The following is a 60948-nucleotide window of genomic DNA, read 5'->3' as shown; positions in this document are numbered from 1 at the left end:
ATGAATCAAGGGTTTGAAGAGAAAGAAATAGGAGCCCTTTCGTTCCACATTGAGAATGAATGTGTGAGGGGTGAGGCCAAAAAAGAGCGCCTGGCCCTTTGCACATAGCCAGTGTCCAAGAAATAAAATATTATTTGTAATAACAATCATAACTAGATCTGTGCAAGATTGTTGTCATGTCCCCAGAACTGTTTTGCATCGCACTTACTTTATCCATTCAGCAAATTTATGAAATTCCTTACACTCTGCCATGGAAAATGTCGTATCTTGCAAAATGCTGACAAACAGGGAATTCGGAGCCATGCAGCCCAGCCCTTAGGCAAAGCCCATCACCATATAAAATGGAACTATATTAACGCAAGTAACAAGGACAGCTGGGTTTGTATTATAGTCATTTAGATGTGGTGTGCATAAAAAAATTTAAAATGAAGCGTCAGGGCCTTTCCAACAGAAATCAAACTGAAATAAAAACATTCTATAAGAAAAAGTGTGACAATAGCCTCCAAGTGTAAAATACAAACAAAGAACAGACCCACAACCAGTGGCGTAGTGTGGGGGGTGCAGGGGGGGCGGCTGCACCGGGCGCAACATCTGGGGTTAGGGCAAATCCACGGGTTAGGGGGCGCAAATTACTTGCCTTGCCCCGGGTGCTGACAACCCACGCTACGCCACTGCCCACAACCACACAAGTTTCGCTCCCAACTCCCCAAACTGATGTACAACATGGATCTAAGCATACTTACTCAAGAAGTGAGTCCCGTTGAGTTCAGAGGGGCTTACCCCACCAGTAAGCATGCTTAAGATCGTAGCCTATGCTTGTTTAACTTGGAAATAAGTTCCACATTAGCCCATGAAGGAAATTAACCCCTTCCTCCATGTCCAGTTCCTCTAACAGCAAAGTTCTGCAAAGTCTTTATATGTTCAGAGGAAGGAACACAAATTGGGTTGGATGACAGGAGATGCCATGATGAGATCAATGTTGATGGCAGAGCTGTTGTTTCACAGGTATGGTTGGGGGAGTGCAAGTAACTGTGGCTATGCGTTCAAGTCTTTGGGCTGTTGTTGCCCATGAGAGAGGCTGCAAACATCAATATATATGAACCTAGCAGTAGATTTGAGATCACTGCATATACGGGTCATCCTGTGATTCATTTCTTAGTAGTTATTCCTTAGAATATTAGCAAGTTTAGGAAAGGTGGTGTGTGTGTGTGTGTGTGTGTGTGTGTGAGAGAGAGAGAGAGAGAGAGAGAGAGAGAGAGAGAAGGAGGCTTTGTGTATGGTTTTGTTAGAGGAGCTTAACTGAAGACAGTAGTCATAGGCGTGAGACTGAATGGCCTGAGTCAATAAAGAGGCACAGAATGCCTTGAGACAGGTATATAAAAAGCCAATTTATTTCCTGGTTTCCTTGTTTTAACCTGTTCATATTGCATAACCCTTTTGTTTTCATGATGTTTGAATTGCCTATTACTGTAATTAATTGTTTTTGAAGCCTGTTTTTAGTGGGACTTACTCCAGGGAAGGGTGCAAAGGACTGCAGCCTAGAAAAGCATCGGATCCAGGCAATCATCTCTCTCCGTCCCCTCCCCTTTTGGGTTGCAGATGAGGAACCTGTGGCACTACGCATGTTGTGGGTCTCCATCAGCTTCAGCCTGTCCAACAACATCTGGCAGTCCATGTATACCATTTCCCCATGCCTGTTTCAGACCAGCCACAGTATGGGTGAGCAGAGTTGCAGGTCAGATCACCTGTGCCATTAAGTTTAGATTTATATGTACACTGATTTAGTTATTTATTTAAGTGTGTGTGTATACAGCCTTTCAGTAGACAACTCTGTCATGGTGGCTTGCATAATAACAATATAAAATTACAGCTTCGACAATGGTAAAATGAAAAATAGCATAAAATTAATGGAATAAACATACAAAACAGAACAGTTTCTCTACAACATCAACAGCATTAATAAGGCAACAATACTGAAGAGCTCACACCCAGCCCTGAATCATTAGCTAAAAGAAATACAAAGAAGAAATTATTCTTCATGTACAGATCACCTGAAACAATAAATATGTCTGTAAGGGTCTTCTAAAGGGCTGGTGTGTGATAGCTTTCCAGAGATCAGTAGACAATGAATTCCATAGTCATGGTGCTACCACAGAAAAGGCCCTCTCCCCAGCAGTTCTGCTGATCAGGATGCAGAGCAAACAAAGAGGGGTGATATTAATGTGTGGGTGGGCCTGCACTCCTTCATATAACTCAGACCTAGGGATGTGCAAACCTGATATTTGAAAAGGGAAACATCACGAAAGCAATGGCCCTTTTGCCACAACTGTCTGAGCTCGCAGCATTCAAGACACCAGCTGCCTCGACAGAGTTAAGGCAGTTCCAGATAAGTTCATTGCCATCTGCGTGGCTCCAAAGAGTGGCTTTAAATATTTCTAATGATACGGAGTGCCAGACTCGCTGGAGCCAGCTTTTCCAGAAAATCCTGCTGCATGCAGACTGCATGAACTATATAATTTGCTACTAGTCTTTTTTAATCTGAAGTCAATATCTATAAAGCTAGTGGCATGGGGCGTGGGGGGGGGGAGAGGGAGTGGGAAGGAAGTCCTTTGGAGTCAATATATGAAATCAGTTGGCTTGCTTGAACTGCCACTTTAAAGAACAGATTTCTAAAGAATAAAGGTCAGAAGGGAAGAAACAGCCTGAACGTTCAGAATTAATTTTATTAGTTTAACAGAATTTGTACAGCGCTTCACTGTAAATAAAACCTTTAAGTGGTTTGCAAAGGACAGAATGACCCTACTGATGAGGCTGCAATGATCCTCTCCAAGCCCCACATCTTTTAACATTTGATAGTCGTTGGACGCTGGGAATATTTGGGTATATTTATGTGGGATTTTATTTACGTTATTCCCCCCCGGCACACTTGAATAGGAAAAGAACCCAGCATGCAAATAATAGGGCATTTGCAAAACCGTTGCTTTGTTGGCTCTGAAAGTGTGCTGGATCCATATGGTCCCAGGAGAACCGCAGAGATAAGCTTGAAACCACTGCTCTTGGAGAAGAAAATAATGGCATCCCTGCAGAGGGTGGCCTGCCTTGATTATAGGGCTCGAAACATCCCCTTAACAGAGAATGATTCTTGCACCAAGTTCAGAGTTGTTGAATTCAGTGTAAGGAACAGGATTCTTCTGTTTTAAATGGCTGGGAGAAGTCTGGCAGGCATAGTCCTTTCTGCCTCTGTGCCAGAAAATAAAGGGGTTTCAGAAAGCTCAGGCTTTGTCCCCTCACTCTCAATACCTGCAACCATGCTACCAAAGGGAAAGGAGGATCCAGTTTAATTTTTGGTTTTCTGCTACTTCAGGATACCCACCCTTTGCCCACACCTGGTGCAGCAAGTTGCCCATCCCTGTGTGATTGGTGTCCAGGACTTGGACTAAAAATATCCATATTAAAAATCTGTCTTTTGCACACGTGAAAAATCTCTTCTCCATTCCAAGCCACAGAGGAGCTTTGAAGGGAATAATTTCAATTCGTATTGCTTCTAAGCCAGGCAGATTGGTATTCAGAATACCATAATTAAGAGTTTGGGCATCATGACTGCTTCAGATCCATATACTCATTCCCATTCTCATCAGCAATGCATACAGGAGTCTGCTTATACCTGCTGACCTCTCCTGCTGAACTGATGCAAGATACAGGTAGGTAGCTGTGTTGGTCTGCCGTAGTCAAAACAAAATAAAAAAATTCCTTCCAGTATCACCTTAGAGACCAACTAAGTTTGTTATTGGTATGAGCTTTTGTGTGCACGCACACTTCTTCAGATACCTTGCACACGAAAGCTCATACCAATAACAAATTTAGTTGGTCTCTAAGGTGCTACTGGAAGGATTTTTTTTTTATTTTGATGCAAAATAGTCATTAAAAGCCAGTAGCACTTATTTCCTATCTTTTTAAATTTAAATAATGAGGTCATCATAAAAATCTGGAAAACCTTAAAATTCAGCCCTCTTCTTAATTCAGCTTTGTAGAAAAGAATTAGTACATCCATTTCAATATATGTTTTCATGTGCATTTTAGATGATTAGCCTACATTTTCTCAAGCACCCACAGTATCGTAAGGAGCAAAGAGGGCTGCACCACCATGCTGTCAAAGACAGAGGTACTGATCCCATGCTTGCAATATATGTAACCAATTTATGTAAACCAACATTTGCCCCACTGCTTTTCTCTGGGAAAACTAGCTCTGAATTGGAACAAGCTGCAATTGAGTTAAACCTATTAAATCATAGGTTTTTCTGGGGAAAGTGGTGAGGCAAAGGGAATACCACTCAGATCTGTGCCTATAAAGCAGGGGGCAAGCAGAAAACTACTAGAGAAGTTTCTAGAGAAATATGGGTGAGCCCTAAGTTTTTAATGAATAATGTAGCAAGAGTATGAGTCTGACAAAACTGCGGGAGGCAGTGGAAGACAGGAGTGCCTGGTGTGCTCTGGTCCATGGGGTCACGAAGAGTCGGACACAACTAAACGATTAAACAAAAACAGCAAGAGTATCCAATGCATTTCAAGCCAACCAAAGAGACTCTCCATCATCAGGGCATTTTAGAATGTGTACAATAGCTATGAGACTTCTGAACAGTTGAGATGTAAATTTCTTCACAGTCATTCTTATTTTTATTTTATGTTAGCGGTTTCCCCCAGTTCTGCTACTTGAGACCCTTTTAAATTGAGATGTTAGGGTCTGAACCTGAAGCTTCCTACATCTAGGCACATTGAGCAGATCCGCACCACACATTTAAAGTATTGTATCTTATTCCCCCACCCCACCCCGAATCCTGGGAATGGTAGTTTGTTAAGAATGCTGGGAATCATAGCCCTGTGAGAAGAAAACTACAGCTCCCAAGGTTCTTGCAAGGGAAGTCAGGTGCTTTAAATGTGCACAGGATGTGCTTTCAATGTATGGTGTGGCTCTGCTCTGAGTTATGGGTCCTGCTGCCCTTCCATATTTTCCTTCTCTCCATTTGTTCTTGAGAAACTATTCCAAATGTTATCAAAAGCACAGGCCATGGTGAATGGTGCAAACGAAATGAATTTGTGTCAGTTGCCACAATTTGGCCCAGAAAGCCATATTCGAAACCTTATGCTGTATGGTAGAACACACTGAATTTTTCCTGAATGACTAGCTTTCTTTCTTTCTTTCTTTCTTTCTTTCTTTCTTTCTTTCTTTCTTTCTTTCTTTCTTTCTTTCTTTCTGGCAAGGGCATATAAATGCATCAGCCAAAGCAAAACCAGAACTCAGATGCACAGAGTAAGCTTCCGAAAGCCTGTCTCCGGTGCCGCCATTGGCGGTGTGGGCCATGTGTTTATTAATGGTATTGATCTTGGCAGGATCTGGGAAGACGCCCTTGTGAAGAAATGATGTGGCTGGGGCCTTGCACCTGGGACTATAACAAGTCACAGTTGGATGGCCTTGTGCTTTCAAAACCAGCCTGCTGAAAGCCAGTTAAACACATCCTCCAGGCAATTTAAATGTTCCTGGAAAGTTCTCCCAATAACAATCACATCATCCAGATAAACCCAACATGTGGCCCACTGAATATCTGCCAAAATCAAATCCATTAGCCTTTGAAAAGTGCAGGGGGAATTGCGGAGACTGAAAGGCGTCATGCTGAACTCGCGGAACGAGACAAGGAATCTTTGGACAACCCTTTGGATGTCTCTCTACTTTCCGGAAGCCAATGGCTAAGTCCAAGGTAAAATAATCACACATCTATATAACTGAGCGTGTGTCATAGATGCAGAGTAATGGGGCATGCAGCTCCCTGGTGAGTATGTCACTATTTGTATGGCTTTTGCATGGATCCAATTTAACATTCTGTGCAAACCTTAGGTATAGTCTAGCAACAGCAGTGCACATGCTCTTTACATTATTAAGCCATTTTATTTGAGACATTAAACTAGGCTAATCAAAAGGGTAAACCCTATCGATATTTTCACTTAAAGATGCAAATTGATACATGTTTATTGTTTGGAAAGTATTAATACAGTGGTACCTCGGGTTACAGACACTTCAGGTTACAAACTCCTCTAACCCGGAAGTAGTATCTCAGGATGAGAACGGAAATCATGCGGCAGCAGGAGGCCCCATCAGCTAAAGTGGTACGGTTTCAGGTTAAGGACAGACCTCCGGAACGAATTAAGTTCTTAACCCAAGGTACCACTGCAATTTCATGTAATATTGAGGTCACATACAAATGGTCTCTCCACGAATATTTCCGTTACCCTCTCATCTGGTTTTCCAGATGAGTTTAGTGCATTCATCAAGAATGTGGCTTCTTATAAATAATGGTATTGGTGAAGCTAATAATCTCCTTTCCAATTCTAAAAGAGCCATCTTTCCTTCTCCTTGTATTGTAGCACCTACATGGAATGTTTGGGGTACTGTGATGGCTCTAACACTATGATATCCAGGGTGGAGCCCTCTCAGGCTAGGAATGGGGGGCGGGGAATATGATTGCATAAATTTGTTTCTTTGTTTCAGTTCTCCCAATTACGTTTAAACTCAGACTTGAACCGGCATTCTCATAGGGGGAGCGGAATCTGCAGAGTGAGTCATAACTCATCAGATGACTCAGGCTACCTGGTCTCCCCTTAGAATGTAGTCAAACAAGTTCCTCATCCTCCCTCATATTTATTTCTTTAAAACTGTTGAATACCACTTTCCATCACTAGCTGACCTCCAAAGCAATTTCCTTCTATCCACAAAGCAATAATAAAAAGTCATAGTAATTCAATTTAAATAATAAAATGAAATGACGATGATATTATAGTTAGAGTTCAACAAGCAATACAACTATATGGGAAGGAAGCCCAAACGTTGTCCTTGGAATTCCAGCTACCTATTGGCTGCTGGTAGACCCTCCCCTCTCTTCCTGCAAGGGAAAAACCCAGTAGCTGCCTCATGGCTGAGAGTAGGTAGTCCACCATGTTGCAATGTGAAAGGGAAGCTACCTGAGTTTTTCTCCTGCCCAGGCTTGTGAGGCCTTATCTCAGGCTGGCTGGGTGGTTTGGACCTGTGCTCCATTATACACAGGCGCTGAAAGTTCAAATTCTCACTGCTCTTCCTATTCTCTTCTCATTGTAGCCCAAAGTTAATATATAGCCAAGTAAATAAAGGATTATTTATTGCTTATTTAACCATCCAATTACTCAAACCTTGGGAAATTTGGAAGGCCCCCAGGGAATTTGGATGAGAGTGTTCAAAGCCTGTTAAGTGGCACATAATGTCGTCCATCTCATATAGCTTATGAATCTGTTGCCCCACACAGGTTATTAAAAAAGGAGAAATGCTGATGTACCTAACTTTCTAAAGCACATCACATTTGCAATAAATTTTAAATAATGGCATATATAGCACAACAAAAGCCCTTTGAACAAGCAGCCTTTCCACCTCCTTCCATTTTGGTAGCAATGATTTGGAAGCTTTCACTATGTTTTGAGAAAAACAAACTACCCGAAAAGCAACCACACACATACTCACCTGACAGTTCTCTGTAATAACTTACCTGATAAAAATCTCCCTCTGTCGCCAGCTTGTCAGGCATTCAAACACAACGGAATGTTGGCACAACTAAAAATGGACAAGATGTCATTCTCCATGCCCTCCCTTCTTCTCTCCCTCCCTCCTACATCTTTTCTAATATCTACCAGTGCAAGGAAGCTGGTTTCAGAGAAAATGAAATGCTGCTCTCTGCCAGTCAACTGACCGTTAGGGGAGCCATGATCAAGCACACACAAAGGAATACTTGACAGCAGCTTCAAAACTGGTTCCAGTACAGACTTCATGATAGCAGATCTCATGTGGTGGTTCCTGATTTCAGCACAAGGGATGGGACGTTCTGTCCAGAAATCCCATCGTGTCATATTTTGAGCTCCCGCCACATGCCTTTGTCTTGTGTGCATTTGAGAGTTTTACACATCCTAAGTCAGGTGTAGGGAAGCTGTGACCCTCTAGATGTTGTCACACTACATCACCCCCAGCCCTAACCATAGGTCATGCTGACAGTGGGTGTTGGGAGCTGGAGTTTATGAATCTGTTACAGTTTAGCCCACACAGGTTATTAAAAAAGGAGAAATGCTAATGTTGGGAGCTGGAGTTCCCAACAGCACTTGGAGGACCAGCAGGCTTACATTGATAGGATGCTATGATGATTGCCTTAGGAAGGGCCATAGCTTAGTGGTGCAGCAAAAGGCCTCCAAGTAGGTCAAGGAAAGTCTTTTGAAGACACTGCCAGTCAGGGTAGACAATGCTGAGTTAGAAGGACCATTTTTATTCAACTGTGTATAAGGCAGGAAACATTGTGGAGAACATTTAACCCAGAGTAAGTGAGGCTACTGGCTACCTAAATCCATTAGAAGTGGTGAAATAAAGCAATATGGCAATGGCTCTCATTTGATGACTTACTGTGTTGTTTGTTAATTCTGGAACCCCAGAAACCATTTGAATAGTACTAATGTTGTTCAATGTTAATACATGATCATCAAAGGTACCATCCTCTACTGCTGACTGGAGATTCATTGGAAAGTGTGAGGTCAGTGAAGGTCTTCACAAAGTTGGATTTGAGAGGGACATAGAACTTAATCCACATCAGAGAGGGAGTTATGGCAGCTTTGAGTTCCAAGCCTTCATCAACTACATACTCAGAGGCCTGGTAGACGGTTTCATGGTGGTTTTCCTCAATAATAATAATAATAATAATAATAATAATAATAATAATAATTTATTATTTGTACCCCACCCATCTGGCTGGGTTTCCCCAGCCACTCTGGGCGGCTTCCATAGAAACCAAAAATACACTAAAATATCACACATTAAAAACTTCCCTGAACAGGGGTGCCTTAAGATGTCTTCTGAATGTCAGGTAGTTATTTATCGCTTTGACATCTGATGGGAGGGCGTTCTTGATGACGTCTTGATGTATTCAGACGTCTTGATGTCTTGACGTCTTGATGACGTCTTGATGTATTCAGAGAACCAAGAACAGCATGTATGTCACATGAAAATGGTGCTGAAGAGGTTGTGAGAACACCAGCTGTATGCCAAGTTGGACTTCCGGCGAGGCAGCATGGCGGCAGCAGCAGAAGAAAAGAGCTCCTGAAGCCAGCCAGAGTAAAAGGCTCTGGCGACCGATTCCCGGACCCCCCAGAACTGCTGCTGCCAGCACTGCCAACGGAGAGGAATTGGGGGTGCCCGGGCATCTATCAAAGGAGCCAAAACACCCCCCCACAACCTTGATTGAGCCGGAAAGGCACCCGACCCCCCCCCCAACAGCCGAGAGGAGCTCCAAAACCCGGAGGACAGTGGAACTAACGCAAAGAGGGAGAAAGAAAGGGAGAGAGGAAGAAGAAGAAAGAAAGAAAAAGGAGCCCCAAATTTACCGTTGCTGCCCCCATCTCTGCCGACGGGAAAGCAGAGGAGAGGTAGGTGAGCACGGTGAAGGCAAAATAGGCTTCGGGGAGGAAGGGAAAAAAAACAAAAAACGCACGTGGCTGAGCCCTACCGGGAGCTCCAGCGGCAAGGAGAACACAGAGAAGCTGCATAACAAAGGAGACCACAGAAAAGAAAAAACAACCTTCCCCCCCCTTTTTTTTAACACCCCCTTTTTTAACCCCTTCCTCCCCCTCCCTCCCTCCCTTTAAAGAAAATATATATATACATCTTTCTTATCCCTCCCCCCCCCATATACCTACTTTTACCACTTTTCTTTTTAAAAGAGGGGCCACTGCTGCTGCAGCCACCCTTTATTTGAATCTTTACTTTTATTTCTATCTTTTCTACTCACTATTTAAAGACACACTTTTCCACACACACATCCTCAATTTAAACCTCATTTTATTTCCACCTCAAACCCCCCTCTTAAGATTTAAAATGGCAGTACCCAGAAAACAGCCCTGAACCATCACAGGCCATTTCCTGGGACTGCCACTCCGCCCCAGACTTTCCACTCTCTTTTACCTACCCTCTTTTACCTATACTTTACTCATTAAAAAATAAATAAATAAATAAAAAGCTCTATTTAAAGACACCCCCCCTTCTTCTTTTTTTTACCTTTAATTCTCATTTTTATCTTTTACCCGTACATTTTTGGTTGCTTTTCTGCAGACGGAGAGTGGTGGCGGTGGTTGGGGGGACATATTATTATTATTTTTTAAAAGACAGAGCAGAGCCATACAATTATTCTTCTTTTCTTTCTCTTTTTAAAGCTCTTGTTCGCCTGCTCCTGAGGGGGGAATCTTTCGCCCCCAGCTACGACCACCACTCTCTTTTAAAACAAAAATTTCCTCCATATACCCATTTGGAGAACAAAAAATAACTGCATGGTTTTGTTTGATTTGTTTTTCTTAAGAATAATATTTCCCCCTGGTTATTGTTGTTATTTTTTGCTTGTGGGAAAGTAATTAAAAATGGAGGAAAATTAAACATATACCCTCTAATCTCTTGCATCTCTACCTGCTAACCCCCTTCCCTTTATATGAACTGTCTGTCCATTAGTCTACCCATCTCTGCTTACCTGTCCCCCCCCGCCTCGGCGGCACCGCTGAGGCATCTACAGAAGCCCTAGAGAAGTTCTTAAAACACAGGCTAGAAGTGACACAAATGACCACCTAATCCAAACGCTCTGTAAAAGCCACCAGCCAACAAAGCCTGATCAGCTCAGCAACCCAACAATACCCAGGAATCACCACTGCCACAACTCCTAACCACCACACGCCCAACCCCAAGAGGACGCCAAGCCAACCTCAAACCAAAACCATCAGGGAGACCGAGATGACACCAACCAGGGAGATGGCAAACAATGCTAAGATGGTAACTCCCCTTCAAGATGATGACCACCCAATAACGAAACGAGATCTGAGGGAAATGGAAGCACGATTAGAAGAAGCACTGAAGGCCACAATGGCTCCCATGCAGGTACTAATCAACAATCTAACCTCCAAAGTGGAAGCTCTAGAGAACAAGAACCAAATGCAAGAAAGAATAATAGAACAATACCGGGAGGAGAACGCACGTGTGAACAAGAAACTGGACGAACTGGTAAACCAAATGGAAGCAGAACACAACGAGATGAAAATTAAGCAAGCCGACCTTGAAGACCGCAATAGACGTTGTAACATCCGCTTCCGCAACTTTCCTGAAAAAACAGAGGAGAAAAGCCCAGCGGACCTAATTATACGCTGGCTGAAAAACACAATCCCAAGCCTGAAACTTGAGGCAGAGGACTTGGAGAGGGCTCACAGAGCCCTAAAACCTATGCCAAAACCCAGCGCCCCCCCGAGAGACATCATTGTATGTTTCACACGCTACCGAAAGAAGGAAGAAATATGGCACCAACTCAGAAACTCAAGCAACCTTCGATATGGAGAAACCCCCATTCTGGCCTTACAGGACCTATCGCAGGATACCCTAAACCAGAGGAAAAGCCTGCGCCCATGCACCCAGCGTCTCCAACAAGCAGGGATCAAATACCGATGGGGCTTCCCCTTCCGCCTCATTGTAACAACGAACACAACACAACACATGGCTACCAACATACCCGAGGCCCTGCAACTACTAAAGAACCTTGAACTCGACCTCCCGCCGGAATGGAAACCGACAAACCCACCAAGTGACAGCCCCAACCACGAGGAAACAACAGCAAACAACTGGACAATGGTACAGAAGAAAAAGATACAACACAGACTTCCGGGTTGGCGCGATCGGCTAATGGCGGATTCCCTCCGAGCTCCGGAGGGAATCGGCTCTGCTGAGGACGGGTCTTACCGTGCCGGCGACGCGGGGACCCTCAGAAACCACAGACGCGGATGTCTGTGGACTTGGTGACTCGGTGGGCACCTTAAGCGCCCTCCTTGACAGTCGAAGAGCCTTTTTAAAGGCTGCGGAGAAGGTACGAGGAGTGGCGTGGTGCTGAGAGTAGACCGCTACCTCAGCGGAGCGAAGCCGCAAAGCCATTGCCGGAGAGCGTCAACTTTTTTCCCGACAATTGGACTGGAACCAAATACCCCGTAAGTAGAATGAAATTCGGACTTTAGAAGAAATTAATATCCCTAATCTGGAACGAACGGGGGGGTAGTGCTAAAGGGAAGTCCGCACCCCCCCTTTTCATGCAGACAATTGGAAGCAAGGAACGAAAACCTAAGATCGGATTAAAAAATCTTTTTGTGCCTTTTTGGACTGACAAGAGATTCCATAAATTTGTGAGAATAAGTTTTTACTTTTTTACCTTAAAGTTGTGCTGGAGAGAAGAGGTGTTTTCTGAAAAGTTTTTACGGACCCCCCCCCCTCCGGGACCCTGGAGTGTTCCGTGTTAACTTAGCGCGAAAGAACGGGAGTTTGACAGCTGTCAACTGAGCTGTCAAACGGCTAGATCAAGATAAGAATATCCTTATATCTCTCTGACACAGAGGTGTTACATTTAACTAGAAGGGACTGGAAATAAAGTAACAACAAGTAACAATAAAGTACAGGACTGTTGGTGAGGAACTTTGAAAAACTTTGAATTTTGAAAAATGGAAATCCCCCTAGGGGGAACCAGTGAAATTACAATGGTTGCAGAAGGAAAACTACTAGCAGAAATAGAAAGAACTCTTTTTCTCGTGGGAACTCTACAAAAGCAAGAGATGGTTATGGAAAAGCAGCTGATGACCTTGATCTCTAAAATAAACAACTCTGCTGATGGGAGTGAGGACTCGACTTTGAAAGATTTTACAACTGAACCAGGAAAAACACCTTTGGAGCTGGTGGAAAAGGAGTCTGGAGGGGAAAAAGCGCAGGAATATGAACTTGTGCAGCCAGGGAACAGAGAACTCTTTTGGATTACAAGTTACAAGAGAAGAAAAGCAAAGGAGAAAGCCTACGGACACTATGGAGGTAAAGTTAAAGGAATAAAGAAACATAGCTGGGACTTTCTCCTTTTTTCTGGCCTTGCTGACTGTGATTTGGGGGAACTTTTGCTAGAACCCTGGCAGCAAATCCGATTGGAATGTGATTGGAGAGAAGGTGAAGAGACTGTGTTCAACATCCCTCGAGACGTGGAGACCCACAAGAAGGACTACCAACAGAACAGGCGGAGAGAGATTCAAAGGGACTTAAAAGCCTCTGATGTGAGAAATCCGGGCTAGGAGTTCTACAAGAGGACAGTGATCTGGGAAGGGACAGATACCAGGGCAGGGAGGAAGGGGGGGGGAATCTTACTTCATCCTATGATTTTTGGGTTTTATTACTTTAATTTAGATTCTAATATGAAAAAGTGGATTTATGGTATAAGAACCTGGATCGATCTTAGAAAATGGATTTAATGTATATAAGAGAACTAGGTAATTAAATTGGGCCTAGCTAAGGAAATTAAGTTTAAGTATAACAAGAACAGGTAGAAGGAGTGAAATAAGAACTTGCTGAATTATGCAGGAGAAATGGGATGCATGGGGGGGGGGTGGGGGGAAGTCTGGAAAGAGGGTTATGAAAGAATATTTTTGTTTTTGTTTTGTTTTGTTTGTTGTTATAAAATTTGAAAACTCAATAAAAATTTATTAAAAAATAAAAAAAAAAAAAAGAAAAAGATACAACAGAAGCGGCGCAACAACGCAAACCAATACAGGCAAGCATCATGCTCAGAACCGTCCCGCCGGCCATACGACACAAGAAACCAGACCAAGACCAGCTGTATGCCAAGTTGAAAAAATGTTGGTTCTGCATCTCAATGGTAGATTTCCTGGGTTGCTGCCTCATGCCTGGGGGGCGGGGTTCAGATGGATCCTGCTAAGGTGCAGAGCGTAGTTTCATGGCAGGCACCCAAGATGAAGAAAGATCTGCAGAGGTTCAAAGGGTTCGCCAACTATTACCACAAGTTTGTGTTGGCCTATTCAAGACTCATTATGCCCCTCACAGATTCTTGGAAGGGCAAGAAGCCATTCCAGTGGACTGCAGAGGCGCAAAAGGCATTTGGGCATCTCAAAACACACAGGCCTGGCCAGGACGGTTTTCCTGTTATACCTTCTGGGCTTGATGAGGCATGTGACCCTCACCTGTCCCGACCCTACTCCAGCTGACGAATCACACGCCTTCTCCCTGAGCTAGCGAGCCACACCTGAGCTGTGGATCATTGCCTGCCTTCCCTTAGAACTTGACAGCTGTAAGTTCTGGAATCCTGATTTCAGGGACTGGGCAGGGGAGGAGGAGTGGTGGTGGAGACCGCCTCCCCATCCTGACCCTTCCAGGGAGGAGGAAGAGGAAGACAGTATAGATTTACAACAGGGATTTGTGGGAGGTCACAGTACACAGGCAGATAAGTGGAAAAGTTGGGAAATAATGGGAGACCCAGAGCAGCTGGCTGACACTTTGTCAACAGAAAGCATTCCAGACCCTCCATTTCCCAGAACCTGGTGAGCCTTAAAGGTAGGAGAGCAAAGCGCTCCAAGACAGAGGGTACTTAGCGGCACCCGTGGAGGAGATGATAGCGATGAATGAAGAAGTGGGAGAGACGGGGAGGGGTGGAGATTCACTCGGGACAACGTCATTATCCAAGAGCCTGAGTTCCATAGACTCCCCCTTAGTGACTCAGCATGAGGCTTTGCCAGAAAATGTCTGTGGCACGGTGACATGTTGAAAATAAAGCCCTTTCAAAGATCTAAGCTATTTTCATTCTTCCATTTTTTAAGAAGCCAGGAGAGAATATCCACAGTGCATTCCACCAGTAAAAATCACGGCCCAGGCTTCTCAGACTTAAAGCATTTAGCTGTCTGCTTCCTTAATCTAGTCTAATATAACATAGCGTGGCCTCTACCAAAGGCTCACATGGGGAAAGGAGAGGGGGAGTGAGAGGGAAGTATTAAGAAATATTGTTCCCAGTTTGTTTGTAACTCTGGTGCAGTACATCAGTTGATCACTATCATGTTTGGCATACCTGCCCTGTAAAGAACACATGTAGAGTGTTAGACTGGCAGAAGGTGCAATAACATTGGGCTGTGTGCAGGAGAGCTGGAAGCTTTTAACTCTTTCACTCCTCCTCACCTTGTCGTATCTTGCCTACCTAGCCACTCTTTTCAGCACTGTATTGAAAAACATCAATAGACAATAAATGGAGCATCTCCTGGCAAGTATTTAAGTGCTCAGTGGCCATATTAAACCTGTGTACCTTGATTTGGCAAGACCAGTTTGATCTGTAGACCTGAAGTGGTAACAAAGTGGCACTCTCTTGCAATCTATGGTGGATATGCAGGGATGCAGAACTTGGAAGCAGAGGAATGGAATATATAAATATACTATTTGTGTGGGTCATAAGCTGGAGTCTGTAGATGTAGAGGAGAGGAGAGAGTGAGGGAGGATGGGGACATCTTTTAACTGCTGTTTGCCTCTCATTATATTTTCTAGTCTGTTTCAGTTTAGAGAATAGAACAGTTTGTGGCTATTTAATGAGTGGTCTTGTACACTGTGCTTTCCACTCATGGATTTCAAAACGCTCTTGGATGGAATGATGTCTTTTACTGCATGAGCATCTTTCTGATTTGACAAATGCAAGGGGCCAAAGCTGATCTCACACTGATTTATCTGTATCAATAAACTCACTTCCACTTCATCATTACCAGAGATAAAGGAGATAAACCCTTCAAAGTGCATTCTATAATGAGGACGGGGGGTGGGGAGAGGAAGGCTGTTCTGATCGCAATCAAATTCAGTATACATAGTACCAGATACAATCCGGTTCACATTCTCCATCATGATAACTGAAAATCTGTGCCTGAGAATGCCAGATTCAGTTAGTATAATGAATTAAGCAAAGTGGGCAATTTGTAGATTATGACAACATTTTATAACTATCTCACCAAGTTTTAATGGTACCTAAACTATTTGACAGACTGGTGTGTATGGCCTGCATTTTCTCTATGAGTTATTTAACCCCATTTCTAATCATTCTTGAATATCTTGAAGAGGTGCCACTGCCTGCATCTCAGTGCACAGGCTGCACTCATATCTACACATCCCCCTTGCTTGAGTTCCTGCCTACTCATTTGAACCTTGAGGTAATGTCAGAAGTCACTCCTGAGTTCTTGGGTCATCCTTAAGATACGATATGATAAAATGGGAATGATAGGTATCTCGTTAGAGCCTTGAAGTGTGATAAAGAGAGGGACAATATGTCTGTTTGTGGGCTGATGGTGGTTATACAGTGGTACCTCGGGTTACAAACACTTCAGGTTACAGATGCTTCAGGTTACAGACTCCGCTAACCTGGAAGTAGTTTTTGGGATCTCCGCTCGGCCAAGCTGATAAAGCTCATCTTCCTCTGAGAATCACCCTCCTGACAAATAATTAACGACCTGAGCCTTTGGTGAGGCTTCCAGGCACGTTCCCCCATTCAGTACAGTTTCCAACAGCATGCGGAAGGATGAGATAGTATGAGCTACATGGCTAAAGAGTTTTATTATCTTCTACGCAGACACCAAAGAAAAATACATCCTTTCTCTATGAGAGCAGAGAGCAACTGAAACAAAGGAACAAAGGAACAGAGAAACCAGTAACGTCAATCCCGTCTCCCATCTTCTGTGAGACTTCCAACAGTCTGGACTGTCTTTGGAATATAAACAGAGCCTTGTGACTCTAAGCAGCTGCTCAGTGGCAAACAGAAACTAACAGTAGTACCTCAGGTTAAGAACTTTACTTCAGGATGAGAACAGAAATCATGCTCTGGTGGTGCGGCAGCAGCAGGAGGCCCCATTAGCTAAAGTGGTACCTCAGGTTAAGAACAGTTTCAGGTTAAGAACGGACCTCTGGAACGAATTAAGTTCTTAACCCGAGGTACCACTGTATAGTATTTCCAGTGCTTTACTTCTAGAAAAGAAAGATGGTGATACATGAAGTTGTTACAGTAGGTGCCACACTTTTAACCAGAGCTTTCCTTCTAAAAAAGGAGGAACGTGCCAGTACTGAGTACCCCTGAGTACCCCCGGAAAAAGCACCGATATTTCAATGTGCAGATTGTTTTACATGTGTTGTTGTTTTGTCCATCCCATTTGTGATCTCCAGACGGCCCTGTGAAGCGAATTAGATCCCCCCGGCAGTAGAGTGAGCTTCATGGAAGTGAGACTTTGACGGTCTTCCCACAATGAACCTACTACATCAGCTGTTAACCTCTTTGTAAAGACGGCAGTGGCTTTTCTACAACTCAGAAATATCCCAAGACTTGATGATTGGGACAGAAAGCTAAAGTGGTGAGGGGAATATTGACAATTCTTTCCCTTTAAAGGTACCCACAAATCTGCCATCTGAGGGGTGACAGATCCTGCTACTCCAACTGCACTCACAAATAAAAGGAATTGTTGTTTCTGAATTGCTTTTTTCCTAGAAGTTCGAGACCACAAAACAGATCCATTAGTTTGATCCTTCTCTCTTCCCTGCATGGAACAACTTAGGATAGAATGAGGCTTGTGAGGGAGGGGTAGTCTTTCTCTTGCTTACTTCCATTGCTCAGTTTTTATAGGACCTCTTTCAGGAACTCTGTACTCTGACTCAGCCAGATTAGGTTATAGAGTCTCTGAGGGGATGAGATGAGGTATTTGGTCAGTGACAGACGATATTGACGCAGAAAGTTTTAAAATAATACAATCAATCTCTCTGACTTAGGCTGTGCACACACTTACTTGGAAGTAAGCTCCAATGAAATCAACGACATTTACTTCCAAGTAAATGTTGCCAAGGTTCAGGGTGTTAAAGTATATAATATATATATGCACACATCCAATTGGCACTACCCATGGATACCTTTCCAGCCATCCACAACAGGACCCAAATAAAAACCTCTCCCTGTACCTTATTGTTTCTACAGACTTATGGATTTTTACATGGATCATTAAGACTGAGTCAGTTCGTGGAAGCCTATTATGATGATTAGGGGGAATGCTGGCTTTTTGACAGAATCATATGAGAAATGGGGTGTACCACATTTTTTCAAAAAAAAATAATAATCTTCCAGCAATGTCAGCTCAGATGACCAGGAGGCTGAGCTATTTTCTCTATTAATAAAGGCAAAAGCATTTGGGATTTCTTTTAGCTTAGGTGGAGAAATGTTGTCTAAGATCAGACACACAAAAAAAATCATGGGAGTACCAACAGTATGGAGACAGGAGAGAGAATTCCTGTCTTGGAATACTGTAATAGCATCATTCAATAAAGGTGATTGGTGGTAGGTTGAACCATTGGCAGAGAAAGAGGAGTGTGGGGGGAGCACACTGCCCCCGGCAGTGCGATCCTGGTGGGGTGGCATCGTGGCTGCCCCCTGCCTGCACTGGGCACCATGCCCCCAGGATGCGTGCCATGCCCCTAGGATGCAAGCCAGCCCCGCCCCACCTGCTCTCCGCCCCCCAGTGCCAGAGCATGAAGCTCCACCACTGGGTTCAACACCAATGCAAGTGGGTCTGCTGCCAGAGTTCAGCAAGCTTGGGCACAAGTTGAAGGCCCCAGGGACTCAGGAAGGTTCATAACTTGTTTGACTCAGCCATGCTGCCACTCGCCATTGGACGCACGGCTTGCCATTTTAGTGGTGGACATTCCTATCTATATATAATTTCATAGGAAACCCAGCCTATAGAGATATGAAATCTATGGACTACACAGATCTATAAGCTGTGTCACTGTATTTGGGGCACATTAAGAAGATGGGTGGGCACTGCAGATGGGAGCCATGCTTGGATTCTTTTCAAAAAGGGCACTTGTGCTCCTTTATGGCAAAAATGACATCCAGGGGGCTGGCAAAGAGGGCACTGAGTGCTTTTGCTATTGGGTCTGCAGAAGTAACAAAAAACATTGTGCAATCATAGCTGTGGGAAGGGAGCCCATTGGTAGCCCCATGCTGAAGGTTCCCTGAAGTCGGCGACTGATCCAGAACATAAGCTAGCATTCTTCAAGCAATGCTTAATTAAATTAAAGAATTCATTGTCCCAAGGTGTGTTCCCATGAACCCTGGTCCCGTTTGCCTGCATCCATTGTTGTGTGTGAACTGCTTCCTTGTGATGTTAGTCTACACAGTGGAGGTATGAGTGCCAGGTTTTCTCTATTTAATTACTGACCTTTGGGCAGTAGCGTTATCAGGCCCAACAACACAACAAAGCCAGGAGGCTGCTTGGAGACAGCAGTGCTACAGGGGCACCAGAGAGGCTGTGTCAGATATGAAGATTTACCCCCGAGTTCCTTGAAATATTTCAATGGATGCTGGGGCCAGAGTGCTGTACTCCAGCATTCTACCCACATGCCATCTTAAGCGACCCTGGTTGAATCGCAATGCACAGCACATCTTGTTTGGGTGGGAGAGGGAAACAGAATGTGATGGGCCAGCCCTGGTAATCAGCTTTGCTCGCTTGGTTGTGGAATTCACGCACACATGGGATACCCTATGTCATGCTTTCCACTCAGTAGTGAGTATGTGCAAAGGGGATTTCAGTATCCTTAAGAGAGGAGTGGAGAAAGGACAGCTCAGTATCATGACTGTGAGCTGCCGAAAGAAATCATCCATCTACAGAAGGCAGCATGCTTCTGAGTATCAGGTAATTCCGATGAATATGTGGGGACAGCAAAGCATCACATTCATGACCTATTTGAGAGCTTCCAGGGGCACCTGGCTCACAACTGTTGAAAACTGATTGCTGGACTAAATGAGCCTTTGGCTTGACCCAGCATTTCTTGGGTCAGGGATGGGGAAATTTTGGGGCCCTCCAGACTCTGCTGGGCTGCAACAACCACTATCCTTACCCATTGGCCCTACTGGCTGGGGCTGATGGGAATTGAAGTCCAGCTACTGACTTTCCCTGTCTTAAGTCAGTTTGTTGTTTCCTTTCCAAACACCCTAGTTTTAATCTGATTATATTGGGGGGGGGGGGGAATCCTTCTTCACTGCAGATGGTAATGTGTTTTTCAGACCTACTGTTAGGTGACCCAGGTACGTGACTGTTTTGCAGCCAAGCCAGAAAGAAACAAGGGTGTGGAGGAAAAAGAAAGAGTAATGTTTGTTCAATAGAAAACAATGCTAAAAACCCCTGAGGAGGTGGAATGTAAATATAGCTGACTGGATATCATTGCACTGACATCATGAGATTCCTTCGTTCAAGTGCTTTGCTCCCAAAGAGATAAATTAATTAAAATAACTTTAGGCATCCCTCCCAATCACCCTTACTATTTAATTAAAATTGGGTGGCTATTGCTTTCTGGAGAGGCTTCAGCTGAACGTTAGAGAAGCGATCTAAACACTTGCATACAAAGGAAAGGTGATGTGGGGTGCTGCTGCAGTCAAAGTTTCACAGGCAGGGAAGAAGAGAGAGAGAGAAGGAGGTAGTGTCAATTTCTTTTTGCAGTGAGTTCGTGGGACACTTTTGGCTAATCCCGAAAAGACTCCAACCAGAATGTCGTCAACACATGGGTCATCTGAGCATGTGAGTAGCTGATGCGTAAGTCAGCCAAATTGCGCATTCTGGTTTGTTTGTTTGGGACTGGGGCGGTTGTTTTTCCCCAGCCTTTCTGTTCTTGGCATAGTGGTTTTGATTTTCTCCTTTTTGTTGCTGTCTGTGGCACCTGTCTTTGTAATAAATTAAGTGCCCAGCCGCCTTTGATGAACCCCAGGGGAAGGAGTTGGAAGGTTATTGTATGATGACATGCCCTTTTGACAACAGCTATGCGCATGAAACAGGCACTCATTAAAATCTATTAGTTTTTATGGTGAAAACTGATCCATGATTCCCAGCCAGTGCTTTTCTCTCTCTTTTAAACAGATCTTTGCATTTTCCATACAGGCACATACAAAATAAAATTTAAGGGAGTTCAGGGAATCACAAAACCCCCACTGTACAGGAGCAGGTCTGTAAAAGCATAAATACATTTTTATTTCAATATTTTTATACCACCTTTCAGGGCCAAAGCAACTGTCTCAGAAGGCAGCTTGCAACATAAAATCATTATACAACAGGTTAAAAGTCAAATACAAAATTCACAATAATAACCATCTGAAACCATTTCCTTCTGAAATCAGCAGTAAGATTGCAGCAACAGTTAAAACTATGACTGAGCAGCAGAAAACAGAATCATAAGCAGTTCAAAGTGGGTGTAAAGAGTCAGGTCTTTGGAGCTTGTTTACAATCAGTCACCAAGGGAGCCAATTGAACCTTCTATGGGAAGGAGTTAAGAACAGAAGAGTCTAAGTCCTGCTGGATCAGGCCAGAGACCTATTTAGTCCAGCATTCTGTTCTCCCAGTGGCCCACTAGAGTTACACAATGATGGGGCTGCTACTGAGAAGGCCCTTTTGTGTCTACCAGCCTGAAGGATTCATGGCCCAGGCCTTTGTACTCAATTTTAGCTTACTAAATGACTTATGCTTATGAAACTGAAAGCAAATTTCAAGTGTCCTGCTATGGTCATCTCCACTGCAGAAAGTCTCCCAATTTCCATTTTTTCACATTTCTACATCCAAAAAGCCACAGTTCATTTTCTATTTCTGGAAAAGTTTAAATGACAGATTTCTGCTGGGGTAGGAATGAATAAGGGGTTCACAGTTCACGAATGAAGTGGCAAAAGGAAATTTGTACTTTGGTCTCAACAGTTTTGCAATGAAAATAGGAGGTACAAGAACAAAAAAAAATGTTCTGAAATAGGCACGCATCATCTGCTTCCATTAATTATGTAATTGGAATGTGTGGCTTGATAAAATAGTGCTCAAAAAAGACAAAAATGGCTGGGAATGAGAAGAGATTCCCCCCCCCCCCTTTGTAACCTTTCTCTTTTGCCTTTCAAGCCATCCTCAGGGTGCCTTAAACTTTGCAATTGCTTCCCCGTTGTTCTCAAGTGTTTGCTTGAACTCTGTGAACCACATCACGTGTGCTGGTGTTTATATTTACACAGGCTGCTCTGCAAGTTCTCTGTTTGTCTTGCCACCACATCTATATGGCTTGGCAGGAGCCCGGGCAGCTTGGTTTCGACTGCATATAAATCAGCTCCCCCTCTCTGCCACCCCAATCCATCAATGTTTCCATGAGCTGATCTTTCCTGATTCTAATTTCTTTTCTTTTCTGAAGAGCCTAGGGGCACACCAGTGTCAATCTGCTATTGAACTTTTGCTTCCTAGGATGTCATAGGCTCCTTGCCAGTCTCACAAGTTATTAGTCATGCTTCATAATGCAGTCCAGAGTTCAGCAAAGCTTGCTCCCAAGTAAGTGTGCCTAGGAGTGTCTCCTAACTGTGTAATGGGACTTACATCCAGGCCAGGTAAGTGTGTATAGGACTGCAGTCTAAGGATGTTTGGACACAAAGGGGTCATTCAGATAAGAACGTTGAAGGATTCCGTTGAAAATGGACGATCAAGCCAATTTCCTTCTATCTGACTTCTATTTGACTTCCATCATGGCACAGACTCTTGCTATGAATGTTTTCTGCCTTAGTTTTCTGTAAGTTTTTTAGTTTGTTTATTTTTTTAAAGAAAGAAATATGCATGCAATGGGGCATATACAACTTACCCATGGTGCCGAAGCCAAAGACTGAAAGTAAAGTTTCATATATTGACGGCAATCTTAGGGCTGAATTCAACTAACCTGCCGCACTAGCGGAAGACAGCCCAAAGCACAATGGGATTGACCCCCCACTCCTCCCCTCTCCATGTTGCCCCAACCTCTCCTCAGGGAAAATTGGGAGAACCCCCAGAACAGCCAAGAGGGGGGAAGAGCCAGTGTGGTGTAGTGGTTAAGAGCGGTAGATTTGTAATCTGGGGAACCGGGTTCGATTCCCTGCTCCTCCACATGCAGCTGCTGGGTGACCTTGGGCTAGTCACACTTCATTGAAGTCTCTCAGCCCCACTCACCTCACAGAGTGTTGTGGGGGAGGAAGGGAAAGGAGAATGTTAGCTGCTTTATCACTACTCCTTCGGGTAGTGATAAAGCGGGATATCAAATCCAAAATAATAATAATAAAAAAGAGAGCAGAGATCATTCCCTTGGGCAAGCAGAAATGCTTGCACTGACAGAATAATCTCTTTAGCATGTCAGTTAATTACAGGTAAATGGAGGTGTAAATTGCTTTGCGAGTTACGTTATATACATTTTATTCATTGATGCATAATGCTGTCAAGAAAGGGACCACATTGCTTTTCTTTTTCTCTGAAGTGTTGTTTGTTTACTTTGTGTGTGTATAAGTTGTATGTTGCCAGAGGCAGCGCATATGCACTAAAATTCCAATCCTAATCATATCTACTCAGAAGTAAGTATCTGAAGAAGTATGCATGCACACGAAAGCTTATACTCTGAACAAACTTAGTTGGTGCTACTGGACATTATTTATTTATTTTTATTTGTTTTGACTGCATCAGACCAACACAGCTACCTATCTTAATCTGTACTCAGAAGTAAGTACCACTGAATTCAGTGGGGTTTACTCGCAGGTAAGTGGGATTATGATTGCAGCCTCAATCTGCTTCCTACATTATTCAGCATTGTTCTTTTCAGGTGAAAGGCAGTGGTCTCTTTTGTTGCCTGTTGACTTTTAACTGTTCGTCTCAGTTAAGGTTTGGGGATTTCAGGCTGTCAGGCACAAACTCATGTTTAACACAAGCATTCAAAACATAAATCATTTTGAGTGTTATGTTTCAGCAGATGCGCACACATGGCCGTTTTCTGCATAAAATATGCATTTAGGAAATAAAATGTTGCATTGCAAACGGCTTATGTAAGTAGAAGTGGCACTCTGCTGAGTGAAGGAGTGCATAGTTAAACTGTGGAACTCACTCCCACAGGAGGCAGTGATGACCACCAATCTAGATAGCTTTAAACAAGGATTAGCTAAATTCATGGAGGAGAGGGCTGTGCTCTGCCTCCACAGTCGGAGGCAGCTGTGCTTCTGACTACTGGTTGTTGGAAACCACAGAAAGGGGTGTGTGTGTGCTCTTGTGCTCAGGTTCTGCTTTTGGATTTCCCACAGGCATCTGGTTGGTCACTGGGAGAACAGGATGCTGGACTAGATGGGCCATTGGCCTGACCCAGGAGGCTCTTTTTATTGTCTTATGCTCCTGTAAAATGTTTAATATGCCCACAGGAATTCATACAACCCAGGACAGAAAGATCGGAATATATCAGCAAGATGCTAAACTGTCTTTCCCTGGTGCCTGGATGAGGAAAATGAAACTGGGTTACATTTATACTGAACTTTGAAATCAAGAGAGGAAGACTACATTCAGTAGAAACAGCTGCTGGTAAAAAAATAAAAAAAAGCTAGGTTGTGCTCAGGTGAGGTGCAAAAGGAAGTAAGAGTGCAATGATGATGATGATGATGATGATGATAATTTATTATTATTTATACCCCGCCCATCTGGCTGGGTTTCCCTAGCCACTCTGGGCAGCTTCCAACAGAATATTAAAATACAACAATCTATTAAACATTAAAAGCTTCCCCAAACAGGGCTGCATTCAGATGTCTTCTAAAAGTCTGGTAGTTGTTTTTCTCTTTGACATCTGGTGGGAGGGCATGACACAGGGCGGGTGCTACTACCGAGAAGGCCCTCTGCCTGGTTCCCTGTAACTTGGCTTCTTGAAGTGAGGGAACCGCCAGAAGGCCCTTGGCGCTGGACCTCAGTGTCTGGGCAGAATGATGGGGGTGGAGACGCTCCCTCAGGTATACTGGGCCGAGGCCATTTAGGGGTTTAAAGGTCAGCACCAACACTTTGAATTGTGCTCGGAAACATACTGGGAGCCAGTGTAGGTCTTTCAAGGTCTTGGCGGCCGCTCCCAGTCACCAGTCTAGCTGCTGCATCCTATTGACCAAAATATCACTACTGCACATGGCAAAAAGATGCCAATGAGCTTCAACACTAGCAGCGACTTTGGTATATTGTAAGTTATTTATTTCAACTTAAAACAATTTTCTGAAGATGATATATTGGTTGAGCAAAGGGTAAGAGAGACCCGTATCTTGATTCTGGCTGCTCACTCTCTCCTTTGTTGTTATTTGCCAGTGTCACTCACTTTACATCAATCTGTAGCAGCTGTCTTTGGCCACACTGGTTAGCACAAAGCTGTGCCAAAGAGGTATGATCTTCAAGAAATGACGTAAAATGGAAGTGCTCCTGAATGAGGAAGCAGCAGGTAGTTCTCAGAACTGGTGTTGACTTGGGGGGGCGGCGGCTTCAGAACATTTCAGAACACTATCTGGTCTATGTCCAGGCATATTCCCAGAGGTGTGTGTGTAGGGGGGCTCTTCACTTGTGGGAGGCAGCTCCATGTCCATCGGCTGTGATGTGGTGCTTGGGATGTCTGGTGGCACTGAGGTGGGCTTCTCTCCTGACTGTCTCCTCAGCCCCTGACCCTGGCTCCAGATTGATGATTCCTCGTCCTCTGGGCCACCCCCCCAAAAAAAAATCTGATTCCACCACTTCCACAATCTCATTTCAATCCTCCTCCTGCTCTGATCCAGCCAACCAAGATGTCTCCATAGAACACATGACACTGCCAGAGGGAGTGCTTCATCACTGCATCTAAGCTCCCAAGCCTATGAGAAACCATTGTTTTGGATGGGGTGGGGTGGGGGTGGGCTGCCATCACATTAAAAAGTTTCTCTCTGCAATCATGAAGATTGCAGATTTGTAGAATCATCAATGCAGGAGGGAATCCTTCTGTTTTATGTTTATGCAGCCATTTTAATTATTCCCTCTCCCAAAGAGACAGGTGGATTTTATGCAGATTACACCCAACAAGATCTCATAGCTTTGGGCAGCAGTTCCCTCCTGTTCCTTGTCCCTTCCACCCACCCCCAAAATTGGAAATATGTGGATCTGATGTTCAGATCAGAGGTGCTTCCCAATGGGAACCAAAGTGTCCTCTCCTGATCCTTGCAAGTTTGGACCAAGTGGGTCATCATTCATCTACTTCCACTGGAAATAAGAGAGAGAGAAAAGAAGAGGGATAGTTATCTCTGAAAAAGTGATATGTGCACATTTCATAAAGCCGATGAAACAGTGTAACAGCAGGCCTGAAGTCAGGATTCCTATAAAATGTTATATGACGCAGAAGTTGAGAAAGATATATTTTTTTTTTGGTTAAGAACTACCAGATGTGGCAAAACAATTAGCTAGCCACAAAACAGAGAGGGTGTCATGGACCATCTGCATGAACTCCCTGTGTCTGACTGGAAAAGCCTCTTTCTGTTGAATTCCTAGGAATCCCACTGAGACCTATTTGGACCTTTTGACGCTTAAACCTGCAGTCTTGCTGTTGCCTTCCACCCCCACCCCCATTAAAGGTTTCTGGCATTTCCAACCATCATCCAACTTTACTCACAATGGAGCCAGAGCTGCCACTTTAGGAACCAGCTAACCACACAGAAGCAAACTTGTAAAGGTCAAACAAATCATGAGAATGCTGGATAAGATTTGCTTGCTTTTTTTTTAAAGCTATATCTGGAGGGAAATATGATATACTTACATGAATGCACATCTATTAAATGTCTGGGAACTTTTTGATGGCTGCAGTTTGTTGGCACCGAAATAAAAACTTGGGGAGGAAACAAATGCCGGCTTCAGAACAGGCCAGGCAAGCTCATGGTTCAGCATATTAGGAAAAGGAATTTTACAGGGCTGGTGCCGGAAATTTCCGTCCAACAATTCTCTGCGTTGGGTCTGTTCCTTATTTATTGATTACACGTTCATCGCACTGTCCCTCTACTGAGCTCAGGGTAGCACACACCCTCCCCATATCACCTGAGACCAACCAGTGAGCTTCATGGCTGAATCGGAATTTGAACCATACATTACTGTGTTGCTTGCTTTGTTGTCATCTAAGGGTTCCAGTGTGTGAAATGGAAACTGAGAGTGTGTGTAGGAAGTGTTTGTTTGAACCAGGATATATTTATAAATGGCCATGCTTTCCACAATATAGCATTTGCTAGTGAAATCCACAGCCCCTTCCAACCCAGTTTGCGGGCTCTTATTGGCCCTGATAATATCCAGGCTGACCAGGAGAACACCCGGCCCAGAGTCACCCACAAATCAGTTTTGGGTGGGTCTTATGTTGGGTTAATGTTTTTAAAACTCTAATATATTTCTGAATTAATAGCTATTTAAAAATAGAATTTTCCAAAAAGAAACCAAAAGGAAAGCAGTCAAACAATACAAACTATACCATAAGAAACCAAGACAACATGTTATGTGCGTATAAGTAATGGAGAGGAAGGGAAGAAAGGGAAATGGGGGAAGAGGATGGCTGGTGGTCCAGTCTGACCCAGTGCTCAGACATTTAAGTAAACAGATCAGTATAAAGGTAAAGGTAAAGGGACCCCTGACTGTTAAGTCCAGTCGCGGACAACTCCATCCAACTAGTGATGGATTTACACTGGACTATCCACGCAAGATTCTGCTTTATTCATTGTTCTGCGATGCTTATCCAGTCTTGCTGTATTACTGCCATATGGAGAGGAATTCTTCTCTTAAAGGTAAAAAAGGTAAAGGACCCCTGATAGTTAAGTCTAGTTGCAAACAACTCTGGGGTTGCGGCACTCATCTCGCTTTATTGGCCGAGAGAGCTGGCATTTGTTCACAGACAGCTTCCGGGTCATGTGGGCAGCATGACTAAGCTGCTTCTGGTGAACCAGAGCAGCGCATGGAAACACCTTTTACCTTCCCGCCAGAGTGGTACCTATTTATCTACTTGCACTTTGAGGTGCTTTTGAACTGCTAGGTTGGCAGAAGCAGGGACCGAGCAACGGGAGCTCACCCCATCGCGGGGATTCAAACCACAGACCTTCTGATCGGCAAGCCCTAGGCTCTGTGGTTTAGACCACAGCGCCACCCGCATCCAAATATCAAATAATTCCGCACCTTTCTTTTTAATCCTATTTAATCATAAAGTCAGGAGGGGGGAGCAGGGGAAGAAGGAACTGATGCCTCTCCTTTCCCACCCTCCTGTTTCAGAGCAGGAGGGTTCCATCCTGCTGGGGTTCCCTCTGCAAGCTTGTTTCCCTGTGGCGGACACTCAGGTGAAGTAGACCCCTGTAGCCTATCTGCCTGATGACCTACTTCCTGACAACGCTGGGTCACTCTGGGTGGCCTGATCCACCCAGGATGAGCCTGAGCCTGATTCGGCTCAAGCCCTGATCCCCACATAATGACCTGATTTTGTTTGGGATTCAGCTGAATCTAGTGTTTATTTACTCTTTTTATTAATATGAATATTAGAGTGCACCAGATGAAATTATCAGGCAACAATTTTGCAAGTGGAAACATTTCTCTTAATAGGTTGCAGCTGTGTGGCCAAGGACAGCAATGTGGCTGGGTTTACACACAGTCTCTGTGCATTGCAGTGGGGTAAGTCCATGAAACTGAGTGGACTTCCAAGTAACCATGCAAAGAATAGACAAGGAGACAAATTGAAGACAGAAGGCGCTGCCTGTAAATAGCAAACTGATGGAAGATGGAATTTTGTAATCAACAGAGCATGGCGTGCTCTTTATTAGCTTGGTCCTCCCCTCCTTTCTAGATCTTGGCCATGGTGATGACTCTGCAATGGTGTCTCTGTAGTTCACAGGCCAAACTAGCAGCAATAAAACCAGAGTAAGGGGCACCAACCCAAAACTAATGGTGTATCTACACCTGGCATTGCTTCCTGCCTTTCTTGTTGGGTGCTCGGTAGTGAACTTGTCTGATGTGGACATGCCTTACATTCTTACTTAGACTTACCCAGAACAAGTTGTCATTAGGGACAGTCCGGTGAGTTAGATGGACGTTTGATCTCATCCATTTAAGCTATTTTAATCTGATCCATTCCAGCTCTTTATCCTACCTCCCTGACCCAAACTTAAATGCACCCTCTTTCCAGAAGCAAGGCTCCTGTTGTGTCCAGAAGGAATCTGAAGCTTTGCAAAATGGCACAACAGTTTGCAACCCACTTCTTCTAACCATGTGTGGAAACCTCTTTCAAGCATTCACTGGAGTGCAGGGCTGTTCATCTCAACCCTAACAGCAGGAAACATGTTTATGGCTTTCTGTTGTTCCTGTTTGTGCATTTTATACAGCCTCTATCATATTTTATTAGAACAGTTTAACAAGGCCTTTGGGGATTAGTCCAAAAAATAAAAATAAAATCCAGCTGAGTGCGTGAGAGAGGAAGAGGCTATGTCTGCCTTATCTACCTGTTATTCATATTTTTTTTTAATGTGCTTTTAGATTCTAGACTCTCTTCTTTGTTACATTTATTTAGCAGCTTTTATTTTACATTTATTTAACAGCTGGAGCATCTATATTTCCAAAGATATAATGTGCTGCATGCAGATTGGAGAGAACACGTCTGCGATGGGAATAAAAATATCTTAGAATAGCTTTCTGTGCACATGTTGTTAAGTTAATTAAATGCAGTGGATGGCCTAGAAAAATTTACAATCTTATAGTGATGGTTCCCTATCAAGGAATTGGAATAATAATGAGCTATGTTAGGAGTACTCATGTACATAATAATTATCCATATGCTGGGAGTGTGCACTGGCCACAAGGGTTGATCTTTATCTGTAGCTTTGAGAAGTAGCCCGAAGTGCTTCAGAGCTACTCCGCGCCTTTCCAATTTGACTCGCTATTCAGGACCAAATTAATTCTGTTAAAAACAAAACTTTGGTTTCTCCCCATTTACTATACTGGAGAAACAAAAAACAGTTATAACATTTTCCCTTTCTACAGAAGCGGAAGAAATTTGCAGGTATAGCAGTCCCTGCAAAGTAACCTAAAGTTGACAAATCGTTGAAAGGTATATCCAGGAGTTTTCATGTAGGGCTCCTTTAAAGTTTGATATTTTGTGAACAAATGAACATTTAATGAGCAGGGTTCACTTAACCAGCCCTGCAGTGGAAGCTTTGCACATGGTATTATGTTTCCACAATGGTTTTTTGTCTGTTTTTTGTTTTTTACTCCCTCTCCTTCCCCTGTGCCCTCCCTGAAATTGGCTTAAAGTATCAGAAGAAAAACATGTGATAGGAGTGGGAGATTGGGTGGGATCATGCTATCTGGCAAGTGCAATACTTGTGCAGACAGAATGACTCTTCCGAGCATGACATTGAATTCCATCTTATAACTTTTTCAGCCCTGAGAAAAAAGGGTAAAGGGACCCCTGACCGTTAAGTCCAGTCATGGACAACTCTGGGGTTGCGGTGCTCATCTCGCTTTACTGGCCGAGGGAGCCGGCGTACAGCTTCAGGGTCATGCGGCCAGCATGACTAAGGCGCTTCTGGTGAACTGGAGCAGCACATGGAAATGCCATTTACCTTTCCACTGGAGCGGTACCTATTTATCTACTTGTACTTTGACATGCTTTTGAACTGCTAGGGTGGCAGGAGCAGGGACTGAGCAACAGGAGCTCACCCCCATCACGGGAATTCGAACTGCTGACCTTCAGATCAGCAAGCCCTAGGCTCTGTGGTTTAGACCACAGCACCACCCGTGTCCCTGAGAGGTAGGTCAGTATTATTCCTATACTGCAGATGGGGGTGGAGGGGATGGAAGATAGTGGGACCCCCACTCTGTTCATAGCTAAGATATGTGTGAATTTCCTACTTCACATGGGATTGCCAGGTCACCAACCTGGAGAACTGCATTCTATTGAAAGCTAACAATGCAACCCAAAGAGGGAACCCTTTAGGTGCTCACTGCATAGGACATAAAGTTAGGAAGCAGAAGACCAAGAAGGAAGGAGGAATGGGGAGGAGAGCAATAGTTTTTATTGGAGAGGCTGTCTCTCAGTGGTTCAGTAGGAGCTTTGCATAAAAATGGTCCCAGGTTTAGTCCTGATTGGAAGGCTGTGATGAAAGAAATTCATTTACAATAGCTCTTGCAATGTAGTCCACAGTTAATATTGCAGGTCAGAGGATGGACTGAGGCTGGTTTGGATTTCCACTCCTCAGTCCCCCATGCAAAATACCCCTCAGGTTACAGCAAATATATATCTGCTTAAATTGCTCATTCAGACAAACTCCCAGCACAAATGCATGCAGAAGCCCTCAGCTGTTTGTGCTAGCCGTGAAAGAGGGATGTTTGTGTGTGGCTTAGTCAGTATGAGTTTTGAGAAAAATCTACTGCTGGAGAGATGCAAAAATTAAGCCTAACCAGTATGATAAATAAGAGACAGTGAAAGCAAATGGTGGATTGGAGGCAATAAGGGAGAGAGTCAGTGTGAGAAAAACCTGGGACTGGGTAGGGAAAGGAAGCTGACTTATCAAGAGAAAGAGACAGAAACTCAGCCAGCCAGCATCTGAGAGCTACAAAGGGACAAAGCAGGCCAAACTGCAGCAATGTGATATTCTGTTCTGGACAATTTGAAGTTATTGTTAAGAGCAAGGAGGGAAAGAAAACAAAGAATGAATGGAAAAAGAAGAGGGAACCGAAAACCTTGCTGGCCAGTTCATCTTCAGAAATAGCTGTCTGGGAAATGATGAAGGCATCTGGTTGGTCTCTGTAAAATACAGGATACTGAGCTACATAGGCCTTTGGCTTGATCCACCAAGCCTTATGTTCTTAACAGCTTCATTCAAATCTCGAAGGCACTGGTGCTTTCTTTAAATTCCACATATGAAGGAGTGTACAACACATTGTTTTCCAGCCCCCCCAATAGAAATTGTCTTACTTTTGAGCCTCCCTGCAAACTCACAAGGGATGGTGGGAGCAAACTAGGGTTGCCATATGTCCTCTTTTTTGGGGACACGTCCTCCTTTTCATGGGTAGAATCATCATAGTGATCCATAGGCAACCCTAAAATGCACGGGGTGCCATTTGTCTGAAAAAGTAATCTCAGGCTAATGAAAATGTGGCCAGCGCATCCAGTTTTCTGCACAGAGGAAGCTTGGAAGTCTTGTCACTCATCGTTGAGAAATACACTGCACATTCAAGAAAGCCAATGCAGCCAGTATTGCAATGAAGGAAAGATGTGACCCTTGGACTCTTTAGGGGTTGTGTGGTCTGTCAGGGTTAGGAGCCAACCAGACTCCAGAAGTTCTGCACTCCCAGAGTCAGTGTGTCACTTGACCTAGTCAGCAGCACAGATGGGAATTTAAGTAAAAATGAGTCTAGTGAGGGCTTTGGAAGGAATAAGACAGGACTCTGCAAGTTGATATATCTTCATAATATGTAGTAGAGTTTGATTATAAAGATGCACACAATAAAATGAAAGGAAAACCCATTGTGGGCTCAGTCAAGTGGGATAAGTAAACCCTGAAACTGAAGTGAAGAGTTTTCCAAAACACTGGGGCTCAGTAAAAGCTACATTTTATTATGTTTTACTGTATGACCACCGCATATTATTTCTACAGCATCTTCAGCATGCATGGCAGATTTATATCACAGAAGGCTCTCTGGCGTAATATTATGTGATATGCAAATCCTTCATTGCACATCACTCGAGGTATCATAGCAGTAACAGAATCAGAGGTAAGAAGACACCTGCCCAAATGCCCTCTTCTTATTCTAGTTTTGGGACACACATTCTGATGGTGCTGATGCCCTGCCCTGCCCTCCTCTCCTCACCATGGCATTGCTGCGCAAACAGCAGGAGCATACAGTGCTATAACAGTTAATGTGACAATGGCATTATATCCCGAGCAAAGGGTGAAGTCTTCTGGCAGTGCCCTGTCTGTCAAACAGTGGACATTCAACAGGGAAAGTGGATGGTGAAACTGAATGCCCTTGGATAATGCATAAGGACCATCCTCAAATCAGAGGATTCAGGCTTGCCATCTCTCTGATGTGCTATTATTCTCTGTGGAGTGCTAGGTTTTCTTTTGGGGAGGCAGAAGCATTCGAACATGCATGCTTACATATCTCACAGCCTGAAATAATAAAATTCAGGAAAGCCCCTTACCATTTTAAAAATTCTGCTGATTGAGTAATGGATCTGGAGAGCTGGATCTATATTTCATTTGCATTGCATAAAATTTCAGTGACATTGTTGTGAATAATCTTGCCAAGCCTCTCTGTTGATTTACCAAAACATGGATGGGTCCCAGTTCAGAATCTGGAATGAATTGTAATCCAGGGATGTGCCCATCCAGTTTATATCTGGTTACAGCTGACATTGGCCATCAGGTTCTTCTTACCATTTTAGAAGACCTAGTTTGGTGAAATTCATCATTTTCTTCTTGGGAATTGTCATCTGGCCATTTCAAAGAATGGATACTGGTTTCTGTGTTTTCATCTGCCGAGGCAATTCCCAGACAGTAAAGCATTTTCATTGCATAGCACAGCTTGGGATTCTGGACTCAGCTATGTGTTTGGGAGACAACGTAGACGTAAATGAAAGTGTATCAAAGTCATGCCAGATTGGATTCACCTCACAAGCTGCCAAACAGCTGCCAACCCTGCTGTGGTCTGGGGCATAGCCAGGCTCTTCAGGGCGGGGTGGCAATTGGTGGGACGGGGGTAAGTGTGTAGAGAAATCACGAGGAATTGTGTGGAATTCTCCTCTGGCCGGAGTTTTAGAGATGTCCTACTGAGTTCTACGCCCGGCAGCCATACCAATCCGGCTGTCCAGTTAGTGAGGTCTTTACGAGAGCTGACCCACATTGGGAATGCAATGCAAGCGGCGCTAACAATTAGCAGCTGTTGCATCAGGACTCAGACTAAAGCTATTAGCAAACAGTGGAGATTAAGAAAGTGCAGTGACGCAGGGTGACAAAATGTTTCTGGGAATCTGTAATGGGATATGAAGCTTTTCAATGGGGCTCAGTAATGGATATTTAGCGCGAGCCAGTCATAATAACTGAAACTTATCCCAGCATTTGCTTCCTTAATGGACCAACCGTCCAGTTCTCAACACATGATATGGATGCGAGGGCTGCTTCAGACATTATTAGGACACAATTCCTACACAGACAGCCTGGGACTGATGTAGCACATACTGCAAGGGCGGGGGAACCTCAGGCCTGGGTGCCAAATGCAGCCCCCTGGTCTCTTTATCTGGCTCTTCCCAGGCCACACCTCTCACTGGTCCTGCTCCACATTCTCCTTCTGCCTTTGCTTGGCTACAGAGTGTCCTTGGACTCTGACAATGCCTCTTGCCTGGCTCAAGATATGTGGGATGTATGTGTAGAGAAACCACTGAATTTGTGTGGCTGGAATATAGCCTGCTGAACAAAAGTTAAGTCATATTCATTGCCCTGCCCACTTCTTGCCTCTGGCTCTACCATTGGTGTGTGGCTACCAGATGGTTGCCCACCAGCTGGAGTCGATTCCCCACCCCTGGCAAACTGTTTAAGGACATTGCATGAAGCTTAAAGCAGTTGTGTTTGTCCTCACCCTGGCACCACAATTGGTTCATAAGTCAGATGGAAAATCTGCACTGGCTAGAAGATCCTTTTCCATTGCAAATGCCCACTCGTCCCCGTCAAAAGCACCCATTAATATAAATGAGAGTCTCAAAGATGAGTTAAGCCTGATATGAGAAAATGTTCTACCTGTGTGAGTTGTGAGCCAAGGACACGCCCAGGTTTTATCAGGCAATTTCTGGCACATAATTGTTGCTGGATAGTTCTGCAGTCCACAGCTTAGCCCTGAATTCATTAGGAGGCCCTAAACAAGCCACTATTCTCTAGATCTCAGTATTCCAGCATCCCCACCCCAAATCTGAATATTTAGATCTAACTACTGCAATTTAAACAGAAATACAGTACATCTCACCACAGTGGGGAAGACACTAGGTGACTTGTACACCTGTTCCATCTGTTGACCAGGTGCTGCTCATGGCCAAAGGGCAACTTCAAGGCTCCTGCCCATCCTCCCTTCTTAATGTTCCTTATCTTTAAACCAGACATGGACCAGACAGGCCTCAAGTAAAGGGTACCTTCAGTTAGAGGACCTTCAGAGTCGATGACTGTCTTCTGCCCAGTGGGACAGCAAAGCCAAGCAAAGGGCAGCTTGGGCAACTCACATATGAAGTGCACATCAGCCTGAGAGATATTTCATACCAATCCTCTGCCATTGTTGGGAACCCAGATATCCTCAACAAATAGGTCATGGGCCTGTTGGTCATGAAAGCAAAACAGAAAAACCAGTCAAAGGGATCAGGAAGCAAGCGATGGGAAAGGCCTCTGCCAGAGAGCTCCTCCTCCTCATTATTTGACTAAATGTACAAATGGTTTGACCTAGCATATGACAGCTTCCTATGTCCATCATTTCATAGTGACTCTCAGCAAAGTATTCTCCTAGAATGCTGCCCTGCTGCCATTCTGATGACTCCTTATGACTAAGCTGCCCCAAAGATATAGTGGCAATTTAGGAGTGGTTAGTACTAGGTACATGTCAAAGAACCCCTCATGGTTCTCTGGCTGGGCACCAAAGAGGAAAGTCAGCTTTTGTGCCTGTGAAAAGCAGAGAGATACAATTCTCCACTTGCATTTTCACCTGGTTTCAGGTTTCCAGCCAACAGCATCTGATCCATCACAATTTAATGCAGGTGAATTAGCCAAACAACAGGTAAACAAAAGAGGCAAGTCTGCTGTTTCATTTAAATGAGGGGTGGGGAGGGGAAGTTGAAAAGGAAGGAGGAGGTTGGCTGGTAAGTGATGGTTTTTATTTTTGTGGTCTTGCCTATTTGTGTTCCAAGTATTCCTGAGACCCAGTGGAGAGAACACAGCACTGATTTTCAGTGTGCACACTGGGAACTCCAGAACACAACAGACGATTGTTTCGCTCTAGCCATCTAGAGTTACCCTTCCCCCTCCTTCTCTGTACAATTTATTATGCATGAGATGTTGGTAATGATCAGGTTCTCTGATAGGACAAATACATTGGAACTGGCCTTTCTTGCCCACTGTTATTGCTTTTGCAGCATGCCCATCAGGAAATAACAACAATCAACCCTCAACTCAGTGGAATAAAAATCCTCTGAATCTTGTAAAATAGAGGTGGGGGACCTGTGTTTCTCCAGAGGTTGCTGGACTACAGCTCCCACCACTTGGACTCTTCAATCAAGTTCCTTCTGCCTATTCTTGCCTACGAGACATGTGCATAGATGCAACAACAACAGCTGTGCTGGGGGGCATAATCCTATTGAGTCAAGGAGCAGGCAGGGGACAAATACATATACAGGAGTGGGCAAATTTGTCGGTTTTGGTTTCTCCAATTTTTCCCAATCGTTTTCAGTTTTTCACAGGTCTTGTCTTTTCGAAAACCCATTAGTATTGTAATGCAATTTTCTCCTAATACATACATTTTTGTATAGACTTTTGCCTAATATGTCTATTTTTTAATTTTTGTAAATTACTTCCCCTAACACAATGCATTTTTGTATGTCATTTCCATGCACACTTTCCCCTATTATATGCATTTTTGTAGATGCTACTCAGCTGAAGAACTGCATCAAAAAATTCAGAGAACTTCAAATTTTGAAGGATGGCTTTATTTTGGTTTGTTTTGGAAACTGCAACTTGGGTAGGTTCTTCTTTATATGTGAACTGATTCTACTTTCTCCCCTTCCCTGGCTTGGAAGAGCTTAATTTGTATCTTTTAAAATATTTATATCCCACCTTTTTTTTTTTAAAAAAAGCCCATGGCAGCTAACAACAGAGTGTTGAAATACAAAAACATTTTGTGTGTGTTTTGGGTAGGTCTAATGTGGGGTTAATGTTTTTAAAACCCTGATATATATATTAATTAATAGGTATTTAAAAATTGAATTTTCCAAAAAGAAACCAAAAGGAAAGCAGTCAAACAGTTCTCAACACATTTTTGCCAAACAATTTCCCCCAACACAGCTCATTTTGTATGTTACTTTCACCAATATATGCATTTTTATGCACACTGCACCCAAACATATGCATTTATGGAAACATTTCATGGCTGGAGGACTCCACTGCAAAATTCAGAGAAGTGTGAATTGCAAAGGATGGCTGTTTTTTGCTTTTTTGCATGGTTTTGAATTAGCTAAGTTTACCTTTAAATGTGAACTGAATTGAATTCCTCCCCTAGCCCTATGCAAGATATTCTGATACCTTTCATAATCAGGACCAGCTCTATCACAAGGCAGGTACCTCAGGCAACTGGTGCTGGAGAATGTTTGTGAGGGGTCAATTCCTCTTGATCAGGCATTTTCCTCTGTTGAGAGAAAGAGCTGTGAATACCATGCAATGCAGCCAGCCCTGGATTAGCTTGTCGCCCTCAGGCACACTGCAGGATAATGTCCTGTTGCCAGAGTTTGATTCAGCTGCCTGTCCAGTGGTCTTCTGCAAATGGAATGTATGCAAGAGAGATGGAGGGAGGGAGAGAGCAGACACCATCTTGTCCTTTGCTTCAGTCAGCAAAATTTCTTGGGCAAGACCCTGCACATGGTATAAGAAACTAACCATATTTGGGGGGATTCAATCCTATGGGCTGGTAACAGGTTCTTATTATGTTCAAGTCCTGTAACCAATCATAATCATCCAATGATATTAAAAAGCTGTTCATGTGAAATTGCAGACTTAATAGCGAGATTTTTAAGAAACCAATTCACTATGGAAGGTGTTTACCTCAGTGCAGGTGGTCCAGGAATGATTTTTTAAAGACATCCTAGTCCTTTTGGTTTTATCATTTTATGTGGTTGTGGCGCTGTGGGGACACGGGTGGCACTGTGGGTAAAACCTCAGTGCCTAGGACCTGCCGATCGTATGGTCGGCGGTTCGAATCCCCGTGGTGAGGTGAGCTCCCATCTTTCGGTCCCAGCTCCTGCCCACCTAGCAGTTCGAAAGCACCCCTAAGTGCAAGTAGATAAATAGGTACCGCTTTATAGCGGGAAGGTAAACAGCATTTCCGTGTGTTACGCTGGTGCTGGCTCGCCAGAGCAGCTTCGTCACGCTGGCCACGTGACCCGGAAGTGTCTCCGGACAGCGCTGGCCCCCAGCCTCTTAAGTGAGATGGGCGCACAACCCTAGAGTCAGACACGACTGGCCCGTACGGGCAGAGGTACCTTTACCTTTACCTAGTCCTTTTGGTTTTATCATTTTATGTGGTTGTTTTATCTCTCACAGTCACAGAAGAATCTCGTTCTCCTTCCTTATGTTCCTTTGCACTTTTCTCAAATGGCAGGTGTGTTTTGGCTGCAGCTCAATAAACACTTACCTGGGAGAATGTCCCCTTAAACTCGGTCTGACTTACCTTTGAGTAAACACATACAGAATTGTGCTCTCAGTCTTCACATTTTGCATAAGGTGACTGTGAACAGATCAGCTTGCAAGTGATATACAACACTTAAAAACCTTTAATCAGCTGTCACCACATCAGAAATTACTAAATCTCTGGCAGAACGCCCCCCTAAAAAAAATAAAAATCACCTTCCTTGTAAAAGTGCCACCACTACTTGGAGAATCCAAAACTCTTAGTAAATTTGCCAAGCACATTTGAGTCTGAGGAAGTCTAAATGAACTTGAAGCACAGAAATTATAACGTGTAATTATGCTTATTTAAGGAAATCAGAGTTTACGCGGCATTAAAAGAATAAAAACGTAAAAAATAATGTCAAAAACAGTAATAATACAGTGGTACCTTGGGTTAAGAACTTAATTTGTTCTGGAGGTCCGTTCTTAACTTGAAACTGTTCTTAACCTGAGGTAAGACTTTAGCTAATGGGGACCTCCTGCTGCTGCCGCGTCACCCCACGTGATTTCTGTTCTCATCCTGAAGCAAAGTTCTTAACCCGAGGTACTATTTCTGGGTTAGCAGAGTCTGTAACCTGAAGCGTCTGTAACCTGAAGTGTCTGTAACCCGAGGTACCACTTTATAAGCTTCTTGAACTACATGTTGTTCTGCCAAGGAGATTCTTGTGCCTTGGTTACACAGACCCATTCTTTGTTCGCCCCATCCTAAAGATGTATGTTACATTTCTGAACAGTGGAGGCTTGTCCATTAGAGTGAATGAGCCACTTCTCCTCCCACCTCAGCCTGCCCTCGGCCTGCATATAGTCCAGGGAATGGTACTGAATGCCACTTTTCTCCTTCTTAGGGTCCTGTTTGCACTACACATTTAAAGCAGTATCATATCACTTTGAACAGTCATGGCTTCCCTCAAATAATTCTTGGAAGTCTGTTAAAGATACCTAGAATTGTTAGAAGACCCCTATTCCCCTCACAGAGCTACAATCGCCAGAGTAGTTTGTCAATCCCTCTTCCCAAGGAACTCTGGTAATGACAGCTCTCTGAGGAGGGGTCTCCTCACAACTCTTGGCACCCATAGCAAACTATACTTCCCAGGATATCATGCAGGGAAATGGAATGATATTGCTTTAAATGTATAGTACAAAGTGGGCCATTTGTCTCAGAGTTGCCCTTGCAGAACTTGGTGGGGAGGAGGATGGGGACAAACACAGAATTGGTTGGCTCTGACTTTACCTAGTGTTGATCTCCCTGATTTCTGTCCTGCCAGTCCGAATGGGCACCACTGTGGCTAGAGATGTTGTCTTCAGACAAATGACCAAAAGTGAAAATCACCACATGATTTCCTCAGCACTCCAGGCTAGGGGGAAGCATTCTCTTTCTGGAAAACACAAAAGTTATTTTTTTTTAAAAATCCCATAGCAATGCCTATTTGATACCTGGAAGGTGTGTGTGGGAACCCACATAGCATGTTGTCCAAATATTGTGTGTTGTGAATGCGAAGCAGCAGCGGTTGCTGTCACGCAAGAAGCATGGTTGGTGGTGTGATTTGCTGAGAGCCCCCAAGTGACTGCAGATATGTCATTTTAGGAGGCAGACTCCGTTACTGACAAGCTAAGCAACACGGCAGGATCAGGTTGAAAATAAATAAATAAATAATGCACTTTCCCATGAACAAATACGTAGGACCGTTCTTCATTTGAGAGGTGTTTCATGTAGCAGACTTGAAGGCTGCAGTGCTTGTTCCTTGTTCCATGGATCGAGTCTCTTGAGCTTCTTTTTGTAATATTTTCCAGCCTTTCTAAGGTGTCTGCCTTAATAAATAAGGAAATAAGACGACCGACTAACTTTGCGGGCCTGGGAGAGATTGGTTACCACTTACATCACTCAATTGATGAGGGCCCAGACAGAGTGGAGAGAAAGTAAGTAAGCAGGGATTAATCAAACCAGATTGCATTTGTAAACAAAGGTGGAAGGAGGGAGGGAGGGATCAGGTAACAATTTCCCAAGCATTACCTATTGAAAGAGACATAAACAGGCAAGCAGGCAGTGAAAACAGCACACAATGGAACTCAAGATCCGCCAACCCCCGTGGGCTTCCTTCCCTCCCTGCCTCGCTGACTGAAGTGATTTGTGCACTGGGAATGTAGGCCCGGAAGGGAAGAGGCTGCTCTTAAGCGTCTTTCACAACACAGTTCAGGCACTTAACATTTCAGCACGCCAAGGTGCAGCACACATACTAGAATTCTAGGCATAAGATGATGCTCGCTATTATTGCCTGTCCAGCCTTCTGCAGTGGGAGTCCCAGAAATTAGAGATGACAGGAGATTTGGACAAGGTTCATAGATGGACTAATGGTTTCTAGGAATGGTGGCCTCTTTCCCATGTGACGTTTGTACCATACATAAGGTTTCTATGCTCTACCAAGTATCTCCTAGACGTTTGGATCATCCACACCTCCTTATTTTCTCTGATGATGCACCCCTCCTGCTGCTGCTTTGGGTAGCCATGTGTCCTGCTTTACAGAGAACAGTCTTCTGCTTGAAGGAGGATAATACTCTGTTTGAAGGCATCTTCTGCTGGAAGGGCTGTCTAATCCAAGTCCTCTTTAAGATAAAGTAGCCCACCAGTACTGAACACCTGGAGAGCACACTGAACAGGCACGCAGTCACTGGATCACAGGCTTCCCCACTACGGTGAGATGTATTTCTCTCTGAATTGTAACAAGTATTCTTAAATGTGCATTTCTACTTATAAATCAACATATGCAAATTTTGCAAAAGGGTGTGTCCCCACTTGTCCTCTTTTTGTGTGTGATGCATAACCAGACCCCCCTGCTGCTACTGCGTAAGCTTACCTATAAAGTCTTAAATGGATCAAGGCTGCTATACCTCAAGGACCTCCACTCCCAATATGAACCAACCCAGGCCCTGCAACCATCATCTGAAGGTCTTCTTCATGTGTCGCCTCCATGAGAAGTCTAGAGGGTGGCGACACAAGAATGCACCTTTGCTGTGGTGGCTCCCCATTTGTGGAATGCTCTCCCCAGATAGGCTTACCTGGCACCATCATTAAATACCTTTAGGAGCCAGGCAAAAGCTTTCCTCAATAACCAGCCTTATCTGTAGCCTTTTAGAAGTGAGCAGAATATTTTTTTATGCATTTCTTTTTCTTCTTGGTTTTCATGTATCTATGTGACATATCTGTCTGTTTGTTGTAAGTTGCTTTGGGTTGCCCTGGGTAAGTTAAAGCAAAATAATAATAATAATAATAATAATAATAATAATAATAATAATAATAGTAATGATAATAATAATAGTAGTAGTAATAATAATAATAGTAATAATAATAATAATAATAATAATAATATAATACCTGGTGTCTTCAGCTTTGGTTCAGCCCTTTTCTGGGCAATGTGATGATGAATTAGAGGCACACATTAGACTGTTTCCCTGTTATCCACCACAGTTATACACTTATCAAATCTCTCTTATTGCTACCTGAAAGCAATGGAAAATAGATGAGTTATTCAAATTTTCTTAATGCTGGCGATATACGTCACAGAAAATGCTTAATGGGATAGGAGTCATCACTAAGAAAGCCCTGTCTCCGGTGCCTTGATCTGTGGAACAACATTTGAATTATTGGGGTTGGGATGGGAGCCCTTAATGAAATCCACAAGCCCCTCTGACTTCTCTCCCCCCCCCCCATTTTAGTAAATTGATCCTGCAACCTTGGAAAACAGTAGCCAAGGGGATTAACAGAAAATGTAATTCAAGTGTTGCTATAGAGCAGTGTTTCCCAACCTTTTTTGGGCAAAGGCACACTTGTTTCATGAAAAAAATATCGAGGCACACCACCATGCCAGATGGGGAAAGGTCACTTTTTACGTATGTAAAAAAAAATAAAAAAATAGTAACAGCATAGAAGGTAATGGTTATCTCTTTGATGTCTGATGGGAGGGCATTCCACAGGGCGGGCGCCACTACCGAGAAGGCCCTCTGCCTGGTTCCCTGTAACCTCACTTTTCACAGTGAGGGAATTGCCAGAAGGCCCTTGGCACTGGATCTCAGTGTCTGGGCTGAACGATGGTGGCGGAGACGCTACTTCAGGTATACTGGACCGAAACCGCTTAGGGCTTTAAAGGTCAGCACCAACACTTTGAATTGTGCTCGGAAAGGTACTGGGAGCCAATGTAGGTCTTTCAAGACTGTCGTTACGTGGTCTCGGCGGCAGGTAGCAGCGCTCACAGCTTACGGACTGCACCGTGTAACAGGTGTCTGGCCCAGCAGCCTAAGGCGGACAAGCCACTGAAACAGGCATTCAGAATCCATTCATTTCATAAAACCTGCAGGGCTCAATCTCTGTGTTTGTGTATGTGTGTGTTTCTGTTTTGCCCAAGGGTCTGGGGGTGGGAGAGAGCTCTTTAGCATGATGCTTTTAAAACAAATTATCAACAAACAAACCTGATGATACGAATAGCAACGTCAGGTGCTACCGGGGGGGGGGGAGAAGGGGGCCTACTCGGAAGTAAATACTGCGTCCAGGCGCAATTAGCGCTGATTTAAGGTGCACCAAGACTGCCTAAAAACCTCACCAAAGATATGCAACAAAGCGCTTCGTTGCAGAGGGGAGAGTTTGTGCACCGTGGAGGCTGGAGGGCTTCTATTCTACATGCGGGGGTTGGGGGGCGAGGAAAATGTGCTCCGTGGGGGGGCGGGGAAGGCAAGAAAAGGAGCTGAGCTCTAACTATAGGCTCCCACGCTTGAGCAGGCCCGACTCGGTGGGGCGGACCACCCTCTCTCCTGGAGGAGGAGGAAGAGGAGGAGGAGATTCCCATCCACGGCGTGGCCTCCTGCGCTCCTGAACGGGAAATCTCTGCAGCCCAAGACTCTCCGCGAGGCAGCTCCTCCCTTCCTGCCTTGAGCCGCCGCCAGCCGCGCCCCCCTCCCCAGTTATCTGCTGCCTGCCAAGCCCCGCCCCTCTTCATTGTCCTCCCCTTCTGTTTATTCCCCTTCCTCCATCCCTCGCTTTTTTCCCTCTCTTTCCTTTTTTTAAAAAAAATATTTTCTCTTCCCCTTCTTTTTTCCCACCCTTTCTTTTTTCTCTTTCTCCCCCCCTCCCTGCCCTCCTGGGTTAAAGGATTTGAGCAATGGGTCTGGAGGTGGAGCTCGTCGGAGGATTAGCCCGACTCGCCCGCCTCCCTCCCACGGCACACTAGGCAACGTCCGGCGGCACACTAGTGTGCCACGGAACACCAGTTGGGAAACACTGCTATAGAGAAAGAGCATCTGCACAAATAGTGGTGGCTAAATCAAATCAATCCAATGTTGAACTAGATCCACATTGTTTTAGGCACGCCTTCAAATATCTCCATTCGAGCCTGTCATATGCTTTCCTCTACCCCCCCCAATTAATTTATCGTTTGATGAAGTTTATTATATTCAAGAGTCTATACACATTCATATTTAATGCTCTTCCTTTAATAAACCATAATTGATCTTGATTTATGCATTTGAATACAATCTTATTTTTCCTTTCATTTAGAACAGATGTTTAAAAAATAGACAAAATTTAACAGCATTATAGGTCTATAAGAACTTGTTCCATTCCTTTCTTTCTTTTTCTTATACTGTATGGTAAAATGTTTCCCATTCTTGTGGTATTTCATCTTGAGCATGTAGTTTATTTAAGACCTAAGTCGGTGGGGTACTCAAAAGATCAATAAATACTTTATAGTTTTTCTACTATAAAATCAGCAGGACCCATTCATTTGCCTTTCTGAAGTTTTCTGATAGCTTGCTCTACCTCTTCCTTTTTAATGTCTTGCTCCATAAATTCCTTGCCTTCCAGACTTGAAATCAGTTAATCGGTTCATTAAAAATATTTCCTAAAATCTCATATTTTTTGCTATCCTGATTTGCATAGTTTCTCACAATGATTAATACATTCTTGGCTGGTTTCCTCTAATTTTGCCTTTATTGAGCTGCATTTCCAAGGGATGCCCACTGCAGTCTTGAATCACTGACACAACAAGGTCCTGTACTCAGGCAGACTTTGTATTTGTGGTCTACCTCAGGTGAAGGACATCATTCATTATCTTTTAGCCTGCTCCATATATAGAAACCCAAGAGATTTTGAAACTTTTGTTCACACACGTAAGCAAGTACTTCTGGCAGAAATGGTTTGGTTCCTTTTGAGTGGCAATATTAGCTTTGTAACATAAAGAGTGACCCTCTATGCACTGCAGGGGTGGGGATGGGGAGACAGGAAAAAGGAGTTTGATAAAATCACTATAAATTTTTGTGGTGATTTGGAGCTTTAATTTGAAATCAAGTTGGATTTGAGTTTGTTGGTGTCTCTGGTAACTTCTCTCTCTTACATCATGGATTGTGGCTCATATAATGGAAATAAGTTCTATTGGTGCAAGTGTGTCATGGCCTTTGGACAGAACAATAAACTTATGAACTGTACTTCTAGAACAATGAAACATGTTCCAGAGGTGAATGTTAATTCGCCATAAGTTTATGAGCTGTGTCTTCTTAGTCCTATTGCAAACCATTTTAACTAAGCTTGAAAATAATATTTGACCACCCTGACCTTCAAAACACTTTTAGGGTTTGGGTGTTTATCATTTTTTGAAAGTTCAGTCCTCCACATTTCCGCATCAGTTTGCATTTTTTTAAAAAAATGTTCCTCTTGAAAATTCCCCAGCATTTTAGTACAAATTTCTCATAATATCAACACTTTGGCCTGCACTTTCCCCAATATACCATTTGTAAAGCAATTTCCCCCAATTTAATTCATTGTTTTAAGTTACTTTCATTATTAGATTCATTATTATTATTTGTACACTTTACCCTAGTATTTTTCTCCACATTACTCGGCTGGAGAAGTGCATTACGAGATTGGAGAAGTGTGACTATCAAAGGATGGTTGTGTTTTGGTTCACGTATTGTTTCGGAAAGTGTGACCTTTAAATGTGGACTCAATCAAATTTCTCCACCGTCCCTGTTCCAGGGTCCCTGTACTTACTGTTCTTTCTGGCTAGCCACAATAGTTATTATTCTTGCCACACTGGGCAAGGCTGTAGTAGACTTAAAAACACAGGCATGCATTGGAGTTAGGATAGGATAGAGAGATTCTCTCCCTTCTATGAGAATCTTCAGGACAGAAATTTCAAGCTGCTGGATGTTGTTTACATCAAACGGAATGGGATCACCCACCACGTTTTCCTCCTTCTTCTTCATGGCTTGCTTTTTTGCACTGTTCCCCTTCATTAAAGTAAATACGATTAAATTTCAGACTCCTTTGGAAAAGTGGGTAAGGGAGAAAGCCACACACTTAGATAATTTCCATATAAATCCAGCGTGGTCCCCAATACCAAGCCACATCACCGCCCCTGCCTGCCACTGGCACCACCCACCAGTCGTACTCCAAAGGGGGGGGGGGGGAGAGAAAGGCAGCAGGGAGAATTTCATGCGCTTGTTTGATCTGCTGGATGGAGCATGACCAATTATCCATAACCAGCCAAAGTCCCGGAACAAGGAGAATTGGGTCTTGATCACGTACACCTCCAACAGCTGAACAATCTGGGATACTGTGGAGGCAATGGGGCTGGCACACATAGGGGAGGATTTAAAGCTGCATTCAAAAGATGAAGTGATTTCCTCCTGGGGGTGGGTGAAGAGGGGGTGGCTGTTATCTGGCAGGGGACACACAATAAACGGTCCCAGAGAAGTCCTCCCGCCCTCCACCCCAAAGAGACATGTCAACATTGGTTATCTAAGCGGCACATTCTTTTCTATAACAGTGAAGAAAGAAATTGATTGTCTTTTTAAAAAGTGACTTGGAGGCCACAAAAGATGCATTGTTTCCAAATGAGTTGATTGGAGGAGGAGCTGGGTGGTTTAGAGGTAGGGGGCTGAATTTATACCATCATTTTGTCTAATTACTCCTGATGTTTTTGCTGTTGTCATGCGGGTTACTACAAAGGCAACTGCCAGCTTATGTCCCTGAAAGCAGACTAAACTGTTATGCTTACAAGGCCGTGAGGTTTTGTTTTGTTTTGTCCTGTTCCCCCACCCCTCCCACCCGCTTGGCCTCTGCCACCCACTTGCCTGCTTTTGTGCCTTGCAAAGTACACACAGTGAATGTATCTACAAGGAGGCCTGTGACAGACAATATGGCCCCTCATCATGCAGGCTGCCTCTGCGCGTCAGAAAATCCTAGAATCTTATTGGATGCTTGGCAGAACTCTAGCAGGGATGCTTTCCTGGAGCCACGATTTTCCAGAAATGACAAAATCCAACAAACGACTTGAAATCTTTAAGTTTGAGGAGCTGATCTCTACACACAGTGTCAACATTGAGGAATATAGGTTGTATGGGGGTCAGGAAATTGGATAGAAATCTCACAGTGAAAGAGACCCATCCAGTAAAGCATGTATCACAAGGTATTTTTGTTTCCATTTATGCTGAAATTTAAACAACAACTTTGTGAGCTGTGGTCAGTGAGAAAGCACTTGTTGAGGTTACTCAGCACTGAGGGCATCGCAGCTGAATGCTGGGGCACTCCCAATGGAGTGCACTGTAGAAAAACCCAGATACCCCTTTCACTTAGGACACCAAGTCAGAGATGTATACTGCACAGTTTACTATATCGCTATACACTGGTCACTGCACATCTGGGGTGTGGGAGTCAAAATGCAGGGACAGAGTAGGCAAGAATCCAGAATTTTTGCTATCTGAACATAACATGCAGGGCCCATGTATATGGTTCCTAGGTTCCTAGGAAATTGCTCATTAGGTAAGTATTCACATTATGAGCTGACAACTTTCATTATTTCCTATGGGAACATTTCTAATCTGTGATTTGTCCAATCTCTCTCATCCCTCCCTCCACAGTTTCTTCCTGAAAATAGCTGCCAATGACCAGCAAAACACAAACAAATAAGGAAATGGGCAAACTATGGCTGTTCAGATATCTGAATCAGCCATTTGTGTAAAGAAGTCTGAGCACAATTCTTTCTGTTTGGATAACTGAATTTGTGGATAATGGCATTTCTGATTGTGGGGGCTGTGTGTATTTATAAGATACACAAGCACACACAGACACACACACACACACGTCAGCATGTACACATGCAGGTATGTGGATGGGTACTTTTAGAAAGCTCTCCTTGTACTTTCCAGAGAAACAAAGTTTGTGTGTATTTTCATGTGTTTCATTTCTGAATCTTGGACAATCTGATTCTGCATCCATTTCAGTGCTATCTGTATAAACTCCCTGTGTTAGATGCTGATTCTGGAGAGAAAGGTTATTGATGGAAAGAGAACAGGAAAAGGGCCGGCTTGCTCTCACTTTACATGTGCGTTTGTGCCATTAAACTCATTGGGAACTCACAGAAGTAACAGGGCCATTATCTTTTATGGACTCAGGAAGTCCATTAAAATCCCCCAAATTCTGAAAGCCAGAAACATTCCCTTCTCAGAGGTGTTGGCAGTTCTTACACAAAGCTGAGCCTGTATTGGGCAAATGGGGTTGTCCCACTTATTACTGAGGTTTGCATTGATACAAGACAGGGAAAGGCATTTGTACAAGATAGTTGCATTGAGACTGAACTGCCTTCACTGCTGGAATCACAGGCAGCTCAAGCAAAGCTGGAAAGTCTTTGGGTGCTTTCAGAAGTGGTGGCCAAGAACCCCATTTTGCTTCTGTCACTTAAACACGTGCACACACACACACACACAGATACAGATACACAATGTGTAGTTTATGCAGCATATAAAACAGAAACTAACAATTTCAGTTCAGACCATTGCCTTTAGAAGCAAGACTGTTTAATAGGATGTCACTAAAATGTGGATATAACTAGCTTCTGGAGCAGATTAGGCATGTCCATAGAAGCACTATATGAAGTGCTACAAACAGTAATATTTGTCATTCTGCGTGAATGACAGTCTTTCTTATTTGTTATTTCTGAAGAAACAAACACCAGGAGCAATTTGGGCAACTGTATTTTTAAAGCACGATTCACTGGCCAGCTCAATGTTCTTACTTCTTTAGGTAGCTGCTAGGTAGTAATAGTAATAATAATAGTAACAACAACAACAACAATTTATTATTTCTACCCCGACCACCGGGCTGGGTTTCCCCAGCCACTCTGGGTGGCTCCCAATTGAATATTAAAAACACAATACAGCATTAAACATTAAAAACTTCCCTAAACAGGGCTGCCTTCACATGTCTTTTAAAAGGTGGATAGTTGCTTATATCTGATGGGAGGGCGTTCACTGGGCAGGCTCACACCTGCAGCAAGTAGAGCAGTCCCCGAACAGAGTGATGCAGAAGCCTCTAGATGCAGTACTTGAGGATGACAACAGGTTCCTGTTGTTGCACCAGGATTTTCCTTTCTCCATTGTGCAAAGATTTGTCCAAAGCTATCTTTCAAAATTCGCATTTCTCTGAATTTTGCAAGGCAGTTCTCCAGACAGGTAATGTGTACAAAAGGCATTTAGAAGGCTAAATTGCGCATAAAAGGCATGCAATTGTGAAAATAGCATGTGAAAAAGCTTTATAGTCAGGTAAATTTGTAGCAAAAAATGTATGCATCAGGCAAAAATGCATTAAAATGCATATGTTAGAAGGAATTCACTCTAAAATGCTGATGAATTTTCATGGTGCTTTTTAAAATGAAATTGCCTGGTGATGTGACAGTATGGAGAACTGAAGATTGGAAAAATGAGAAATGGAGACTAAATTAACAGATTTGCTCATCCCTAACCACAACTGAATTGGACTCACAGTCCTTTCGCACACAAGTTCACTCATGGTGAACCCACACTTTCTTCTCTTTGGCAGTCTCATTTAAGGAGGGAAAGGACCTTTTTGTTGTTGCTATTGTTAAAAGATCAGGAATAAGAAACCATTGTAATCTACTTCACACCACCTAGAGATATGCTAACAGATTCCAGTCTAACTTGTCCTCATCCCTGATTTAAGATGAATATTTTAAAAAAGATTGATCCAAAGTTATTCACAGCAGTGCAACAACAAAGAGCTAAATGCATAAGCAGTGCAATGCATAGTTGCTCTGTATCCAAATGGAGAAATAGATCATTCTTGCTTGAAAATTCTGCAGTTGGCCAGTTCTACATTCCTGTAAGGCTCTGGATGCTTCATAATTGCTCCTCTGCAAATATCTACACCCCTGGAGCAATAGGAAAGAACAGCAATCTGCAGTTTGGAGAACATAGCCCTTTGATAACAATATACCTATTAAAAAATAATATCAGATATGCAAAACATTGATTTCCATTCCTTTGCTGCAATCTTATGGGAATTTCCTCCCTGCAGCTACAATTTTGCATACAGCAAAGGGAAGGACCTGGATCTGAGGTTTGGGAGCACATTCAGTTTTCATTATGTTGTTTTTTGAGCTTCCCCTTCTGCCTTATAGTTTCTCTCCCCCACAAAGACTTTTTGTGTGTGTGCATGTGTGTGCTTCTGCAAACATTGAGGTTCCTTCCAGCCTTTCTCTTGTGTGCAGATGCTTGGGCTACATTAGAATCCCCAGTCACCTCTCTGACCTTTGGAAATAGAGGGGATGATGTGTGTGCCAGCATCTTGTCTGTGTGTGATTCTGTCTCTGGTGTCAGGCCTCTGTGACATTCATGTGCATAAGTCAGCTTGCTGGCGTGCAGTTTGTGAATCAGACACAGCAATCACTACCCATAAACTGTAACCAACGGAAGAGTGTTCTGCAGAAGCGTGCAATACTCCCTTCCCAAAATTACAAGCTATCCAGTTCTCTTAGGCATAAATAAACAGGAACTTTGTCCCGTCAAAGCCTGTCTTCTTTCCAAGTGCTTGTTAAGCCATGAATTGGCTGCCCATCCTATCATCTAGGAGACCGTATTATGCCCTGGAACATTGGAGATGGATGCTCTAAACTTTCACTTTGCAATGACTGTGTTTACAATAGCATTAAGAAAAGTTTCATCCTGTACTCCTTTATCTTCACAATGCACTTCAGCTCCCATGTGTCAGATAGAGAACACCATGACCAGGCCTTTTTAGGCTTGCCTGAATTTGCTGAGAGCTTGGTGACAAGGTCAATGGAAGCCTGCAAAGGTCACCATGGCTGGTTAGTGGTACACCATATTTATCAGGAAGAAATGGTGCTCTTTGTCCTCTAAAAAAGCTCATTATTTTCAGCAAAAGGAACCTTTTAGAAACAGGATTGATCAAAGTATTAGAAGAGCATTACAGGCTCAGTAATAGGGGTAGTAGCTCTTTTGGACTAAGCAAGCTGGCATGAAAGAAGGAGAAGTATAAAAGCAGATCAGCCACTGTGCTGGATTTGATCCCCAATGAGCTACAGGAAGCCAAAGAAGTGGTGTCATGCTTATCCTGAAAGCAATTACAGTGTTACCTCGGGTTAAGTACTTAATTTGTTCTGGAGGTCCGTTCTTAACCTGAAACTGTTCTTAACCTGAAGCACCACTTTAGCTAATGGGGCCTCCAGCTGCTGCCGCCGTGCCGCCGGAGCACGATTTCTGTTCTCATCCTGAAGCAAAGTTCTTAACCTGAAGCACTATTTCTGGGTTAGCGGAGTCTGTAACCTGAAGTGCATGTAACCTGAAGCGTATTTAACTCGAGGTACCACTGTATTATGGAACAATGCAATTAGAAAGTGGAAGGCAAAGGATCAAAACACTTTACATTCCTCACTTCCACACGTAGAGGCAGAAGTTGATGTGAGATGCTGTTGCTGTTCACATCCCCTACCACTGGGCTGAAGGGGAGTTATGATTACCCAGTCTCTCTCCTTTGTTCTGCCAGTTCTCCAAAATCTCTTTCTTTGAACAAGGTGTTGCCTGTGGAAAATACTCTTCAGGGTTGATCTACGTAAGAGTGGCGCTGAGTTTTTGTCTTCAAGTGTTTTCAAGATGAAGGACATGCTTTCAAAGGTTGTGAGATGCACCCCTCAGTTTTTATGTGTGCTGTTTCTCACATCTTTTCTCAGCCATTGCTCCTATGGAAATCTCCTCCTTTGGCACCATCATGAGGACTTCTGTCTCCTTTACTATGTGATCCCAGACAATCACCCAGCAAATGTGACTAGGTAAAGGTCTCCTCTTTCTGAACCAGCTCTCGCCACACTAAAATCCACATTTGGATACCAATCAGAGTGCATACTCAAACATGGATCCTGTTTCGAGCAACAAAGAGCAGGGAGGCTGCACTTGCACTTGTATGCATGTACCTAGGTGCCTCCAAATGCATATCCTGGTCAATGCTCCCTGTTTAGCTGTGCTGCACTGAGGTGTTTTATTACTGTTGCACAGCAAAAGAGGGAATTCTGCTCATTTGCTCTAGCAGTGAGATCAAATTTCCTCTCTCTTCCACGCTCATGCAACAGATACAACTGCAAGTTTATGTGCATATCCTCCCTGCAGCTACTATTTTGTATATCTTATTGGAATCAGAGTGAAGGGCCGGGATCTGAGGTCTGGGAACCCTTTGAGGTTGGGGAAAAAATTCCAAAAGGGTCCATGTCTGAAATGAGCCCTTGGAAACAAAACAAAAACATACCCTGAGTGTCCAGTGAAATTTCCTGCTCATGCCAAAATTCTTCTTCACCAGCATCCCTAGTTGATGGCATTATGTGGGAGATGCTTTGATTGCAACTGCGATAAAGGTAACTAACATGTTGAGTTGGCTATACTTTTGGATCTGGAAACATGGTCAGGGCAGTCTGTACTGCATTATAGGCCACGATACTGATGCTTATTCATATTTCTCCCTTCCTCCCAGTGCTCATTTATTGCCATGTTTGCTTTGCTGATGAATTGGGACCGTCAGGTCTCTTGACTATAGCAGGGTGAGAATAGAGTTGACGTCTCTTCTTTCAGATACCATATCACCCCAAGTGTCCCCCTTATAGCTGAAATATTAATTTGGCAACCTTAAGTGAGAGACAGGGCCTCTGGGCGAACAGTTCTATAAAAGTTGCAGACAACCGAACTGGAGGGAATTCAGAGGAAAGTGACTGAAGAATCAAATTCATGCGAGGCAGACTGCTCCAGAATGGAGAAGACTGATTTATGACCACAGTTCATATTTGGCTCAGTAGTGACTAAGGCAGTAGGGGAGCCTTGGAAATCATCCAGATAAGTGAAAGGAGAAATTACCACAAAGTGGGAGGAATTTTCACCATCTGGATTTCTCTAAGGCTTTTGTATAGTTTGGATGTGTGAGTAATCATGATCAACCAACATAAACTGATAAAGGTTCAGCTACCCAGTATCCAGGTCATCTGGATCAACTAGATATTTTAAAGTATTGGTATTGTTTAGAATAATGTATATATCCTGTCTTTCTCCAGAAACTTTACTTTCAGCTAAAGTCACTGTTTAATATAAACCTTCATAAATAATAAAGAGGCATAAATAATAAGTACAAGGATTGTACTTATTTTTTATGTTTTATTTTTAGGCCTCAGCCTAGAAAAAAAAGATGTTTGTAGTTCATTTCTTTGAAAGCAATGGGACAAATTAGTTACATTTAAGTGCAAGGAACATTTTTTTTGCATTAGGACCATAATGTTTTAAGTGAATTGTACTTCTGGTGTACTTCTGGTGTTTTCTCACACTTTACTGGGGGCCATATGCAAAAGAGACCGGTTATAAATTTGTGTATATGTATGTACATGAGTGTATGTATACAACCACAATGCTTCTCCAGTTCCAGTCACACGCTCCCAGTGGCTTTTCCTGTCTCATAAGGGACATATTGATGTTACATACATTTATAGGAACATTTAAATGCACATCCCTGTTTGGATTGGGAGTCACACAGGCAAACACATGTACACTGCACTCATAACTGGCTCTAGCCAAGAGGGCTGAATATGTGAAGCTCACTAAATCAAGCAGCCATTGCTCCATTCAAGTGTCCCTTCATCTCAATGTATGGTTTGAAAGCACATGAAGCCACCACCTTGCTGAAGCAGAGCAGGTCTGCATCTGCTCAGTTCCTGGAACATCTGAGTTCCATGATAGGAAAAAATGTGGCATAGAAATGCAAGGAAATATATAAATAAACAAATCTTTGGGTGGATTCTGTCCCTGTCCCTCTGTCCCTGACGAACTGTTTATTGCCACGATTGCAAATTATATTGTAACTTGCTTTACAAGGTTATGTGCATGCATAGTTCGAGGCCAAAGGGATGTACCAAGTTGTATGTATGTGTGCTTGCATAATATTTGCCCACCACTTTTCCGCCACTGTAGTTCTCATAATAATGGTTCACAATAATAAAAGCAGATTTATGGGATGAGATCATCTCACAGTAACCAATCCCACAAAGTGTATGTGTATCTACACTCTGGAGAAGATCATTTCCTGAACGTTGTTACCCTGTTGGTCAAAGGGAATTCCAGAGGCAAGAAAGATGAGCCTTGTCACTAAGCATTCTGCCTTTGATGCGAGTCAAATGAATTAGGGTTGCTGTGCAACAGGTGCAGCACCTCACTCTGTTTCTTCTCAGTGGTGGCAGCAAAGCAAGCTACTGAGGAGAGGACCTGTTCTTCAGAGTCTTCTGACCAGACTTTTTGATTGATTCCCCCAAGGAGCTCTGTACACTGTCCACCCCCCCCCCCATTTTATCCTTACAACAACCCTGAGAGATAGGTTAGGCTTAAGATACTGACTGGCCCAGGGTCAAGCAACAAGCTTCATGGCCTAGTCATGGATTTGAAGCCTGTTATTCCAGCTCTTGGTCTCAAAACTCTGGCTAATATATCCTGGTTAAGCAGAATATGAAAAAATAAAAACAAATAGGTTAGGGAGTTGAAGTGAAATTTATGTTACACTACACCACTACTGGCTCTTCCATATGTTCCTGTTGCAGTTTACTTGCTTCTGTTGCTGCTTTTGTTAAATGGCATCAGCTGAGATGTCTGTCAGAGAGAAGGGGCAGCATTATATAAAGCAGAGCTTTCCAAACTTTTCATGTCGGTGCCACACTTTTTAGACATGCATCATTTCGTGACACAGTAATTCAGCTTTACTAGCAAACCGTAGGTTAAACAAACCCAGGCTTCCTCAACCTTGGCCCTCCAGATGTACAACTCCCGTGATCCCTAGCTAGCAGGACCAGTGGTCAGGGATGATGGGAATTGTAGTCTCAAAACATCTGGAGGGCTGAGGTTGAGGAAGCCTGAACTAACCCTTTCCAGCCCTGGGAGGAGTGAATGGAATGTTTGTGTGACACACCTGCACACTGCAGCTGACACACTAATGTGTTGTGACACACAGTTTGAAAAGCTCTGATATAAAGTCTTCTGGTAATCTCCCTTGTAGCTTACTGCTTCACCTGGTCAGCAGCCGCTGCCATGGAGTAATCAAGACAGTTGTACCTAATAGTATATACAGATATGTTACTGTGTATACCTTCACTTTCTCTCTCTCTCTAATATTTTATATGCCAATATTCTTGCTAATATTTTAAGCAGCTACCCAGATTACGTTCTTGGGGAGAAGTTTAGTTAATACAAAATTAAACAAAAATGTTTTCTTTTTTCTTTTAAAGGTGTCTTCTGTCTTCTCTGCTGTGCTACTGCCCAACAGGAGAAAGGAAAACCTTCGTTAGAAAGGATGGGGAAGAAGAAGATGTGTGTAAAAAGACTTGGCTTTCATCAAGCATCCAAGGACTCAGCTAAGGGCGAGTTGCTGTGCATAGCATTGTAGGGTTTTCTTTGTCAGCCCTTCAAAGTGTTGTGATTTAAAGGAATAACACGGGGCACATATGCCTATAAATGGAAACTGGGATTGTAACGAATAAGGCTCGCCTCTGCCAATGCAAACAAGTGCAAGGCAGCTGGGCTCAGAGCAACGGGAACCGAGCGAAATCCAAGTCCGTTGACTCATTGCTTCACTTTAGTTTTAATTTCATTTGAAAGCTACATAAACACAGGCATCTTTTCATAACAAAGCCAGCCTGGAAGTATAAAGGTCTTCTGGGAAGCTCATCCTTTTCAACAGGGTTATAGGAAAGGGACTGCCCCTCTCCTTGCTGTCACTTGGTTTTCAAACTGCTGGAAGAGGTTCAATAAGTGGCAGCAAACAGTCCGAGACTTTCTATGGAGCTGTTGTGAATTAGAGATGTGCACTGCAGTCCTATTCTCAAAAGTAAATCCCACATTATTCAGTGAAACTTACTCTCATGTAAGTGTGCATGGATCACAGCCATAGAGTTGTTTTAAGATGTAATCCTGTACATGTCTACCTCAGAGGAAAGGAGCTTCCAGATGAGCTTTTCATTCTGGTTTGTCTACAGGGCGATTCGATGCCATTGGCTATTTAATGAGCATTCACTCTGATTTATTTGCAGAACTCCCACACTTTGCAGTGCATTTACCCATCACTTTCCATATTGCACAAAGTTTGATCATTTGGAGAAGCAGGTTTACTGCCCAAAGTCAGTAAGTCAGTTTCAACCTGATTTTGTCAACATGTGATTGAATCTCTCTCAGAAATAATGGCTGCCCATCCTCTTTCACATACGCTCATACAGGTGCACGTACACGCACACACCAGTCATCCATTCACACTCCACACAAAAAGGATGCCATTTTGGGATCTTTAAAAAATGGGGATTGTGAATCAAAGAGCTCTGTTCTTCCTGCACAAGTGAGAAGAGGACTTCTTTTAAAATTGTGGCTCTGGTCAAATCTGTGCTTTCAAGTTTGACTAACAATAAATTGCTGACAAATCCCTTATCCCAAAGGTTTGTCCACATCAGAGTTTACTTTGTGTTTGTTGCTCTTTGTGTTTACATTTAATGCACATGATGCAACCTTCAAACTACACTGATCTCAATGTTTTCCCTCTGTCAAACTGGGTTTACACAATACAGAAATATCCAACAAACTAGGGGAAATCAGCCTCCAAAATGCTCCACTCAGGGTGACAGATTATTTTTGTCCGTGTTTTTGGTGGGTGGATCAATTGTCACTTTCTGTTAATCCCCTTTCCATGCCCTATACTTCCTCTATGTGCCCATTCTTTTCTGCCTATTCTCATTCTGGGGCACTCCTGAACAGAATAGAGGATTGTATGCAGCTATCTGCTGAACTGGCATAATACAACCAATGAATTAGAAGGTGGGAACAAACACAAAAGGGAAACATAGCTGGATAAGAAATGAAGAGCACCTTTCTGATTGCTGTGCAATACCTGGTGTAATTTTTTTTTTTAAATGTGCTTTGCTTGTGCAGTTTTCTGGCTTTGTGGAAATCAGATGGATCAAAACAATATGACTATGTTCGCCATTCAGGAGCATGTCAGAAATAGTTATCAGCAAGGCCAGAAAAGAAATGAAACCACTAAGGAAGCATGAATAGGATAGAACCAAGTTGCTCCTCATATACAAATTCAAGTACATATGGGTGTGGAGTTCCCCAGTCTTATTCAAATGGGTGGGGGAATCGATTAACATCTAAAGAATGCTCCAGTGTGGACAAGCCCTTAGTTTCACCTCTGTAGTCTGATAACACAGCAGGGACAGATAACAGCCATGAAAAGATTGATGATCTGATAGTGAATCAGTATACATTTCGGCTCCTCCTTCCCCAGTCTTCGTTTCTGCCCACCTTTCTTCTTCATTTTATTCATTGTCTGTGCAAAAACAATATCCCTGATTTGAAATGTTGATTTCTTGACCATTTCATTACCAAACACATATGGTAAAATGACCGCACAATCTTTCTCCTTTACACTCTGCCTGGAATCCTTATGCCTAGAACGGACTGTCCCCCCCCATCAAACCACCTCTCTCCCCTCCAGTCCAAACTCAAAACTCTTAGCATTGTGGGGTTTTTTTTTAAGCTATAGCTCAGGTGTAACAAATACTGATCACACTGGCTCACTTGAATTTGCATTGGGAAAGCTCAACTTCACCAAAGGGAACAAAAGCTGAGAGTGAAGATGTCAATTTTTGTTTCTTTTAGTTTCTCATTTTCCTTAAGTTCAGTTCTCCATATTTCCACATCAGTTCATGATTTCAAAAAAATGTTCCTGAAACATCATCAGCATCTTGTTGTGCATTTCTCTTAAAAGAACCTTCCGGGATAAATTATTATTATTATTATTATTATTATTATTATTATTATTATTAATTGTTTCTTAAATTTCCATACTGAAGATCACAGGAGCATTTATAATATATAAACACAAAACACACATTATACGTAATATACACATTTTCCCAAAGTAATTTCGCCTAATATAACATTCTTGTAAGTTATTTTCACTAATATATGCATTTATACGCACACTTTACCCTTGTTTATGCATTTGTGAACACACATTATTTTATATTGCAAAATTCAAAGAAGTGCAAATTTCAAAGGGTGCCTAAGTTTTGGATTGTGTGTTGGTTTTGGAAACAGCAAATTAGATAATTTCACCTTAAATGCAAACTGAATTAAATTTGCCCTCCCCCATCCCTAGCTGGGGGAACCCCCAGAACAGATTGGGGGTGTGTACAGGGCATACAGGGAGAGGAGAGGGGAGAGAGAGGAAGCCCCGTTGCACAAGCTGAAGTCCTTGTGCTAATGGGACAACTTCATTGGATACAACCCAATGAATTGTTTAAAGTGATGATTTATGCTCAGGACTATTCCAGGCAGAAATGACTCCTGGTTCATTAAATTAATCAACCCAACACTAATTATCCCTAGTGGCAATTCTTAGTCTCTCAATAAGGACAACATTTTGCAAAATTCTGGCCATTCCCAGTGCATAATTTGATTTCCACTTGAGGCTTTTGGTTTCCTAGCCGTTGGCTTATATTATTAGGTTACAGCTAACTGTGCTGGATGTTTTTCCTATAGCAGGGAGAAAGGACTTTGCGGTTACGATGTTACTGTGACCTGAATTTTGGGTTGGGAACATGTCGTCTATAAAAACAACCTTTTCATCTTCTGCTTTAGTCAGCGCTGGCGTTGCCATCATGTATCCCGGGGCTCTGTTTTTATGCAGCATCTGCCAGTGCCATGGCCCTTTCAGTAACAAGTAACATTGTACTTGTAGGAGCCAACAACTTGGCATTTTATAAGTTTAGAGCCCTCAGTTGAGGTCTGTTCTCAGAAGAAGAAGAAAAAGGGAGAGAGCTGCCAGTTGTCTCTACTGAGACAACTGCAACTGTCCCAACTGTAAACTCAAACGAAACTTTAGCTGGATTTTAGGAATCCTCTCCTCACAGATTCATTTCAGCTCAGATCACCTGGAACTCAAAAACATAACAGTACTTCCTTGATCAGGCCAAATGGCCAACATCATCCAGCATCCTGCTCTCTCAGTGGTCAACAAGATGCCCATGGAAGCCCACAAGAAGGACCTGAGGGCAATGCACTCAGCCCAACCCATGATTCCTAGAAACTGGCATACTGCCTCTGACAGTGAAGGAAGGACATAACTATCACTACATCTTGTAGGAGAGAACTCCACAGGCTATCTATGTGCTGTGTGAAGTATTTCCTTTTGTCCATCCCAAATATTTGTGAAGTATTTCCTTTTGTGTGAAGTATTTCCTTTTGTCCATCCCAAATCTTTCAACATTCAGCTTCATTAGGTGGCTCCAGGTTCTAGTCTTATGAGAGCAGGAGGAAAACTTCCAGATGCACAGGTTGTTTCTGATCCAAATTGAACCTGGAGTGGGTCTCTGACTGCTGCTTAGAGGCCTCTAGTCCCCAGCCTGATGACCCAATGACTTGCTATGGCAAACCTTCCCTCTCATCCACACCTCTTCCCATTTCCTCTTGCACAATGACACAGTGTTTTGCTTTCTCTCTTTTCATTCCTGCTCCCTGAACATAGGAAACAGGATACTTGACAATAATAATGGAGGGCGTTGTTGGTGGAATTGCATCCACATGCAACACAAGTTTCATCTGCTAAGTCTATTTGCCATGGCTGCAACTTTTTTTGTAGATGGACCTGGTTCTTGTACCTTCAATAGTAGCTGACTTACACATGGAAATTAGTGTCAGGAGACTCCCCTAGCATGCAGCTGATTGAGACAAAAAAAAAACAAGAAAAGCTTCTCCTGTTAATATAAGTTCAGACTGTTTGTCCATCCAGCCCTGTACTGCCTACGATGACTGGCAGCTTCCTGACAATTTTTGCTATAAATGCCCGGGATCTATCCTGAGATCTTTTGCATGAAAAGCAAATGCTCTACCACTAAGTTATGGCCTCCTCCCAGCCTACATATCTGTGCATCAACCTATTAAATCCATAGATATATAGAGCCAGAAAACGAAGATGGCAATTCTACCATTCACTCAAAGGATATGAATTTCCCTCCAAATGCCCAGTTTGAGTTCTGAGACCACATCTGCAAAGAGAAGATGCTAAGGGTAATCCACATCAAGGCCCAGGAAGCCAATTTCACAGAAGGAAAACAGGGTAGTTAGTGGGTTGAGGAGTGCGGGTACAGATGGTTATCCACATGGGGGCTTGTCATGTGGCAGTACCACAGGATGTTGAAGACAAGGAGGTAAGGGTGTAATTGCCTCTGCAAGAAGATGCGGGATGCTTTGAATTGTGTCTGTAATTTGGCAGGTGTCCAAGACAGTACGCTTGGTATTTTAGATTAAGTTGGAGGACAGGAGGGAGGGTGGGTGAAGATGGACATGTGTGATAAAACAGGAAATCATTCAGGGTGCCAAAGTCCAGAACAGACTGGAGAGATGCTGAAATGGTGTGCAAAAGTAGGTACTTGGAGGATGGAAAAAGAGAAGTGGGTGGTTGTGTGGCAATACAGTCATAGACATACAGGCAGAGGGTCAAATGAAAGGTTATGCTGCAGTTGCTGAAGGCTGCCCGATATGACTGCTCCCTTGCAAAATGCACTTGGAAGGGGACAAGGAGAAATTTGCAGTGGAGAAGGGTGTGAGGGGAAGCACTTAACCCTTTTCCTGCCAGCCTATTCCCTCCTGAAACTCCTGCCCTCCCATCTGTGTTCCTCCTCGCCGGGTTCCAAACCTGCATTTGCCACAGAAATCCCAATGTGCATGTGCAAGCTCTGTCCATGGCCTTCTGACTTCCACCCAAAATGATTCAAATATTACCATGTCTATATCATTCATATTGTAAGTTATGAAGCATTACACTAAGACGTTTCTCATTTGAAAATCAGAAACATTTCATTGGGCTGAACAAGTTGCTAGTTTATGGCTGCAATCCTATACACATTTAGCTAGGAATAAGCCCCAGTGAACTCAGTGCAGCTTATTTCTAGGCATGCCTGCACACCTCCAATGCCCTTCCTTTTAAGATTTGTGTTAAAATGAAGTGAAAGGAACCACAGAAACTTCTGTCCTTTTCATCTGTGTCATTTGTGAGTGTTGGAATGGGCATTTTGCCAATCTGAATTACAACATTTATTTGAAATTTTAGTTCCTATTTGGACCCTCTTCCATTTGGCATAGTACTTCTTGTCGCTAAATACCCCAGATAAAAATCTGAGAAACATTCATGTTTGGGATTCACCCCAGATTTAAACACAAATACCTCCTGGGTTAATTTTATAATAGCAGAAAGAATCTGTGAACAATGCTCTGGAAAGAGAAGAATTGAGCCACGTTCAATGAAACCCACAGAGAGGATTTAGGCAGACAAACACTGCTTTCCAGGAACTGTGACTGTTAAGCTGCTACAGAATGTTTGAAGCTGCACCATATAGCTTCCCAGACAATTCCTGCTTTATTGTTG

General features: G+C 43.3%; 2 long non-coding RNA genes across 3 annotated transcripts; both read left to right on the top strand.

Annotated features, from left to right (window-relative positions):
* The first annotated feature begins 680 nt into the window (after positions 1-680).
* Positions 681-6157, top strand: LOC114603447 (uncharacterized). Of its 2 annotated transcripts, none has more exons than XR_003708101.2 (3): positions 681-1372; positions 1600-1719; positions 4081-6157. It is a non-coding gene; the product is annotated as an uncharacterized LOC114603447 (long non-coding RNA). The 2 variants fall into 2 exon arrangements; XR_013394284.1 differs by having other exon boundaries at positions 1600-1735.
* A 13865-nt stretch (positions 6158-20022) lies between these two features.
* Positions 20023-55978, top strand: LOC144328903 (uncharacterized). The gene is made up of 2 exons (XR_013394283.1): positions 20023-20475; positions 54761-55978. It is a non-coding gene; the product is annotated as an uncharacterized LOC144328903 (long non-coding RNA).
* Positions 55979-60948: the final 4970 nt, after the last annotated feature.

This window comes from Podarcis muralis, chromosome 1 (assembly GCF_964188315.1).
Source record: "Podarcis muralis chromosome 1, rPodMur119.hap1.1, whole genome shotgun sequence".
Lineage (NCBI taxonomy): Eukaryota > Metazoa > Chordata > Lepidosauria > Squamata > Lacertidae > Podarcis > Podarcis muralis.
This window is presented reverse-complemented; position numbering and strand designations above follow the sequence as displayed.